This window comes from Capsicum annuum, chromosome 3, assembly GCF_002878395.1.
Source record: "Capsicum annuum cultivar UCD-10X-F1 chromosome 3, UCD10Xv1.1, whole genome shotgun sequence".
NCBI classification, from domain to species: Eukaryota; Viridiplantae; Streptophyta; class Magnoliopsida; order Solanales; family Solanaceae; genus Capsicum; species Capsicum annuum.
In genome coordinates, this window is record NC_061113.1 from 262,635,725 (window position 1) to 262,706,858 (window position 71,134).

At 35.1% G+C, this 71,134-nt stretch overlaps 6 protein-coding genes and 1 long non-coding RNA gene across 12 annotated transcripts; 2 read left to right on the forward strand and 5 right to left on the reverse strand.

Annotated features, from left to right (window-relative positions):
• The first annotated feature begins 4,999 nt into the window (after positions 1–4,999).
• LOC107862088 (respiratory burst oxidase homolog protein C) lies at positions 5,000–11,663 on the forward strand. The gene is made up of 12 exons (XM_016707536.2): positions 5,000–5,876; positions 6,013–6,175; positions 6,281–6,329; positions 6,457–6,570; positions 6,664–7,092; positions 7,288–7,671; positions 7,782–7,877; positions 8,368–8,483; positions 8,633–8,735; positions 9,080–9,153; positions 9,889–10,463; positions 11,062–11,663. Exons 1-12 carry the CDS (start codon positions 5,288–5,290, stop codon positions 11,169–11,171), a joined length of 2,802 nt encoding a protein of 933 aa, XP_016563022.1. The 5' UTR covers positions 5,000–5,287; the 3' UTR covers positions 11,172–11,663.
• A 2,423-nt stretch (positions 11,664–14,086) lies between these two features.
• On the reverse strand, positions 14,087–20,962 carry LOC107865863. Its single transcript, XM_047408787.1, has 13 exons — positions 20,540–20,962; positions 20,138–20,275; positions 19,884–20,007; positions 19,630–19,769; positions 19,275–19,419; positions 18,443–18,621; positions 17,322–17,562; positions 16,884–16,967; positions 16,580–16,725; positions 16,067–16,171; positions 15,629–15,717; positions 15,030–15,036; positions 14,087–14,971 (listed from the first exon to the last, which is right to left on the reverse strand). Exons 1-13 carry the CDS (start codon positions 20,606–20,608, stop codon positions 14,399–14,401), a joined length of 2,040 nt encoding a protein of 679 aa, XP_047264743.1. The 5' UTR covers positions 20,609–20,962; the 3' UTR covers positions 14,087–14,398.
• A 505-nt stretch (positions 20,963–21,467) lies between these two features.
• Positions 21,468–24,261, reverse strand: LOC107862089 (inositol polyphosphate multikinase beta). The gene is made up of 2 exons (XM_016707537.2): positions 24,046–24,261; positions 21,468–22,654 (listed from the first exon to the last, which is right to left on the reverse strand). Exon 2 carries the CDS (start codon positions 22,595–22,597, stop codon positions 21,710–21,712), a length of 888 nt encoding a protein of 295 aa, XP_016563023.1. The 5' UTR covers positions 22,598–22,654; positions 24,046–24,261; the 3' UTR covers positions 21,468–21,709.
• Positions 24,262–25,463: 1,202 nt separating this feature from the next.
• Positions 25,464–29,144, forward strand: LOC107862093. Of its 2 annotated transcripts, none has more exons than XR_001671915.2 (2): positions 25,464–27,383; positions 28,151–29,144. It is a non-coding gene; the product is annotated as an uncharacterized LOC107862093 (long non-coding RNA). The 2 variants fall into 2 exon arrangements; XR_007053946.1 differs by having other exon boundaries at positions 25,464–26,011.
• Positions 29,145–29,803: 659 nt separating this feature from the next.
• On the reverse strand, positions 29,804–43,175 carry LOC107862090 (ribonuclease TUDOR 1). Of its 2 annotated transcripts, none has more exons than XM_016707540.2 (18): positions 42,810–43,175; positions 40,568–40,710; positions 36,708–36,861; positions 36,526–36,600; positions 36,322–36,435; positions 36,131–36,232; positions 35,362–35,568; positions 35,062–35,277; positions 34,881–34,988; positions 34,057–34,227; positions 33,782–33,979; positions 33,341–33,694; positions 33,034–33,264; positions 32,764–32,952; positions 32,611–32,688; positions 32,286–32,480; positions 31,329–31,706; positions 29,804–30,307 (listed from the first exon to the last, which is right to left on the reverse strand). In XM_016707540.2, the coding sequence occupies exons 2-18, from the start codon at positions 40,591–40,593 to the stop codon at positions 30,119–30,121; spliced, it is 2,985 nt and encodes a 994-aa protein (XP_016563026.1). In that variant the 5' UTR covers positions 40,594–40,710; positions 42,810–43,175; the 3' UTR covers positions 29,804–30,118. The 2 variants fall into 2 exon arrangements, with proteins under 2 accessions (XP_016563026.1, XP_047265921.1); XM_047409965.1 differs by having other exon boundaries at positions 40,568–40,767.
• A 2,430-nt stretch (positions 43,176–45,605) lies between these two features.
• On the reverse strand, positions 45,606–53,495 carry LOC107862092 (ribonuclease TUDOR 1). The gene is made up of 17 exons (XM_016707542.2): positions 53,167–53,495; positions 52,508–52,661; positions 52,328–52,402; positions 52,105–52,218; positions 51,914–52,015; positions 50,508–50,714; positions 50,209–50,424; positions 50,026–50,133; positions 49,156–49,326; positions 48,875–49,072; positions 48,433–48,786; positions 48,126–48,356; positions 47,856–48,044; positions 47,699–47,779; positions 47,373–47,567; positions 46,376–46,753; positions 45,606–46,103 (listed from the first exon to the last, which is right to left on the reverse strand). Exons 2-17 carry the CDS (start codon positions 52,643–52,645, stop codon positions 45,921–45,923), a joined length of 2,940 nt encoding a protein of 979 aa, XP_016563028.1. The 5' UTR covers positions 52,646–52,661; positions 53,167–53,495; the 3' UTR covers positions 45,606–45,920.
• An 8,408-nt stretch (positions 53,496–61,903) lies between these two features.
• Positions 61,904–68,518, reverse strand: LOC107862094 (glutamyl-tRNA(Gln) amidotransferase subunit A). Of its 4 annotated transcripts, none has more exons than XM_016707544.2 (13): positions 68,267–68,517; positions 67,624–67,805; positions 66,285–66,401; positions 65,959–66,186; positions 65,774–65,856; positions 65,585–65,685; positions 64,533–64,656; positions 64,280–64,434; positions 63,537–63,673; positions 63,276–63,446; positions 62,948–63,172; positions 62,486–62,719; positions 61,904–62,261 (listed from the first exon to the last, which is right to left on the reverse strand). In XM_016707544.2, the coding sequence occupies exons 2-13, from the start codon at positions 67,780–67,782 to the stop codon at positions 62,148–62,150; spliced, it is 1,848 nt and encodes a 615-aa protein (XP_016563030.1). In that variant the 5' UTR covers positions 67,783–67,805; positions 68,267–68,517; the 3' UTR covers positions 61,904–62,147. The 4 variants fall into 4 exon arrangements, with proteins under 4 accessions (XP_016563030.1, XP_047265923.1, XP_016563029.1 ...); XM_047409967.1 differs by having other exon boundaries at positions 68,255–68,517; XM_016707543.2 differs by having other exon boundaries at positions 67,624–68,518.
• Positions 68,519–71,134: the final 2,616 nt, after the last annotated feature.

Sequence of the window (71,134 nt, forward strand, 5' to 3'; positions counted from 1 at the left end):
AAGCGTCATATATCATCCCTTTAGAGGTTCAACATCCTCGCTAAAGTTTATCTAAATATCATATTAAAGGAGTATGCAGCTTGAATATTAATTAATTACCATCCAAATCCATGACACATATCCTCTTATGTGCAAATACCTCACAATTTTTTATTTATTTTTTGGCTACACCATCATCATTTCTTATTTTAAAAAACACACATTGTAAATTTATGTTATATCTTATACTACAATTTTTTACTTTATATTCTCTTTCTTTGTTTTATAAATTTGCCATCCTGCCGTCCTTTCTGCCATGTTACAAAATTTGTGAATGGAACTGCTTTTGGAAAGTTTATAGTAAATTTCTACAACATTAATTTTCACCTTCCAAAAATTGTAGCTACACTGAACCACCCTCTATGTTCCACCTATTTTTCTTGAATTAATAGCCTTTGGATCACAAAAGATAATGTCTGATAGGTCTGTTATCAACTTACTTTATAAAATCGTGCTGTAATAATTTCTACCTTTTTTTGGAAGATCATAGATAAAAGAATTCAAATGTACGATACTTTACACTGCAATATAATTAATGACGAAGACGCATCTGGTCTGAACACTGCTATTCAAATTTTGCTAACAATTAGTCAACACATATATATGAAACAATAAATAGATTCGATTTTCTTTTTTTTAAAACGAAATATACTCAACCATTTTTTTAAAATTTTGGCAAATGTCTTTTCGTTGAAAAGGAAAATTTGTTTTCTTCTTCTTAAATAATTCAAGTTAAATTGTCTTTGAGTTCGATGAATAGTTTCCCAACTACTTAAGGAATCTGTTTTGCTAGTTTTTTTATTAGTGAAAAACAAGAATTAATTATAAAGAAGTTTCTATGCTTCTAGTAGACAGCTTCAAATCGGTAATTATATAATTATGCTGAGATTCCTTTTTTATTTAATCAAATAAATGAGTAAAAGAGTCATAGATGTGGTCTCTCACGTATACACTAGATCTTTATAACCTTAATTAATTGGAAAATCTCTCAGTATATATTATTAATTTATTATCTGACAATTTGATAAAAATGATACTTAACTTATAATCTGCGATCACAAAGTAAAATTTATTACTATTACGAAAAGATCTTTTCACTCTTGATGAATGAGTAAATTTCATGGATGATCGTTCAAGTTTAAATTCATTACACAAAAGTCATTTTCTCTGCTTTGTTACATAGAAATCATTATATTTTGCTTCGGCTATTACAAAAGTCACTATTGCTGGATTTAATAAAACTCTTACTTGAAATATTTATGATGTGACAACCTTAATTATTTCATCATTTAATTAATTAAATAGAATTAACATACTAAATCAACGTGCCTTATAACATATTGCCAACGCAGAATTCCATGAACTTTACTCCTCGATACATGACTTAAACTATATTTACCTGTGTAAAGTTGTGAAACACACTTTAGATAGTTGAATGTATGTATTTCGCTGTGTTGTCATCACAAAATAGAAAATTGTTAAACACCACATTTGTCAAAAACAGTAATCAAAGAGTTGACAGAAGATATTAATTGGGTAAGGTGACCAATATTACTTGTTTGCCTAGAAAGAAACGTACAGTAGTTTGCTAAATCTTAGCCAACAAAAAGAAAAAAAAAAACAGAGCAATTGCGTCCTGTAACTGATAATCTGAGTGGGATTACACGTAATAAGATCTACTCTGCGTGACTCGTGACCGACTATAGTAGTCATCTCGAATTAATTGGGTTAATTTTATGGATAATCATTCAATTTATGCTTTCGTATCAATGAAAATTACTTAATTATTTTCTTTAATTTTGCCTAAATATCTTATACAATACTCCATACATTTCAAAATAATTGAATTGTTGGGGTACGACAGATCGGTTAAGAAAAAACTTTTAGGACATAAACTATAGGTTACTTTCCACTATTACTCTTTTAATTATTTTTAAATTAATCTCCAAGAAAATGTGGAGTACTTAAGAACCTCATTATGAAAGGGTAAAATTGGAAGAAAATTTCAACATGTCTCTTGAAGAATAAACAATTCATTTATTTTTAACACTAAAAAATAAATCAACAGTTCATTTATTTTGAAATGGAGGAAGTATTGCCTTTATTTTTAAATGACGATTTTGAGTGATTTTGTTGTTGCAATAAATAAAATAGACTTTTGATGTGGTATGTAAGGAAAGATAAGTGATTTTTATGTGATAAAAATATATTTAGTAACTTTAAGTATAATGCACCTAAGAGTGTAGTGTAGTGGTTAATGAAGTAAGTTGTGCACCATAGAGTAGCCAAAATATTCTTCTCATTTGTTCAAGATACTAGGTCTTTCGTAGATTTCATCAAGGTGCACACAAGTTTATAGGAACATCACGATTATGAGAAAAAGATAATAAAATAAAAGCTGAGTTATTATCTAATTAGAAATCAATTCCTAATTCATTTGCCACTTCAATCACAGACGTAATTTTCAGACTAAAATCATGCGCATATGCTGAAACGGGAAAGCGAATTAAGAAGATAACGACCAGCATCTAATATTTGGTTTAGTCAGTTTTTTAAAAATTAAACTGTTTGTAAATTGTGATTAAACACTGTCCACAAATTCAAAATACTTCTAAACTGTCTTTCGACGTTGTAGGCTATCGTTAATTAATTATATTCCCAGATAAACTAGAGTTTAATTATTGTTTATTACTGATCTAACAATATTTAATTAGGTAGAACAAATGCAAATTTATACATTAATGCAGTGGATTTTGTGGAATAATATACACATCAAACAATTCTATGCCGCACCTACGTGTTTCGAAGTCTTAGTTTGTAGCTAAGTTTAACTATATCTTCTTGACAATATTTTTTTTTGAACTCGACAGTATTTTGTATGAATTTCAAATTAATGGAGGATAATTCAAAAGAATATTTTCGATGTAATGATGATCATTTATGGGAAAAGGTTGATAGTGAAATTATTGGTTAATTACCTACCTTAGTATTTAATAAATCTCATAATGGTGTTAGTCAATCTGATTAATACGTAATGTAAGTAAAATCTTGTTTTACTTGTTTATCATCTAAGTTCACTCAGTTCACACATGCATTTCCGTGTGCAAATTATTAAGTATAATAATATACCGAGAATGATCGCAACTTGAAATATTTTTTTAAAAAATTGAATTATATATTATTAGCAGTATTTTTTTTTTGTGACTCACTAAGGGTAGAGCTATCAAAATATACAGTTTGTGAATATATCTCAAGTAAGATGTTGCCCATATTTAATTATTCTTAAAAAAAAGATATAGATTTGTAAACAATTTAGAAGTATAGAAGCGTCAATTTTAGACATGGAACACACTAGAGTTAATTAGGAATTGTCCCAGAAAATCACTTTTTCTTTTTTCTATTTTCTTTTAATTATTTCAAATAAAAGTTACTTTTGAGACAATAATTATTGGTCGTTAACTTTTTCTTTTTAAATTAAAATATAAGAAAATTATATTCTTATTTTTTCCTTTTTATAACTATTCCTAGGTTGACTAATTCATATTTCCCTCTCTTTTATTTTTCTTCATCAGTTATTTGTGATTTTGTCTCTAATCTTTGCCACTTGATGCAAGAGCGATGTCTACGTATGAATATAGTTACTTATATTGAAGCCCTGAAGGACCAATTCAATATACATTCTAAGCTAAAAAAAATAAATAATGAAAAATCAATAATACACTTCCATGCTAAGAATTAAATTTCCTGAAGTTTCAATTTCAAACATATATATGCACTAATTCTAAAGGATTATTATTAGCTAGTTAATTACCATTCAAGTATTGTATTTTCTACCAGAAATTGTACGAGAGTACAAATCCAAAATAGAATCATACGTTAATACATAAGGTGGAAAAATGAGTCCTTTTTTTTTTTTTTTTGAAATAATTAATTATAGGTTTCCTAATTATAATCATATCATATATACCCATCCCCTTCTCTTCGTTATGGTTAATTTTAAAATTTATTTTGGACCTAGAAATGTCCGTAGCTCGCCTTGAAGATTATGTAACATAGCCATGTGATATGGTGCTTGCGAATTAAAGGTTTTCTTTGAGAAAATAAATTTGGAATTAAAATTATGTATTTTGTCTGAAATTTTTAAGCAGATTTAAACATGTTAATTATTAAATTTCTGGATAGCGACGCTAGATTATAAATTTTATCTTTAGAAAAATCAGTTGGTGGGTCGTTGCGGGCGAATCTTGTTTAATTAAGTTGATGATATAATATAAGTATTAAAATAATTATTTGAAGGAAAATAACAAAAAAGGTATATTACGCCATGCATTGTATTTGTACCGTTGAACAATGCAATGCCTCGGCGCGCTAATTCAAAAGTAAGTGGTGCTTAGCTTGAGCACACCCCGTAATAAAATTATATATTTTTAAAATAGCTAGTGTTTTGCTAACTTAACTTCCTTAAAAAGGATGCGTTCATTAAGTTCACTTTTACTTGGTCAAATTTCGTTTTTTGAGAATAAAATTGTATAAACTTTCATCATATGTAAGATGTAGTAATTCTTTTTTCGTCACATTAACATGGGAAAGATTGTAATTTATGATACTTTTAAAATATCTATAATATTAAACTAATTTAATTCTATTTAGTTTCAAAGATTAGTCAAATTAATTCTCGTAAAGCGAAACATATTAATTATATACGGAGAAAGTATTTCTCTAATGATATCTTACTCATACAAAATTTTATCTATTTTAAATAGGGATAAAATTCAAAGAAATAAATATCTTTTTAATTTTATGAAATATTATTTAAAAAATAGAAAACAATATTCTTTGGTCAAACAAAGACCAGTCCCATGCATTTTCCTAGCTCTCTCCTTTTCTATTTTCCTTTTTTTTTTTTTTTTCAAAAGAATGCGGCTTCCTTTCGCCATTATATATAAACCCCGAAGTTGAACCCCTTGTTTGTAGAAGAGAACGTATAACGACTACTTCTTCGTTATACTTAAGAGAACAATTCCTAAATCTTTTATTTGTTTATTGAATTAGTCTATAATCTGAAAATCTAAATTAGTTTACTTACCTCTTAAACCTTTTGTTATCCTTTTCCTTTTTGTATTCATAGATACAACTGGAATATACCTTTCATCGTAATTTTCGTTCATTTTGAAAAACTTCGAATTCCATTCATTTATATTTCATTTTTTCTGGAAGAAAAGTCACAGATAAACTACTAGAGCGAGCTATGCAGAATTCGGAAAATCATCACCCGCACCACCACCATCACCATTCAGATACGGAGATAATAGGAAATGACAGAGCGTCGTACAGCGGTCCTTTAAGCGGACCGCTGAACAAACGAGGCGGAAAAAAGAGCGCGAGATTTAACATACCTGAATCAACAGACATCGGAAACAGTGCCAGTAATGACGATGCTTACGTGGAAATCACTCTCGATGTTCATGAAGATTCGGTGGCCGTACACAGTGTCAAAACTGCCGGTGGTACTGACGTGGAAGATCCGGAGTTGGCTTTATTGGCTAAAGGACTGGAGAAGAAGTCTACCTTGGGATCTTCACTTGTACGAAATGCTTCTTCCAGAATCCGGCAAGTTTCGCAAGAGCTTAAACGATTGGCATCGTTAAATAAGCGCCCAGCTCCTACTGGACGATTCGATAGGAATAAATCAGCTGCTGCTCATGCACTTAAAGGTCTTAAGTTCATCAGCAAAACTGACGGCGGCGCTGGATGGGCCGCCGTCGAAAAGCGGTTCGATGAAATTACTGCTTCCACTTCTGGCTTACTTCCTCGAGCCAAATTTGGAGAATGCATAGGTAAATTGACTTAATTATAGTCGCAATGAAAAGTTATTTCGTGCTGAATACTTCATCTTAGTGTTAATTTCGTGTTGTTTTGATTTCTTCAGCTTGTTAAATTGGAAAAATGAAAATATTTTTTTTATGATGTTAGGTATGAATAAGGAGTCGAAGGATTTTGCTGGAGAGCTATATGATGCGCTTGCTCGGAGGAGAAATATCACAACAGATTCCATTAACAAAGCACAGCTCAAAGAGTTTTGGGACCAAGTTGCTGATCAAAGTTTCGATACACGTCTTCAGACTTTCTTCGACATGTAAGGATTAATTATTAGTTATAGTTCAACATTTATATCCGTAAATTAAGCATCTCAGATTCCATTGTTGAGATCTAAATCGTGTGATGAAATTTAATAATGCAGGGTTGATAAGGATGCAGATGGCAGAATCACAGAAGAAGAAGTCAGAGAGGTATTTTTGAATAATTCTATTTTATTTAGTATGATGTACTTTTTTTATTGTACGTCAGAAACTCGGAATGACATTGACAAAGTCGATCTTGTATTATTTTTGGCTGAAATCTATTTGTGATTTGCAGATTATTGGCCTTAGTGCGTCTGCAAACAGGCTGTCAACTATCCAAAAACAAGCTGACGAATACGCGGCAATGATCATGGAGGAGTTGGATCCTAACAACTTGGGATACATTATGGTAATTTTTAGGCATTGATTAGAGTAATAGTAATCGTAAATTTACAGTCCTAATAACTTGAAAATTTACTGTTGATGCTACGATATTCAACAGATTGAGAACTTGGAAATGCTATTACTGCAAGCACCGAATCAATCTGTGCAGAGAGGAGGCGATAGCCGGAACTTGAGTCAAATGCTAAGTCAGAAACTTAAGCACACACAAGAGCCAAATCCAATAGTGAGATGGTATAAGAGTTTTATGTACTTTTTGATGGATAATTGGCAAAGAGTTTGGGTACTGTTGCTGTGGCTTGGAATCATGGCTGGTCTATTTACTTGGAAGTATATCCAGTACAAAGATAAAGCTGCATATCGTGTCATGGGTCCCTGTGTGTGTTTTGCCAAAGGTGCTGCTGAAACACTCAAGCTCAATATGGCTATCATTTTATTCCCAGTATGCAGAAACACCATCACATGGCTCCGTAACAAGACCCGATTAGGTGTTGCTGTTCCTTTTGACGATAATCTTAATTTTCATAAAGTAAGTTGATCACTCCTTGATTTCGAGAAAATTTAGCATATTTTTTGTTATGTAATCTAAAAAACAGTTGCGTAGAAATCTAACATTCAGACTCAACTGATAAGGTATTGTCCGATTTGGTCCAACTTTTGTGGCCTTTATGATTGATGGCTCATTACATGAAACTAATCCGTTCCTTTTTCTGTCTTTGTTTAGGTGATAGCAGTGGCGATTGCACTAGGAGTTGGAGTACACGGACTGGCTCATTTAACGTGTGATTTTCCTCGGGTTCTGAATGCTAGCGAAGACGAATATGAAACAATAGAGTACTATTTTAGAGAACAGCCCACAAACTATTGGTGGTTTGTCAAGGGTGTTGAAGGGGTAACTGGAATTATAATGGTGGTGCTAATGGCAATAGCTTTTACACTAGCAACCCCATGGTTTAGAAGGGGAAGAGTTAGTTTCCCAAAACCTTTCCACAAGCTTACTGGATTCAACGCCTTTTGGTACTCGCACCATCTATTTGTCATTGTCTATACTCTACTCATTGTCCATGGAGAAAAGCTATACATTACCAAAACTTGGTACAAGAGAACGGTAAGTAAAATGTTCAAAATCTTTAGCATTATTACTATTTTATTTTCATTTTATGTTTCTAAATTGGTAAGTGTTTGCTAATATTTGGATTTATTTTTCATAATGGGCAGACATGGATGTACCTTACTGTACCACTAGTACTCTATGCTGGTGAAAGGTTACTTAGAGCATTCAGGTCAAGCATCAAAGCTGTTAAGATTTTGAAGGTAAGGCAAATTCGACAAAATCTCGTGCTCATACTAAGTACAAGTTGAAACTTGCATTTTAGTCCCTCGACTATTGACAAATTATAATTTTAGTTCTTATAGTAATATTTATCTAAATATATTTAACCTTCCATTAATTGAAACGTAGTAATACTTATGATCCCCCAACTTGTAGATCAACACAACGAGATACGAACAGGCAACAGCTAAATCATTCAACTTCCCATGTGCTGTATTAGTATATTAATATGCTTAATTTATTAATCCATAATTAAGATTAACAGAATAGAATAAATATTGTATATAAAAGGACCAAACAATATTCTTTTTTTGGTTAATTAGAAGTTTCACATGTTTAGCCAATTATTATCAAATCGAAATTAAAATTTCCTAATAATTGATGGACCCCAGAATGAAATTTTCCATAAAATTTATGAATTTAGATGAGTGGAAATAATAGTAGTGATTAATTGGTTGTGGGAATTTGTAGGTGGCTGTATATCCAGGAAATGTGTTGGCCCTTCACATGTCAAAGCCACAAGGATACAAATACAAAAGTGGGCAATACATGTTTGTCAACTGTGCTGCGGTTTCTCCATTTGAGTGGTAGGTGAAACTTTTTAAACCCATTATTATTGTTATTATTTCTCATATCATAAATTTGACTAAAATTCATGAATTATTGGTATCCTTTAATTACTAAGTCTCTGCAGTGTTTGCTGACTTATGGATAAACATTAATATAAAAATTTCAGGCATCCATTTTCCATAACTTCGGCCCCAGGAGATGACTATCTGAGTGTCCATATTAGAACTCTTGGTGATTGGACCAGACAACTTAAAACTGTTTTCTCTGAGGTAATTACTCACTAGTGAGTCCTTTAAATATAGTTATTTATATATCTTTACATTTATGCACATAATAATGACATAAAATCAAAATATCTAGTTTGTTAAATGTATGTGCATGTCCTTCCTTATATGCAACATTTTTTGGCGATATGTGTATAAAAATAGTGGGAGGCGTGTTTGTCCCACTTTGGATGACAGCTTTAAAAGCAGCCCCTTATATATATCCTTTAGTCATTTTTTACCAAAAAGTACATGTTAATTCCACTATGTTAGTATTAAATTATCCACTATGTTAGTATTAAATTATTGATCTTCCGGAACTAATTATGGTAATTTTTGGTCTTTGTTAGGTTTGCCAACCACCACCTAATGGGAAAAGTGGACTCCTCAGAGCTGACTACTTGCAAGGAGAGAATAACCCTGAGTAAGTCCTTTTCCAATTCTATAACCATATCCATTATATTCACTTTTTAGAGCACAATGATACGAAATTGTGGAATTAGATAAAAAATTTCCCACCTTAATATCCGGAGATATATAATAAGATACTACCAACTTTTTTGATAAGTTAATACTAGACAACTCCCGAGGTACTATATTCTTTTTTCCATTATAGTTTGGAACTTATAGTGATTGTGATTGGTAATGGATACTAGGTCACACTCTGGACTTGCATATAACAAACTCGTGATCACTTTGATCCTAAAGAATCTGTAGAATATTTGAATGGACCATTTCCTAAAGTACTGCAGGGTTGTTATTTGGCAAAACTACTGGGATAGGAGGGGTAAACCAAAACTCAATTATTGATTGATATTTCTAAGGAAATGGAATCTTTGCTGACAAGATGTTATCCTAGTAAAATATTTAACATATATCTAATAAATAATGTAAATAATTTTTTACATATGCCATAGAAGGTTGTTTTATTTTTCAAATTACAAATTTCAATTATTGTACACAATTACTTGCAAGTGCCATTTAAATAAAATCCAAAACTATTGGATTTTTGGAAGATCTGACACGAGTGCAACAATATTTTTGAAGAGTCTGAGTACCATTAGTAAAAATTCATGTACATTGTCCGTCTGCAGAAGTTAAACTCTACCACATAAAACGTTAATTATATAACATAGCTAATGGAAATCATATGTTGCAGTTTCCCGAGAGTGTTGATAGATGGACCATATGGAGCACCAGCACAAGACTACAAGAACTATGAGGTAGTTTTATTGGTGGGTCTTGGAATTGGAGCCACACCAATGATCAGTATAGTTAAAGACATTGTCAACAACATGAAGGCCATGGACGAAGAACAAAATTCCTTAGAAAATGGGCACGGCGGGTCGAATGCAGCATCAAATGCTAGCCCCAATATTGCGCAAAAGAGGGGTAAATCAGGTTCAGCAAGTGGAAGAAATAACTTCAATACAAGGAGGGCATACTTCTATTGGGTTACAAGAGAACAAGGTTCATTTGACTGGTTCAAAGGTATAATGAATGAAGCAGCTGAAATGGACCATAAAGGAGTAATTGAAATGCACAATTATTGTACAAGTGTTTATGAAGAAGGTGATGCTCGTTCTGCTCTTATTACTATGCTTCAGTCCCTTCATCATGCCAAAAATGGTGTTGACATTGTTTCTGGCACGAGAGTTAAGTCGCACTTTGCTAAGCCGAATTGGCGAAACGTCTACAAACGCATTGCTCTCAACCACCCCGAAGCTAAAGTTGGTGAGTACTATTAATCTTTCTTTTGATTTTCATTCATTTTCACTTTCGATCCTTCAATTACTGATGAACACTAATTATTTCGGTCCTTGTGATATTTTACTGAGCTTTTACCCCTGAATTAGTTAATGTGTTTTTGGTATAGGAAGTATGTCAGAGTTGGCTTATATTTAGAACTATATTGCCTTAAATATGGAGTAATAATACAATTTCTGTGGTATACATGTGTAAGTTGACGGTTTATTAAGTTAGTAGTAATAATTTGTGTATTTTGTGAAGGATTTACCAGCACAAAGATCAAAAGAGCACATTTTAGTTGTTTTAACCAGAAATATCACAATGATCAAAAGTACAACTTGATATTTCAGGGACTAAGAACATAAATTTCCCTATTTAGATATATCCCCACATATACCAACTTCGACGTGTAACAAGACCTTTAGACTTTGGCGTCTCTAGTGTCCCTGTTACGGTCGAAAAAGCATGTTCAATTGATAAGTTTTTCTTTGTGAAAGCAATTGGCACTAGGGTCATTTTCAAATTCATGTCAACACAAATTGTCGAGGGCTAACTCGTTTTTCCCTTTTTGACAATTTTGCAGGAGTCTTCTACTGTGGGGCACCGGCACTCACCAAAGAGCTACGACAACACGCCTTGGATTTTTCACACAAGACATCCACCAAGTTTGATTTCCATAAAGAAAATTTTTGATCAACAAATGGACCATTAAGAATTCGTCAAAACAGTTATGGACCCAAGTTGTTTTTCTAGAAGCCACCACCTCTCCCTATCGTGTACAGATAATGTTGCCAACCAATTTGATATATATTAATTTTGGTTATAATATTAGTATATTACAAAATATAAGAATGTTTTTAGTACATACATAGATGCCCAAGGAATTAAGAATGTTCTCTTGAAGAGGAAAAGACAAAAGGCAGGTAGAAAGTAGTGGAGTTGAACCTGTTTTGATGGATATCACCCACCACTAAACTTGAATTTTACATTATACTTGGGTCGTGGAATTAGGTGGTTGTCATCATTTTTTGTTTTTTTCTCTTTTTTACATGGTGGAAGAAATAGCCAAGTAGCCACCTACTAAGTAATTATTGACCATGATATGTGGATGTTTAAATAGTTTTCCAGTAATAATTGTATACTAGGCTTTGTATAAAAGAGTTCAATTGCATAGTTTGGATACCATAACTGAGTGCTATTAAGTTACTATTTAGATGGATGTGGATGACAACATGTTATTATCTACCCCCTACCACCCCCCAAACCCCCTTCAAAAAATAAAAAAGAAAAAAAGAAAAAGAGAGGCAGTGATAACATGGGCCTTTCGTTTTATTCCCAGATGACATGTCCTCACCCATGAAATAAAGCCTTAAAGAATTGCTTGGTTTGCTCCTAATCAAAAGCCACCCTACGTCCTTTCTTTTTAGAGATGGAGCAATCTTAAAAAAATCAGAATCCTAATCATGTACACCAAAAAATAACTTTATTCTCTAGAAATCTAAATATCTAAAGAACTATATTCAAAATGGTTGTGACACACCTCAAAAGGGTCCTATTATCCAAAATGGCTGTGAAACACCTTCCTATTAATCCTGAACTAATTAAAAGTGTAATTTTGACACTCTTAGTGCCTACGTGGCACACACGTGTGCCTATGTGGACACTTCAGTGTGTTGTACCACGTATGTGACACGCAGACACTAAGGGTGTCAAAATTACACTTTTAACACGTGTGCCTATGTGGACACTTCAGTGTATTGTGCTACGTATGTGACATGCAGGCACTAAGGGTGTCAAAATTACACTTTTAATTAGTTTAAGGCCTCCTTTAAGTTGGTGTGTGTGTCTATGCCGTTTTGGATATAGTTCAGGGTCAATAGGATGTTATCTCAAATATCTATGGCACAAACACTACATGAAAATATGATCTCTTTCTTCTTTTTCTCTGTGAATACTAACAGGAGACTGCGAAAAGCAAAACAATTCGTAAAAGTAATCCGATTATCCTACACAAAAACAATATTTCATACGTTTTATAATCCGATTATCCTACACAAAAACAATATTTCATATGTTACATTATACTGCTAAAGAGGACTAGTGGGTTTGGGGTGGGGGGATAGAGGATAAACCTGAATGAAGACAATACCCAATAATAGTTTCACAAATTTGAGTCCTCAAAACTTTTTTGAGGATGGCTATTGGGTATTGAGGACAATACTGAGAACTTTTAAACTACTTATAATATAAAGTTCTGGTACTGTCCTCAATGCCCAATAGTAATCCTCAAAAAAGTTTTCTATATTGACAGTAATATTCGGAAATTACTATATAGTCATACAGCAAGAAATATTCCGAAATTGATAATTATTCCAACTACAATATATTGACAGTACTGAACGCAAAATTACACGACAACAATTATTAAAGACAATGACAAAAAATTACTGCAATAACAGTTAAAGAAACATGATGCTTAAATTGTTTTTACACCACTGAGATACAAAATATTACACTACAATTTTTGGTATTGTAGCATTTAGAACTTTTCTATAAACACTAGTCAATTATGTGGTGCAGTGATGGTTAATTGCTTCCCTGAAAAATGTTGAAGCATTGTGGGTAGAATCGGATCAACAAAATTCAAACAGATGAACATGCTTGTTTGTTTTTGTTAAGGTTTAGATGTCTAAATTTGACAACAATATGATTCTCAAGATTATTTAAAGTTGGACACTACATTATAAAAACTGTTCGTTTTCTCCACATTTAAATGGGTTTATCCGATAATCATATACGAAAATGTAATTGGTCATGGCACAGATGGAAGTAAGGGACATTGAGTGCCTCAACTTGACCTCTATATTTCTTGTTAAAGAAGTTTCAAAAGTACTATATACTTGAGACTAAACCCCACCACTAGCACAAATATATACTAGTGAATATAGTGGTATTCCATTCCATCCACTGATTTCAAATCATAGATTTGTTGGTCTTTTGGGGTCCCACATTCTAGAAACTAAATGATGTGATACAGGCAGGCTGATGGTAACTCTTAACACACACAGGTTTGGTGCCTACGCACAATACAGAAAAAGAATAAAAATTTCGAAGGACTTGACATGGAGAATTTCTTCCACTGATGAGCGAAACCCGAGAACTGATAAGATACAGTGCATGAACCAAAAGACGATTCTGATGCACCAGGAAAAGAAATGAAAACTGACCAAAAATGAAGAAAAGGGAAATAGAGTGAAGAATATGATGAAAATACGTAAACGAGCTAAATGCTCTATTTCCACCTAATATTTGCGAAATAATGCCTCACTATTCATGAATCATGAAGTCAAAAAGCACGAATAGAACTCACTAACAAGTCATTCTAGTCCCTCAAAGCGTATATATCTAATCTTCATCCTGGATGTTAGGTGGACATACGTCCACCTTTCTTGAAGTTAGAACTATGGTTTGATATACCCAAATTCTTAAAGTTAGAACTATGGTTTGATACACCTAGCTTCATAATGTAAGATTACATTAGAATTTAACTAATTGAACTTGTCTTTGCTAAGTTGTGTTTCCAGTTCATTGATCCTGGACAACGTGCTTATACTCCCCTAGCAAATTTCAATGTCTTGACTCAGTTGTAGTAGAACAGAGGAGTTCAAAATTCTTCATTTCAAAATCTGAAAGGTATATTGCAAGGTATGGTTGGTAATCATGACCATCCATTATCGTGAATAGTTCAAGAACGATAAGATTGACGCATGATATAAGAAAACATCTTATGCACATGATTAGTTATATCATGAAAGTCGGTATGCTAGAAAACTAGATATACCAAAACAACATCGAATGAGAAGACGGACCTCATGGACCTCTGCATCCTGAAAGTTCTCTGTTTGAAAAGGATTTCCTAGTTATCTTTTCTTCTTCAGCCTCTGAAAGTTGGGCTTCATGGGCTGGCTCAAAACAATTGCCTGACTGGCAGTATTGCTGTCTCCAAAGGGTATCAGGGGCTTCTTTACTGAAGAGCTTGGCACTGTAAGGTGAGCTGACATTGTAGGGGAAGCTGCCTTTCTTTTCAGCTGCTTTGAGTTTGACACTGTAAGGGGAGCTGACACTGTAGGGGAAGCTGCTTTTCTTTTCAGCTGTTTTGGTACCTCCAGTCTTTCAAGGATTCGCGAAGTTTTGACATCAAGTTTTCCAGTACTTTGAGGGGGAGATGACACCTCCTTATGCAACTTCGGCTGGGAGATACAAGTGGGAGAAGACATCTTTGGCATCTCTATTACAACCAGCTGTTCCCATTCTTCTGTAATTTTAGCACCAGTTTTACCATCAGTCAATTTGCTATCCAGCATGTTGTCTTCTATAACCTCCACATTGTTGGCTTGAACTGATAAATCCTCTACTATAGGGTCTTGCAGGGATGCGTTTGTCGCTTTCATCGGTTCTTTAGCCTTAGCAGGTATTGCCCTGAAACAACCGAACTTTTAAGATGAAGGTCCCTGACATGCCAATGAAAAATATTGAGATGAACTAATAAACTAAATGCCTGCATACATAATGCTGATGTACATGCGATCTCTATGAATGTTGATTTTCAGATCAGACAGCTTGGGCTAAAGCTCAGAACCTAAACTTGTTTCAAGAGTTGAGAACTAACATAATTTGTTGTGAATCCTAATAAAATCAAATAGCTCCTGATCTAAGTAAATGACTCATTCCATGACCTAACAAAATCAACTAATAAAACAGCATAGTTCTTTGTGAGAAATTAAAAATGTGCTGTGCTTAACTAGATCAGAAGAGTGGAACTAAAGTTAAGAAATGCTTGAGAAGATGCCAGTTGAACAAAACTAGCTATACTGATGCCCTACTAATTACTGAATATCAACAAGCACCTAGAACATTTATCTCGACCTAAGGGGAACTTAAATGGATAGTGAGGAGTAACCAACATTACACATCAGCAACTTAGTGCAGTTTGCAATAGACCACCAGAAAACATTTCAGGTCCATTATTAGCGGAAGATAAAAAGGAATTAACTTCAAGAAACAACCAATGCTTAGATCATATGGCTGACAGGTGAAATATTTTTTCATAGCAGATGAAGAACGAATTCTTCAGAAGAGAAGAAAGCTACCCAAATTGTAGGCTCTCTTTAACAAGCAAGTTTAGTCTTTGATGGAAGCCCCTGTTGTGCTGAACTGGATCATAGTTTCTTAATTCGATCTGGAATATAATAACAAAGAGCATCAACTTAATCTGGAGAAGTACCAAAATGAATTTCCTCTATGCACCAACGAAGCACAGGTCAGTCCTTTCTATATACCTAGCAAAGTGCAAAACAGATTAGAGATAAAGCTAAATTATCATTACTGATGAGAATGTGAAACAGCAAATCCTTCAGAAAAATAAAATGAGATCCAGTTTATACCACTTGATGTATTTATAAATGGATGCTGGTTTATCTTTGATCTCATTAATGCATCTAATTTGGCATTTCTTCCAGTAAGAAACAAAGATGCATGGAACAAATCAACTAAAAGCATAGGAATAGAGTTTCCCTAGTGAAACAGACCTTAAGCAAAGAGGCCTGCAGAGAATTTTCAATATCCTCACTGACTGGGAAAGCACTATTAATTATGTCAGGGACAGGCAAGACTTCCTCTGAACCAGCAAGCCTCTGCATATAATTATGCAGTGACATCACATAATAAAGATTGGAGAAACATATTGTTGGATAGTTGGACATATCAAGACAAGAATAATCCAGCGATTGTTGGAACAAAGAAATATTCACTGCAGGTTATAATGTATTGGCACATTGAACTATAAGTGAAACAAAAAACAGAAAAACATTAAATGAAAGAAACAACATCAACAGCAACAACAATGACTTATTGCATGTTCTCATTGGTGGCACGTTGCTAGTCTAAACCTAGAAATGATCATCTGTCACATAACATTTGTTAACAAAAACGAGAAGGAAAGAAACTCTAATAGTCGATCAAAAGGGAGGAAAAACAAATGCTGTCGGATTGATCTAAGCAGGAAAATAAAGGCTCAGATGTTGGAGAGACTATGTACTTACTCTGAGAATCATCACTCCTTTCTCTGACGGTAAAAGAATATAATAGCATAGGAAGGAAGTTTGCTTTGCAGTTTCTACATTACAATTCGATGAACAAACCAAACCCTGGTCAAGGGAATGCAGTACACCACACAGCACTTGAAAAACTGCCAAATCACAAAGCCAGATCATGATCTCCTCATGAAGAGTATTCACAATTTAATCTCAGCGACTGTGTACCAGAACATTTTATAAGCTGCACAAGTTTATGCAATATATAATATCGAAATACATTGCACCAAATAGTGGTAGGCGTTCCTCTTACGTTTAGCATTTAGCTCTGATTTATCAGTATCATCCAACTCAGAGAAGGCTGGGGTAACAATGTAGGAAGCACCTAAAATAATCCCTGTCAAGAAACAGAAGCTGATATTAAGTGCAGATCACCAATAACAGAAAAGGTAACAGATGCATGTTTGAATTAGGTGCCAAACTGATGAATCATGTGCATCATGAGAATTTTCAATTGACGTAATGAGTCAAAATATAGGGCATCGATACAAGTTGTCTCCGTTAGGACTTTGAATTCTCACAATTAATATATTTTCAACTGGGACTAGACATTAACAATATTTAGTTTTGATGCCAATATTTAGAATTTCTATTGTTAATTATCTGGAAAATGGCATATCTTGTATCCTTTAATTAATTTATAGCATGCAAATCTAAAAACAGGATGCTTTTTCTTTTCATCCAAACTTACCTTCATCAAGTGATCTCAAGTTAGTTCTTTCAATAACATTGAAGTTAATCGGTAAATGAGCTTTATGAAGGTCCTGGCAACATTGGAAAGAGGGCATATAGAGGATCGTATGTTCTCCTATCTTCACCGAGCTATCAACCACATCCAGTTCTCCAAGCTCAAAACCGGTTACTGGACAAGAAGCCATATCGCTCCGAATCATTTGTGGGTTGTCATATGGAATGCCATGACACCTGCATGACTGTCCACGGAGCGAAAACTGTAAGAAATTTCATGTGAGATGCACCACTAACTACAAGAAACTAAGAGATGTATAACTCCTGGACACCCAGGGAAGAAAAAATGGTTTACTGATGCAATTAATGGTAGAGATATCAATAGCATTCACAGTAACCCTATCTTCTAACAATTGGGAAACGTGTACTTTATTTATTGTGAACAAACAAACTAAATTTGCATTTCAACATCTGCTTGTATTGTCAGATTTGTGACAGCTTCAGAAGCACCAACCAAACATTATGAGCAGCTTCTTAGGATAAAAGATGCCTTCTAAGAGAAGCATTCTCTAAGAAGGATAAATTTCAGCATATGCTTCCTCTCTAAAAGCTAGTTCTCAGCTACAATGCCCATAATACAGATTTGGCAAGGCCAAAAGAATTTCTGCTTACTATTAAAGATTGGTCGCAATAAACTAATATTAGACCATCATGCTAAATTGTACACTTTCATAAAATTTACACTATCATGTAAAATTGTACACTTTCTCAGAGAGCAAAATTGTAAACTTGCTCAGACAAATCATGATAATATCTCATGGTTAAAATCGTAGAATCTAAAATGTCACATGTTTGCTAACCAATTCATCAGGCCATCACAGAACAGATAAGCAGTTTAAATACATCATAAAACAAATCCAAAACTTGAAGTTAACTACCAATCAGTTGAAAAATGTAATGTAGCCATAGGAAGAACCCAAAACAGTGAGAAAACAATGATTTACAGATAGTTCTTATCATCCAGCTCATCAAGACTTTCACCTTTAAAATAAGAAGGCATTTTTATGACTTCTCTAGAAATAAATCACTTCTTGTGCATAATATCCTAATGAACTTCAGTTATACCTTACAAGGAACAAATTCATCGATTATCTGATTGAAAGATGAGCACAAGTTGCAGGATATCTGGTTTGTTGAGCCTAAAAGATTGCTCTCAAAGACAAAACAAGCCTGCAACTGTTCTTCCAAGTCCTCCTTCAGTTCCTGAAACCATTTCTTTACCAAGCCAGACAAAGCATGTCCATCTGCAGATCTTTTCGTTATAAATAACAACAAGAGAAAACTTTTTTCTCCCAGGTAATTACACAAAGATGTCAGGGTTCAAGAAGTGTACTCATCCACTGAACTAAATGAAGGAAAGGTAACCTTTATGATTCAAATTCTATTAAAACAAGTCGAGGATGTTTGACCTTCATAATTCATCAAGGTAAAATTAACCTCTTTGAATACTCAAGCAACTAAATGTTTTAGCTGCTATTAACATTACGTTAACAAGGATCCAAAGACATAAGAAATGACACAACGAACCACACATGAAAAAGGAAAACTATTGATACTTTCATTTTAGAACTGCATGGGCATTAAAATCATTATCACTGCTAATTAATTTGAATCAGTGACAATTTCATGTCTTATAATTGTAAATGTTAAAAACTACAACCGGTAGAACAGAAGTGGCATTCTAAAATCTTATCTGGAAAGCTTACTTCCTACTGAATGAAAGAATTGAAACAAAAAGATCTCTATGGTAACATAGGGAACTAAGAATCTGCTTTAGAAACCAATGAATATGGCATTGCTCAATTAGACAATTTCTAATACTCCCTCAATAAGATCAAGATGACGTAAGACGTAACATGAAAATCGCGGTGAACAAAAATTAAGTAGTTTTCTTAACCTGGAATATAGTTTTGAAATGAGCAGTTCTCAAGATCCCCAATCTGCTTCAAGAATTTGTTAATACTTCCAGGAGTATCAACAAGATGGCTTGAATTTTGCTCCAGGAAAACAAACTCCACCGAAACACAGTTATCTGCTGCATCCTGTCAGAAAAACCACCAGATTTTCAACCTGAAGCTTCCAAATTCAAGAGGTTCAGACATTTCTTCATAGGCAAAACATTTCTTTTTCTTCATTATCCTTATAAATTTAGTAGTACAACTGAAAAACTAAGATATCTAATAATCACTACGAAGGCTGGAAAACAAAAATAGAATGAATAATGATAGGAATAAAGAGAATAGATGCCTCACCGCGAGAGCCTTTTTGCTAGCAGAGTCCAGGGTTTCAAATATGGAGGAACTAATCAAAATCACCTTTCTCGTAATATCTTTACCATGACCTCCCCATGCGTACAAAACTCTGTCATTTAGGATACTGCAAAGTTTCAAATCTGCAAGCACCAAACGTTGCCCACGCTAATTGTAACAACAGCAATCAAATTTAATCACAGCAACTTGGATACATTTACATAATAGAAAACCTATAAAAAGCATGTAAGAGTTACCGCTACAACATAGAGCAATAGAACAATTGAAATCAGGTAAAAAGGCATCGGAAGGCAAATTGTTCACAGCATGATGGAAATCACGGAGACTGAAGTTGCCTCGTGGACTATAAGCTACCTTCAGCTGTGTACAACACCATTTATCAGTTCACATCAATATTTCCATAAGTTTATCAGGTAAACATAGTTGTAATTCGCATTTCAGCCTAAAAATGAATACACTACTAGAAATAGAGAAGAGACACTATATTTACTTCATCCGTGCGAGATATTCGATTTTTGAACACGTAGCAAAGTCCAATGCGATCGACCAGAGGTTTCGATCTCGAACTGCCTGTACTACTACAAGTCGGTGACGATATCGCGTAGAAATTTGCGAGCTGCAACATCGACTGGTATAGTGAAGAGAACATCGATCAGAAATTACAACGATAAGTAATCAAGTATGCGATTTTGAATATCAAAGCGTTTTTTGATTCATTTGCAGTATAGAATTGTTCATGCTAAATGTAGATATCGGGTAGAAATTTGCGAGCTGTAACATCGAATGGCAGAGAAGAAAACGTCGATCACGATTTCGAGTGAAATGTGAAGATTATGGAAAAATTGAAAAACGCAAGAAATTGTATATGCGTAAATGTATGTGGAAATTTTACCTGCTTCAAATCGCGAAGCAATGGAGGTGATAAGCTACGCAGATCGAAGACGAAGCAAATCAACACCATTTTCTGAATCTCTCACTCTTTGATTATCACCTTACGTGCACTTTTCTTCTGGCGCTCGCCTATTTATAAACTGGTTTTGGCGCCTAATTTTTCATCAGCCGTCTTGCATTGTGTTTTTGAAATTCCCGTCATCAAAATAATGGCTTTTTTAAAAAAATTCTAAATGGTTTAATTTAATTAATTAGTAGTATGATTTTTCGAAGGTAAAAAAGTGCATAAATAAAATGGCAGCCAGGCCACAAGTGTTTATTGTGTGCAACCTAGCTTTAGTGTCAGTGCCAGAATTTCAACAAAGGGGTTTAATATTTAAAGAAAATCTGACCGAAAGAGGTTCAACACCTATAATAGATATATTTTGACCACGTATAAATGATATATTTTTTTATCGAAAGGAGTTCAGAACTCCCTACCAAAAGGCCGACTCCGCCCCTACCTAGCTTTACATTACATTTCTGTCAAAGCATGTTTTTACCGCTTAAACACTACATTTCTGTCAAAGCATGTTTTTACCGCTTAAACACATGACCTCCTGATCATGACAACAACTTTACTCGCCTTTGGATATAATAGTTGTAATGTATTATACATTAAAATCCACTAAAAATTTAAATTTCAGATTTAAGTAAATGATCTCCCCAATAAAAAGATTTTTTGAAGCAGAGGGAATTAGATATTATTTGTCTTTGATTCAGGGCCTCATATCATTGCGAAAACATCAAAGTAACCCATACGTGTCGAGACCTCTAAGGAAGATTTAAAGTTGGAAGGGGAAGAGGAATAACAATCTTGAAATAAAATGCGAAATTATTTATACCATTAATTCAGGAAACTTCTTGTATTCAAATGACGGGATTAGCTATACCATACAAAAAGTAGAATAAGCCACTCTCATAGAATATCCTTGCAGCAAGTACACAGTTACGCTTTGAAAAAATATGCTATGAAAAGGAAGTTCAGAATATGTTATTTTCTGAAAAAAATAAATTGTCTGATTGTCATCCTGGGCGCAGTAGAGATTAACAATTGAGATAATAGCAATCCCAGAATAAAAATTCCTACAAAAAAAAAAAGTTGCAATTAGCAACTTAATCTTAAGCTAAATCAGTTGACACCGTTAACAGAGGGAACAACTTCTGTTATGTGCTCAATGAGAGCAGTAAGAATTTCAGATATGAACTTGATCAAAGAGCAAAGACCCCCCAAGAAGTTATGATCAATGACGCCTTTTCCTTCTATAACATGAGCAAAATCAATCAACTTGATCTGTCCACCAGGATTCTTTCCTTCCAATGCAAGTTCCTTTTCGAAACTCATCAGAATCGAGCAAGAATAAAAATGGTACATGGTTTGATCCTCGAACCATGCTTTCAGCTCAAGTAACTGCGATAAAATGCCAGTAGAGCCGCCATAAACAGTTGCTGCGAAAGCACAATCTGGTTGCAAGTTCATGTCACGCGATGTGTTAGACGAAACAAACTTTTTCAGGATTGTCTTGAGTTTCTCTGCAGAAAGGTTCTGCATGGAAGTCCTTTCAGGTTTCCAGTAACCTGACTCTTTGTTTCCGTAGATTTGTATCCCAGATAACCTGAATCCTAAGGGAAGGCTCGACGTCTCTCTATCCTTTTTCAAGCACTTCTGGATGTACTCCTCGGATGCTTCCGGTGCCCAGGTTCTTGAACCCATTTTAATATCCACAATTGATGGATTGACTCGACCTATGGAAAGATCCTGTAAAACTAAGTGGGGTTTCAAGCCAGATCCATCGGATGCCTCTATGAGCTGAGTGCCATAAAAGGTAGGGAAGAATTTAGATATGTGTTCTGGTATCCTAGTGTCAGAGGAGAATGATGTGTAGAATTTGAGCTCATTGGACCCTCGTTCATCGCCTTGGAGAGGCTTGTAGAAACGTCCTGATTCATCTACAAGGGGACCAAGCTTCCCATTGCCTGCTTTGTGTCCTGCAACTTGGTGGGGAGGGATCTTAAGCATCCTCACAGAAAGCGAAGCACAATGTAGCAATGAAAGTTTCAGATGCAAATGTCTTTCCTGCGTATTGTAGAATGAGTAACAGTTAAAATATAACTTTAGGGGAAACAAACGAATGCGTGCCTGACTAATCAGAAAAGCAAAAATCTTGACTCTACTGATTTTATTATTTTCAACAGGTAAGGAATTCATGTAGATTAAAACCAATATCTGGGATAGGTGTCATAGAATATGAGATAAAATCAAATATCATCATGAACAGCTGACTCCTCCATTAGTCGCAGGTCCCAATTCCCCAAGCGTAAACTAAACTATGTCATTTCATCTCCTAAAATATAACGAAGGTCAGCAGAAATATTCAGATAGGATTGCTTTCAGAGAAAGTAATAGCATGGGCAGAAATATTAAATGTGCAGGCCAGTTATGATGATTAAGAAGCATTTGCCATGCTAAACACAACCATGACACGCGTTGTAAATAATTTATTCTTTCAATTCTCCTTTCCACTACCTTCACAAGGTAGGGGTAAGGTCGCGTATCCACCACCCTCCCCAGACTCCACTTGCGGGATTACACTGGTTATGTTGTTGCTTCCCCCAATTCCTACATAAAAAGGATATAAAGAAGCTGCTTGATGAAGCAACCACACAAATCAATGCCCGAAGTGACTATAATAACCACATTATCGATGCAGGATCAACTGACTATAAGCTTGCAAAGCTTAGGCAACCCAAGCTATACTCTTTCCATTTCCACAGAAAATTCTTGAATTAAGTTAAAAAATCTCCGCTTGTACCCAAATATCTCTGTAGAATTGGACACATAATTATTTAAAGACAAACAACCACTAGATATCATACAACTCTTTCTTTCTTTTTCCACCCCAGAAAAAAAAGTTTCCTTTTACATTTTAATAGCCATAAGTTTCCTAATCTCATTGCACATCCTAAAATTAACTAAGTTTCCTTATTTGCTTAACAACTTCATATTTAGGAGCAACAGTGAAATTGTCTCCATTTGACCTATCACGAGTTCGAGCAGACACTCATGCTTACGTTACGTTAGGGTAGACTATCTATATCACGACCACCACCACCAGGATGCGGCCCTTGTAGAAAGTGTTGGCACATCGAAGAAAATCTTAATCATTACTACATGGGAGAGAAGGGAGAACCAGCAAAAAAAGTAGTCATTAAATTAAGCAGAAATACAAAAACACTCCCATCCATTTCATTATTAAAATAAAACAAAAACCCCAATTTATTAACAGAAAAAGTTGCCTTAAAAGTTTAACAACACAAATCACCATTATTTTCTGCAACTAAAAAAGCAGGAATTATTTTCTGCATGGAAGGTTAAATAAGGATTAAAAAAATATTAAATACTACCAAATACAAAATCATTGAAATTCGAGAGAGGAAAACAAATCAGAATGAAAAACTCAAACTTACAGATTTAGAAAATTCGAGCAGCAATTGCGTTTCGTATTTGGTGAGATTTTTCTAATGTAATAAGCATAATAATGAATGGCATTCCAATTAAGGCAATATATAGTAAATTGAGATAAATTCTATGGAATGCAAATTGCGCTTTTCGAAAAGACGTGTCTTTATCGGAGAAGGACCTTATTTTGGGTCCTAGTAGAGAATCGGCATCACGTGAAATTAGAATCTGATCCTACAAGGCTTTTTTCCCTTTTTCAATTTTTTTTTTTGAAGTATTTAATTATTTATATTTCCATAAAGTCAACTAAAAGATCTTTCTCTTTTTATTTTTTTCACAACCAAAAGGTCTTTACTAACTCCCAAACTGTTTTTATGATTGAGGCATATTCCTTGTATAAAACTTTTTAAAAGTACATAACTAAATTATTATGTACAAAAACATATTTTCAGTAAATTTTCATAAATTGTGGCCTGATAAGTATAGAATGACGTTGACCTTATATATATCTTTTGGAGATAGAAAATCAGTTTTAAAAAGATCCTCAACTAAACTACATAATTGAACTACATGACCTTTTTTTAATTTGGTTGTGTGTTTCAAAGATTATAATGTTTGCAGCCTAGATTTGATTAATATATATTACAAGTAGATAGTTGTATGTTGAACCTTAAAAGATGACCTTTTCAAATGTTTTGTTAAGAGAAACTAAAATTATTTTTGACTTCAACAAGGTAGCCACGTTGGTTCAGAGAAATTAAGTGATAGCATTATTATTAGTCAATTTGGGAAATTGATGACATTTTGGGACAAAGTCAGAGCATCGATGGCTTCAACTAACTTTGTTTTGTCATTTTATTGGCTTGTCAAAACATTGAAGCAGCATTCGTCTGTTCTTGTAGTTAATGGCTTCGATTGAACAGAACTTTCACAAATTATGATTTTATTTTTATTCTTTTTCTGATATTTTTATTTGAAATGTGTGAATACCAGTATGTAAGAAAAAAATATTTCTGTTTAGACGATGATATTATACTTTGAGGATGGAGTGGTGGTGAAGCTGGACTCTCAGGTCGTTCATAAGAGGGAGAGTTTCAAGTATCTGGGGTCTATGATTCAGGGCAATAGTGAGATTGACGAGGATGTCACGCATCGTATCTTGGGGCAAGGTGGTTGAAATGGAGGTTCGCTTCGGAAGTCTTATGTGATAAGAAGATGCCTCGAAGTTTAAAGGTAAGTTCTACAGAGTGGCAATCCTGCCGGCTATGTTGTATGGAGCGGAATGTTGTCCAATTAAGAACTCCCACATCCAAAAGCTGAAGGTGGTGGAGATGCGAATGTTGCGATGGATGTGTGGACATATCAAGAAAGATAAGGTGAGGAATGAGATTATTCGAGAGAAGGTGGGAGTTGCGTCGGTGGAGGATAAGATGCGAGAAGTGAGGTTACGTTTATTCGGGCACGTGATTTTATGGATGATTTTAGGCAGGGTAGAGGTAAACCGAAAAAATATTGAAGGGAGGTGATTAGGCATGATATGAAACAGTTACTGTTACAGTTGATACCGGCCCAGATTCACAAGTCAAGGCCCAACTGATTTGTAATTAGTTGTACAGTTAATTTCTTTTTTTCTCATGTGTATTGGCCCGATCCAATGAGACCCACTTATATATAAGGTTAGATATTTTTATTGTAGATGGACAATCGACATTTGAGATAGAGAGAGAAATATAGCTGATCAGTTTTTCTTCTTGTTCTCTAGAACATTCTGGGGTTTTCGTATTCAAATCCCTTTGTATTTTTGCAAAGACTTCATATTTTGACATGGTATCAGAGCAAACATGGTAGATCCAGTGCTTCTCTAAGTTTCTATCGGCACATTTTTGGTATTTACAGTTCGTCAAAGTCCATGGCATTTCGATAGTTTTCATCGAAAATCAGTGGTTTCACTGGAATCAGTGCTTCAATACTCTGGTAAAGTGGTTTCATCCATCTTCTCACTTGCTGAAAGGTCATTCGTATAGGTTTTAATTTCAATGATGCGGTGACATTTTTTTGGCATATTACGGTGTTATCCCCTCAATTCTCTACTCTTATATTGTATTAGTGACTTGCTGTAGCTGATTTTGATTGATTCAATGGCTATCGATCTAGCTCATCCATCTACTTCGACTACTTTTAACCCTAGTATCGATATTTCTCATTCCTTGTACTTACATCCCTCGGATACTTCGGGGACTGTCCTTGTATTTGTTCCTTTCGCTGGTATCGGCTATGGAGAATGAAGGGAAGGGATGATGATTTCGTTGTCTGCTAAAAATAAATTGCACCTCATAAATGGAACTTTTGAGAAACCCGCAGCTAACTCTCCACTTCTTCCTTATTGGGAATGTTGTAACAATATGTTGAAGGCTTGGATAATGAATTCTCTCTCTAAAGAAATAGCTAAGACTGTTCTTTATTCTAAGACTAATAAAGAAGCTTGGGATAATCTAGAGCAGAGATATGGTGTAGTCAATGCATCTCAGTACTACAGTCTTCAGCGTGCTATAAATTCCATCTCCCAAAGCTCTCTTGACGTAGCTAGCTATTTTACCAAACTCAAAGGACTTTGGGATGAGTTAGGTACATATTCTTTTTGTAAACCATATGTCTGTGGAGCCTTAGTACATATTCTTTTTGAAAACCATGTGTCTGTGGAGCCTTACATGAATTGATCGAAGGACAACAACTCATCCAATTTCTTTCTGGACTGAATGATACATATTCCACCGTACGTAGAAATATTTTGATGATGAATCCTGTCCCATCCGTTGGACAAGCTTACGCTATGTTAATAAGAGATGAGAAGCAGAGAGAAATCAAGTCTGATATGACAAGTTTCTCTCCTGATGCCACTTCATTTCATGTTACCTCACAATTTAGACAAAATCACTCATACCCTGGTGTTGAAGTTGGTTTTGCCTCCCACTATGCCCAACCTCCACAAAATTCTACCAGACCTTCAACAAATAATTCGAGAAATTTTTCTCAAAGGATCAACTATGAATCCACTTACAAGAAATCCTTGGTTTCTTGCAAGTATTGCAAGAAACCTGGACATACAGTGGAATAATGCTACAAACTTCATGGTTTCCCATCAGATTTTAAATTTTCTAAATGTAAAAGAATTGCTGCCTGTGTACAGCTAGATCAATCTTCAGATTCTTCCACTGTTGCTCCATCCACTCCTGCCAGTTCCTCTTATGGTTTTCCCCCGAATAATATGCTCACTTGTTGAGCTTATTTCAACAAGTTCAGATATTTCCTCAACTTCAACCTTCCTCTTCTCAGTCATCCTTCACAGGTTTGGTTCATACTTTTATTTTAAACAGTGATGGTTTACTTTCTTGTAATGCTTCAATATTAGATTCAATTGCTTATTTCAGTGCTACTGATTGTATTTTACAAGGCCATTCTCTGAAGAGGCCACTGGAAGTTGGTAAACTGTCCAATGAACTCTATATTCTTCAGTTGAATGGTTCTTCTACGTCCAGTTTTCCTCATGATCAGTTTACTGAATCTGTTGGTTATTTCGTTAATTTTTCTTTTTCTACATCTACTAGTTCTACCTCTACATTTCCTTGTGATGTTGTCGATGTCTTTGTAAAATCTATGCATGTTTCACCTATTAATAAAACAGATTCAATTGTTGCTTGTTCTAGTGCGACTTTAAATTTGCCTGCATCTCTTATTACTGATAACAACATTCCCACTGATCTTTTATGGCACCAGCGGCTTGGACACATGCCCTTTGCCAAGATGAGATCCATTCCATCCCTCAAATCCATTTTACCTTCCAAACAATCTTTTCATTGTACTATTTATCCCATGGCTAGACAACAAAGGCTCCTTTTTCCTGAAAGCACCATTCGCTCTATAAAGCCTTTCCAACTAATTCACCTTGATCTTTGGGGTCCTTACCATACCCAAACTTATAATGGGTAGAAGTATTTTTTACTATTGTTGATGATTTAACCAGATGCACTTGGACTCATCTTATTTCCACTAAATGTTTTTACTATACTCAAATCATTTTTTTACTATGTCCTTAACCACTTTCATATTTCTCAGGGATTTCTTATTAACCAACACAAGTACACTAAAGAATTGATTGAGGAGTTTCATTATTCTGATTGCTCTCCTATAGTTACTCCTTTGGAGCTTTACCCAAAACTCCTCCCTGATTCTGGAACTTTACTTCCCGATCCTACCAACTTTCAAAGGCTTGTTGGTAAGTTGAATTTTTTGCAACACACCAGATCGGACATTTCATTTACAGTTTAACATTTAAGTCAGTTTCTCAATGCTCCAAGGTCTACTCATATGCAAGCTGCTTTACATGTTTTGAGATATTTGTCACATGATCCTGCTAAGGGTATTCTCCTTTCTAGTTCTGCTGATTTCACTCTTAAGGCATATTCTGATTCTGATTGGGCAGCTTGTTCTATTTACCGTAAGTCTGTATCTGGGTTCCTGATTACCTTGGGTGATAGTCCTGTTTGCTGGAAGTCCAAGAAGCAGCCTACTGTTTGCCTATCTTCAGCTGAAGCTAAATATCGAGCTATTCGAAAGACAGTTGCTGAATTGACTTGGTTAGTTCGTCTTTTATCTACCAGTTCCTCTTTTTTGTGATAACCAAGCCGCGTTAAGCATTGCTCGTAATCCTGTTCTTCACGATCATACGAAGCACATTGAGCTCGACTGCCATTTTGTTCGTGAAAAGCTTGTTGTTGGTCTTATTTCCTTACACTACATTCCTACTAACTCACAACTGGCTGATATTCTCACTAAATCCTTGATCGGTGAATCTCATCATCGTTTGCTGTCCAAGCTGGGCGTTCACTTACCCTCCGGCTCGCGGGGTGTTACAGTTGATACAGGCCCAGATTCACAAGTCAAGGCCCAACTGATTTGTAATTAGTTGTACAGTTAATTTCTTTTTTTCTCATGTGTATTGGCCCAATCCAATAAGGTCCACCTATATATAAGGCTAGATATTTTTATTGTAGATGGACAATCGACATTTGAGATAGAGAGAGAAATATAGCTGATCAGTTTTTCTTCTTGTTCTCTAGAACATTCTGGGGTTTTCGTACTCAAATCCCTTTGTATTTTTGCAAAGACTTCATATTTTGACAGTTACAACTTACGGAGGACATGACCCTTGATTGGAAAGTGTGGAGGATGCGGATTAGGATAGAGAGTTAGGGGGTGAAAGTTTGCCGGTAACAATAAGGGAGTGTTCTTTTGTGTCTGAAACTTGTTACTCAACAATGGACTTCCGAGTTTAAGTAAGTCTTATATTTTAAACTCAAATTTTAAAATGACTTCATATAATTCTTGAAATTTAGAAAGGAGCTATTGCATATTTTGCTTAGATAGGAGGTGTTTGACTGAGTGGGATAAGGAAATCAAATAAACCAATAGAGAAATTGTTCTCATGTTTGGATAGGAGACATGCAGATCTTAAATCACATTAATGGCTTGTTTTCACAAAAGCATAATTTTGAGCGTAGAGCTGCTTTAGAAAATTTGTTTGAACTGCATCGCCTGTATGGATCAAGATGGTTGGCAGAAGGAATAGTTCCGGGGACACAGGGTATGCGGCAATTCTTTTATTTGGACTACCGTGGTGTCCTGGCTGGGCTTGCACGCACCTCAACTAATTACACGGGATACCTGCCCACCTCCACCAGCAAATTTGCCCAAATAGAAAGCAAAAGATAAAGGAATCCGGCAGAAGAAATATAGCCCAACAGTTTTGAGTTTTGACATAAAGCTTATCACCCCTAATGGAACGAATGACAACGGAGACCAGCTTATTCAGAGTCGTATAACTTAAAAAACTCAAAAGGAAAAAGAAAGAGCAGAAAGAGAACAAAATTTCTCTCCTAAAGTTACATGTCACTTAAAAGCTACTCAAACTTTAACCTCTCTATTTCCTTTTAACAATTGTCTTGTTTGTATAATTGTTGGGACTTCAGCCTGTAAAAGGCATCTGCACTGGCAATTGCCACCAGTTTAACTCTGTTGCAGCATTCATCGTTTCCCAGCAGCTTTCCTAGCAGGGATAGCAGAATCCTCGTCATCTGATTCGACATCTCCATACTCCCACATTGCACGCCTCTTGTCTCGTGCTTCTTTCTGGTACTTCTCCAATTCATCCAGCGCCTGCTGTTTGTCCTTGGGCTCCCATCTCTTCCTTTTGTCCATCCTAGCTAGGCCTTCCTGAAAATTTTACAGGCCCCTAATTAGAACATTGCCAGCACTGATGAAACGCACGAAGGGATCCACCACAGCTTGGGAGGAAATATATGACAGTAAAACAGAAACACAAAAAGACTACTAAAAGTAAATGAATGCAAACGATTTTACGTGGAAACCTCCTTGCTCAAGGGAGGAAAACCACGACTTGTACTCACAGTCTTTCTCAAACTCCACTATAATCAGAATGACTCATGATTACAGACCCAATTTGGACTTAAACTCAAAGTCTCAATGGATTGCAATAACTCTATCACAATCCTTCACCAAACAACTCTATCAAAGCTCTCTCTAAGTTGACTAACTCTAGCCAACACAACTTAGGCAACTCTACTTAATAACACTCTAAGCCAAGAGAAAAACTGTATAACACCGGAGTAAATCAGTTTCAAAACATCACTCAAGAACAAAATAAACTTCAGATCTTGAGCTGTTAAGGGTTTTTACTGCCTCACTCGAACTTATCAGATTTGCAAAACTATTGAGCAATAGTGCATCCTTTTGTATTTATAGGAGTATAGGAATCTTGTTCGAAATTTGATTGGACCAGGTGTCCATTCCAGTACACTGTGCACCTGCACAGTATTTGTGCTACAGAACAAAACTGTGCAGAGTGCAACAGCTGTACTTTGGAAAAACAAGTAGCGGACATGGGCCTCTGAGCATCATGTAGTCAACATGAAAACATGAAACAGCAAGCGCAAAAAATACATAATCCTGAAGTGGAGGGCAGAGGAGAATGGAAACACTGGGTCTTTCAAAACCCAACCTACCAGATAAAAGATAATCTAGCTTAACTTCGAGTTTTTAATCAATAAGGATGACACAAATGAGTTGAGCAGCCAAATGCAAACCACTGCTTCACTGATGAAACAAGTTTGTCAGGCTAGAGGGTAGTGAACAGAAGACCTCGTGGCTATTGAAAAGCTCTCAGAAGTAATAGAAAAGAGAAATAATTAATATAAAAGCAGCTATGATTTCGAACCTGAAGCAAAGTAGCATTTACACTGACATCACTTTCAGGATCAACCAAAGTTACCAAAAAGATTGTCCCGGTTCCTTGACCTTTAACTTTGCCACCTGAAGTGTCTTTTTCCTCGATAACAGCTCTGAATTCCTTTGGCCCACTCAGAAGAAGCTCACTTAGCCGGTATGCTGCCTCCTGACCATAATCATCTTCTAGCCCAGGAACTTTAACATGAGCAAGACTACAGAGTTGAGCAAGACCAGGACTGGAGGACACAGATGCATCAAGAGGCCGCAACTGACTGTACGGAACAACTTCTTGGTTTCCATAATCGACATAGAAAACTTCAAACTTGTCTTTGGAAGATTCCACAGCACCGCGAGGGGCATTGACAATCTTTAACATATATTAAAGTGAAAAATCAGAAAAAGAATACTACTATGACAAGCAAAAATATAACATCATCTATATCCTTCAGAAGAAACGAAAATTCTATAACCTACAGTATTGACAAAAAAAAAGATATGCATGCATTGGATTGACTAAAGAAAAAAGGCTCAAGGGACAACTAGATGATGAACGAAGTTCAATTCATGAGACAACCGCAGCAGACCCTTCAAGACAAAGTAATGTAATGTTTAAAGAACTATTGGCATGAACAGGGATGTGATGACCAAAAGAAAAAGTAGTACAGTTTAAGCAAATAGTTCATTTGATTAATGGAAAACAGAGTGTAAATTTCTTTGATACGTGAAGAGTAGCAAGTGTAATTTTTTGAGTGAAAAGTAGCAAATTGAAATTTTGAAGATAAATGGTTTGACTACATAGAACTAGTAATTTCCTTTCACATTATAGAATACACAAAGTTAAGAGTACGCAGTAATTCAAGTCATACCTTTACTTGTTTAATTCAAAGCCTTGTGGAACTACACAAATAAAATAAAGTACAAGCAATAGGATTATTGGATCACATACCATAGCTCGGTTCCATGAATTATCAGCACTGAATTGAGCAAGAACAATATCACCCTTCTTTGGATTAAAGGCACCAATGACAGGAGCCTCCTGAAGATTTAGAGAAGCAAGTTGCTTCTGAATGGCGGCCACTTTCTGGTCGGAAACCAACTGAACGTAAAATTTACCACCACCCAATATTTCGGTGACGGTGACCTGATAACATAAACGTGTACAAGTATAGAAGTCAAACAAATATATCACGAAATAGTATTCACAATGAATCCAGATGGTAAATTATGACAAACAATAATTAACTGAGAAGCACTAGATCTAATTACATTACCTTCACCTCTTCCTTTTGGTGTCTTTCAGCTGCTCCACCACTGGGAACTTCCTCTCCCTCAACATAATTTTCCCACATCTATATCAAGGTACGCGTCAATAAATAGTAAAGAACAAATCCATGACTAATAAGTATAAAAGATCTTGCTCTTGCCTTCAATTTCTGCCTTTTGGCAGCCTGTTCAGCTTGCATGAGGAGGTGAACTTCTGCGATTCTATCAGTTCCAAAAGAAGTTTGAAGCCTTGCTAAACCAGCTTCCAGTAGGGTCACTGCCACATTGGATCTTGATTCCCATATTGTTCCAATGAATGTCCCTGTTCTATCAACTGTTTCTACCTCGATCTATGTAAAAGGCAATAGGAAAGAAATAAAAGAGAAATTTATATGCAGCACATTACAAATGTAAGAAAGAAAAAATACTACCTCGACATCCCTCTGCATTATCTTCCGCCTCATCAAGGCAATGGCTTCCTCAGAGTAGGGTTCACCACGACCTGGACATCTCACTCCAGAAATAGAGAAAGCAATGCTGCAAGTCTCCTTGGGAATGAACAATTTGAATCTATGACCACTGAGGACATATTCTACTACAGCACACATCCTTCTGTTACGCTGTAAAAAGGGCAAAAAGTCTCTAGCTTTCTTTGACGATGCCTGAAAGTTAAACAGAAAAAATTAGTTATTCCTTAGCGTCACATAAAAATAGACAATCTGTGATGAGGACACTAACCGTTAGCAGGTCTGTTACATGCATCACTGGAGGTTCTTTAGGAGAATGAATGCCCCTTTTCCCAGAAGTACCACGTGATTCTGCTGTGAGAAGAGCATCATAATAGTTTGAACGTTCTTCAAAATCACGATGTCTAACAACAGTTGCAAAACCGCGGGCAACCAAAAGCTCAGCAACATTCACTCCAGGCAACTGGTTGCCTGCAGCAGATGGAGTGGGTGTTGCATCATCCCCATCCTTGGATGCTAGGAATACAGTTCCAAAATCCATCACCCTTGAATCTGCACCACTGGTGGGAGCAGCAGGTCCATCTGCCATGCTGACCTTCCGAGAGTACTCCATTGAAACATTCACCTGAAAGGGTATAAGGTTTGTTAATCATCTCCTGATGATCTGTAACTCTAAAATCAGGAGAGGACATATCAGAAATGATAGCAATACCTGTTTTCCAATGAGGCGATTTCTCAAAAATTCCTTGGCTTCACGAGCATAGGGAGCAGGCTTTTCATCTTTACGAGGATTCCCCATTTTAGGAGCCCTAATACTTGAAAGATTGACCCTTCGTTCAGCTGATGGATCTCCAAATGGTAGAGAATCATCAGCTATAACAAGACAATCTCCGCTGACAACCTCAACCACCTAGAAAAAGCCAAGCACAATATTTAAAGAGAAACAGATGAAAAATAAACTTAAACAAACCTTTGACTCATAGGTACCTTTCCGGTGAAATTTTGGTCATGAATAGCCTTGGAATTAGTTGCGGGAGCTACATAGTTTGTCCAGATTCTTAAGCGAGTCTTTTTCGCCTCAAGCTCGGCACTTTTCAGCTTCTTCTTGGCTTCAACTTCAAGCATGTTTGCACTCCAATCAACGTATTTAGCATAACCCTATGCCAAAGGAAAGTGAAGGGCATAACCTTAGATAGATTGACCTTAATCTTTCTAAAATTAAAAAAGGATAGGAGGAACCAGTCGATCACCATCAAGTAAGTAACAAATTGAAAATTAAAGATGAGCGAAGTGAAGAAAGTTATGGCAAGAGAAAGTTAATACATTTAGGTCAAAGAGGATCCCTTGCTAATCCACATAAAGAAACCAAAAGATGATACAAAATGAGAGAGAAATGATGCACATACTGAATTTTATGGGAAAGGACTATGAGGAGCACTGTATATACAGGTAATAAGGACTATGATAGGAAACAGGTACATAAATGCACACAGATGCATAAAATTGAATATTGCATTTGTACCATTCGTGACCAGCAAAATGAGTGGACTAACTGTGTTACTGAACAAGATATAAGCCACTCATGTTGAGCATATGGAAGAGTAAAATTCCAAATTACAGAAAATCAAAAGGTATTACAAGCTATCAACAAGAAAGGCCCATCAATGGTTATGACAGTTTAGAAATTCGAGGAGAAACCTATCATAAAAAAACAGTGTACCTGTGTACCAATTACAGTGACCTTTCTACAAGTTCAGTTTCTTATTAGACACATGTTCTAAAGCATCAGCAGTATTGTGAATATCACGTACATTTTCAATAAGCTCCAACCCCAGGTCCTTTGCCGATTCTCCATCAGGATAGTACACTGAGCCAATTAGATTGCTATACTTGTCAACACCCTCCAGAACAATCCGAACCTGTATTTAAACTACATTAGAAAAAGGATAAACAGGAAAAAAAATCATTAAGAAATAACAAATAGAAGCTTACATCTCTATTTAAGACACGAGTTTCGGTAAAATGCTTTGCTTCTCTGCCATAAGGATCTGGAGCAACTTCTGTTACAGATGCTGCTGAGGATGCCAACCTCTGCGCTGATGTTTGAGTTGCACGAGGTTCAATAGTTGATTCTCCATTTGGTTCATCAGAGGTAACACTAGTATTGATAATAGATTCTGGTGTTGCTCTTCTTCCCATAGTTGGTGCCTGTTTATTGAAACAAAAGGGTAAACGAACTGGAAAAGTAACAAGAGCTGGTTGTAAAGAAAATTTAACTTGTATTGCATTGACCTGTGTTCCAGCAACAAACACTTGGATGAACTGGAAGTCTGGAAGCAAGTACACTCGCAGTGTACTTCCATCACGAACCTGCTCAACAAATGCTTCTATAAGCTTACCTTTACTTTGCTCCAATAGGCCCATTGCATCAAAGTTACCACCATCACCGATCGCAGATGGAGGTAGATTCCTAATAGAGGCCTCCGAAGCACCAAGTGTCTGAAAACAGCAGTATGCCAGGAATTATTATGCATGCAAAAATAGCAAAATAAAAAAAAAGCACCAAGCTTGAAATTTCGCAATATATGGAACATTGAACTAAATGGACAAAGATACTATGCAAAAGATTCACCAGCCAACACAAACAGCAGTGAAAGCCGACAGGTGCTACCCATAGAAGATCACTACAGCTTAGATTAGATCTAGACATCTGGTTGATGGTAATACTACTTGAAAGAATAAAAATTAAAAGAAAATGAAACAGGATATTAACCTGGACACCACCCAGTGTCGCAAAACATATCCTGAAGTACTAACATCAAAATACATTTTAGATTAAATATTGTAGGCCAATGTGTATTGCAGACAGAAGCAGACACAAAATGGGAAAGCAGACATGCTCAAAAACATATCAAGAATTTTAGGGTCCAAAAAAAGAGGAGAAGTAAACGGTTTCTCAGTTTTCCAGTCTGCAGAAAAATATCGTCTTCCCTGGCTAAATGTTAAGGTTCACAATAATTGTCCAGTAATAAAAACACTCCAGAGAAAATGAGAAACACACCCTACTCCAACGACCTAAACCTTGTTGTTTAGCTTGTTCTTCAGCATCTTGCAGCGGTTTTAAATAGGGATTAGCATCTTTCTGTTGGCCCTGCTCCCTGACCTGGTTCCATCAAAATTATTCATTTCATGAAACTAGATACAGTGGGAAACAAGTCAGCTGAGTAACAAATAAATTAACACCACTCCAACCTTGGCCCAGCCTGCAGAAACAACTAGCATAGAAACATTCTTGTCACCAAGAAAAACAGTGCCATATTCTCTCCCTATGGAAGGTACAGTGTATTCCACCTTGAAAGTGACCTCCTAAAGAAAAAAAAAGGATGTATTACAATCTTATACCACTAAAAAGAGAATATATATACGCAAAAGTTAGAATGATCAATGCGAGGACACCTTTCCAATGCAAAGCTTCCTCAAGAAGTCTCTGCTTTGCCATGCAAATGGCTCATCTACTCCACCACGACGTGCCTACAAGTGTAAACCTAGAATAAGCAATGAAAAAAGAGACACAAATATACGAACAATTTGAAGATACTGCTCGTAAAAAAGGTAATGTTTATTAATGCATGCCATACCAATCGTGGAGCCATTAGAGATGCTAAGGTAATAGATTTTTCAGGCGGAATTTCAGCCTTGGAGCTACCCATTATTACCAAACTGTCACCAGAGGGAACAGCTTTCACTCTTCCCTTCAACCATCCTGTTGACGCCATTTCAACTGCTAAATGCCTGATATTAACAATCCAAGTTAGTAACAAAGTTCGATTGAGGCAAGAATTATACTGCTGACACCAAACAAAGAGATCTCATCATGCAGATAGACGTTGCAGAAACAAAATATCACATTTTTAAGGACCCTCTTTTGGCATAGAAAAATCAAAACCTTTAAATGAATTTGTTAAAGAGCTCTGCAGAAGTAAAGTTGTTGTCATCGCTACATAAAATAACGGCCAACTTAATTCTGTTCCATAGATTTCAATTCATGTTTAGTAGCATCTAACCATAACTATTACTTTCAATGGCTTGTGAAAATGAATTCCCAAATCAATTTATAACACAGGTAGATATACCAAATAAGCATCAGAAATAGTAGCAGGTGTCAACCTTGTATTTGAGACTTAGTGCTACTATTGGTGGTTCATCTAATATAGGTTCATCAACTACAACTTCATTGTGAGTAGTAGAATCATTCATTTGTTGGTCTTATTGATTACTAGGTTGTACAACAACTTCATGAGCAACAACTCTTGAAAAATAAGTGCAGGAGAAAGGAACTGGCACCCTAAATTCTTTAATTTTCAAATTATGCATTCTTAACTCCCATTAACTTCATCATGTTCAATGAACCCAATATTTCAAGTTTCAACTATTCTCCTATTGTGATTTGGACACTAGATTTATACCCCTTTGATATTCCTGGATAACCAATAAAGAAACCACTAATTGTTCTTGAATTCGATTTTTCTTGTGGACGGTAAATTCTTACTTCTACTGGGCAACCTCAAACACACAAGTGCCTTAAACGGGGTTTCCTTCCTATCCAAAGTTCTTACTAGGTAACCTAGCCTAGTCCTAAAAAAAAAAAAGGGCAGCCCGGCATATTAAGGTTCCGTTGTGTGCAAGGTTCGGGAAAGGGCCCGACCACAAGGATCTACTGTACGCAGCCTCACCTTAGATTTCTGCAAGGTGTTGTTTTCAAGGCTTGGACCCGTGACCTCCTGGTCACATGGCGGCAACTTTACCCGTTACTCTAAGGCTCCCCTTCGCCTAACATAGTCCTCATATTTAATGCACGATTACACCTTTCTACCAATTCATTTTGTTGTGGTGTGTCTAGCATTATGTATTGAGCACATATGCTACAATGTCCAAGAAACTTAGCAAATGGACCAAGGTGTTGTCTAGTTTCAATTTATGTTCAATAATAGCACCGCCTCAATTTGACCGAATTTTTTTCACCTTTTTATCTAGTTTCTTTCAATCTCATTAATAAATACCTCAAAGATATTTATTGCGTGAGCTTATGTGCGACAAATGGACATTCACCACGTGAAAAGTCATCAAAAAGGTGATAAATATTTTTCTTTATTTAAAGGAGGGAAAATGGTCAAATTTGCCCTTGAACTATGCGAAATGAAATAGATTTGCCCTCCGTGAATAGTTAGAGTCAAAGATGCCCTCATCGTTACTAAAATGGGCTAAATTTGCCCTTATTTTCAAATGGCAAAAGTTTAGCACCCGATGATGTCATGTGTCCATGCAATTAAGGATTAAATTTTTGCACACAGTTTAAGAAAATTAATCATTAATCGCAAGACATGTGGCATCATTCGGGTACTACGCTTTTGTCATTTGAAAACAAAGGAAAAATTTAGCCCATTTTAATAACGGTGAGACACTAACTATTAACGGAACACAATTTTTGTTTCATTTCACATAGTTCAACTGCAAACTTAATTATTTGTCCTGAAAGAATTTACTTCAAAATGACCACATATGTCAATGTGTATAATTTCTAGAAGTTGTGTGCTTCTTTTGTGTTCCTTTAATGCAATCAACACCAAATATTAAAGGTCCACAAAATCAAAATTAGAAGGATTTATTTTTTCTTTGAATATGTGACCTAAATGTTCATGCAACGAGTAAGAAGTGTATCCACAACAAGAAACCACGTCTAGCTTCAAAATTACGATGCAAAGTTAAAAGGGTTTCAACAAGTAGATTACCATGACTTGGTTTCTACAAAACAACCACTAAGATGATTATTTCTAAGAAACAAAAAAGGCAGCCTAGTGCACTAAGCTCCCACTGTGCGCATGATCCGGGGAAGGGTCCGACACAAGGATCTACTGTACGCAACCTCACCTTACATTTCTGCAAGGGGTTGTTTCCCAGGCTTGAACCCGTGACCTCTTGGTCACATGACAGAAAATTTACCCATTACTCCAAGGCTCCCCTTCGAGATGATAATATTCTCGAACAAACTACAACATCCATTGCATAAATTATTTAAGTGTCCAACTTTACCCAACCTAGACACAAAAATAGATTTCTAAAACAAAAGATACAAAATAAGTTCCACACAACTTTAAGTCCAACCAGTACCTAAAACTAAAAGAAAAGTCTCGAGCTTCAACTGGAATGTTCACTCTATTCCCATGTATACGAATCTTTAATTTTGATATATGGTTTTGTTGTAAGGGGTCCTTGCTTCATAATAGAAACAAGAACATTACAATCAGAGTCAATCCACCAATTATAGTAAGGTACTTCAATTAGATTTGATTTGAGACACGTAAAAGCTAAGTTGCTCAGGATCTTCAAAAATGTTGCCGCACCCGTGTCGAATCCTTCGAAAATGCACTATTTTTGAAAGATCCGACACGCACCCAATGACGTTTTTGAAAAGTTCGAGCAACATAGCATAAAAGCACTAGGTTAAACTTCCTTCTCGAACCATGCTGTACATTTCTTCTCCAACCATGCCTTACATTTTGGGACAGCTTTTTGAAAATGTCCATGTTTTCCGAATAAACGACACTTATCATTCTTATGTTCCTTCGGAATTGGAGAGATAACTCGTTGACATTATGTTGCCTTTGTTTCCCCTCATCGTGTTTTGTCCTTTCTCTCTTGGTCCTTGATGGCTTACAAGGTTAATGGAGCGATTTCCTTGATTCTTTAGCCTTGTGTCCTCCAACACCAACGTTTCATGCATTTCATGCAAGTTCCATTTGTCTTCATAATAAAGTAGTGCATTTAGAAAGGTCCAGACAATAATGATTTAATGATGAATTGCACAAGGAAATTGTCATCTACCTCCATTTCCAAGGTCTTAAGTCTTACTGCTATATTTGTCATTTCAAGGACATGCTCGTCTATGGTAATTGGTACGTGAACCATTAAAACTCCGTAGTCCTCAAGGTACCATTAGTGCCCTAACAAGAGATTATTAGAAATTTAGGAGCATTCTTCGACAAGTTTCAAAATCTCTTTAGCACTTCCAATTTTGGAAAGAGTTAGTCTTAATGTAACTCGCAATACTCATTCCATAAACATTAGCTTAATTTATTAGACCGCTCCCAATGATAGTTACAGTAATAGTACATTATAATAAGAATTCTACAAATAGAATACACTGATTCGTTAATGATTTGAGTTAATAAATTAGTATACCATTAGATCAAAAAAAAAATTGTATATGTACAATTTTTAGACATGCTCTATAAAATTTAGAACATTGTTTGACAATCTACAATGCACCAATTAGTAATATTTACTATCGTTGGATATAATACAAACTAATGGCACAATTAGATTACGGACTTATAGTTCAAAAATTACATAAACAAACTACTTCCTCTAGATGACGAAGGATGGAAAGAGAATCCGCTTTCATCAAAATATTTGATTCAAAGGTTCGAAATGCCATAACCTCTTTTTGAATGTCTCGACTTCCATTCTCAAACCACCGGTCACGGGTGCGGAGCTCAATCCTCGCGGTAATAATTGTGCCAATTCTGCCCAAAAACCTCTTCAGGTGATCAAGGGGCCTCCTTTTTTCCAGTAGATCCGGATCTAGTAGCCAATGAATCACTGATCAAAGAGCAAATTCTGCAGAGATTCCTCACCAACCTAGTGGTTGGTAAATCACTAATCAAAGAGCGTCAGCTGAATAGGTTGACAATCGACAGAAAATGTTGAGCAAAGCTCAGTTGTTGGACTGAAGAGTGATGGAAGTGCCAAAGAATTGCTTTGGATGAAGGAATTTACTCGAGATCTTATGTTTTTGGCTGTCTTATAGCTCTTAGAATCAAATCGACCTGAAATGGGCTCACTTCTTTCTTATCATCTTATTGCAACGCTCACTCCCTTTTTTTCAATAAATAAACCCCGCAAGCCCCTCTGCTAATGAAGGAAGACTTTAAATGTCAAAACCTTGAAAGCAAGGAAGGGCATCTTTCCATCCATAGAATATCTTCCTTACAATCAACCTTTGGGTGACCTAGAATTGCACAAGTGTGACACATGTCATGCTGACAAGGCGTGCACGCTAACATGTGTCATGCCCACTTGTCTAAAAGTATCAGCCACATTATTGTATATTGTGCATCGATACCATCTAATCATGGAATTAGTCACATAATTTTTCACTTTCCATCAAAGTCCATAAGATTAACTAATACACTTTCAGTAACCCACTTATTTATTAAACTCAATTTAAACACATAGTACATATGTCCTTTTTTTATAACTTTTGAGAATATAATTAATAATTACATAATAAAAAGTGTGCTCTCTCTAACAGCTTAAGATTTTAGATGAGATGGTCAAACATGATATCAGACCGGGCAGAGGTCTTGGGATCAAATCTCACCTCCACCCAGTATTAAAGAAAAAAGTTCCACGTGTTTGGCCCATGAAAAAAAAAATCAGGCCTACACATGTGGGAACGTGTGGAGAATATAATTAAATAATAAAAAGTGTGTTCTCCCTAACAGCTTAAGCTTTTAGATGAGATGGTTGCACACTTCAACAATAACCATGGTATCCAGGCAAGCTTGTGCACGCCTCGACTAATTCCACGGGATATCTGTCACCTCCCACCACCCACATGTACCAGGCAACTCTATCCACAAAGGCGAGGATAGATGGGAAGAAATGGGGATTTTTTCAGGTCTCATGGAAAGAGAGTCAAATTTAGGCCACAATATAACCCAGAGAAAAGTATCCATCTGGAATGGCATCAATTTTCTCAACCTTCCAGATGAATGCAGCCAACTCATGCTTTAGATTCGCAAAGATATTGTGATCTTTTGCGTATTTAGCTACGACCTCGTCAACCTCATCATTAACATTGAAATTAAAGCTTCTTATGAAGGGGTCTAACAAGGATCACCCAGTGTTTTTTTAACACATGGGACATATATCTTACAGAGTGAAAAAGCAAATCTTCAAACCAGCGCCTCAAAAAGGCATCACATGAAAAGTAACGAAACATCCAAAGGATAGCATCGGCGATACATTCAATTTTAAAAGTAAGTTGAATTGATACAAAAACACATGAGACATATCACTTACAGAATGAAAAAAGCAAATCTTCAAACCAGTAAATTGAATTCATCACATAAGGTTAAAAAAGAAAGAAAAACATCACGTGAAAAATAACAAAATATCCGAAGCGATACATTCAATTGTAAAAGCAAGTTAATTTGATGCATAAACACATGATACATATATATCGCAGAGTGAAAAAGAAAATCCTCAAACCAGCTACTCGAATTCATTACACAAGTTTTTTTTTTTTAAGAAAAAAGCGATCACGTGAAAAGTAACGAAACATCAAAAGAATTGCATCGGCGATACATTCAATTGTAAAAGTAAGTTGAATTGATACAAAAACACCTGAGACATATATCTTCTTTTTTTTCTATAACCGTCGTGTACGATCCGTGATACGGATATCCACCAAAACGAGGATAGAAGGGAAGAAATCATGCATCTTACAGAATGCAAAAAATCAAATTAATATTCAAACTAGTGAATTGAATTCATCATGCAAGTAAAAAAAAAAACACATCACATGAAAAGTAACGAAACATCCAAAGGGTTGCACCGGCGATACATTCAATTGTAAAATCAAGTTAAATTGATACATTAAAACAACAATAGCATACCTGAATGACTAGCGCTGAATGGATCGATCGTTAGATGGATGGAAAGAGAGAAAGCAAAGTAACGTAACGGATCTAACAAAGCAAATCAGCTACCAAATGAAATTGGATTGCTTTAGAAAGACGGTGAACGGAATCCGGGGAACGGCGAGAATGCAGACGCTGTGCCGGAGACGGACGGCGGAGCAGATCGGGGGAGAATTTTATTTGTGATAATAAAAAAGAAAAAAAAAAAAAAACTTATTGTAGAGTGGGTAAATGTGAACGGTTATACAAGAGGAGAAGTGAAAAATAAGATTCACCTCTTTTTGGGTAAAATTACTTAAAATGCCATATCTTTATGTGGATTTTGTAAATCTAGTAAAAGAAGGTACACTGATTTCGTCAAAAGTGATTATTAAATCGAAAAAACTGACTGTTTAACCGAAAAAATAAAAAGGAAAGGAAAAAGAAAAAGACTGTACTTGGACCTGATTAGGACAGGCGGATTTTCCTAGTTTAGACTTGTGACAACGATGGTGTGTCACGTGGAAATACATACCAATAATTTAGTGCCACGTCACTTAGAAATGTTAACTTTGCCAAGTCAGTAGTAAACCGTGGGGGCTCTATTTTTGTCTTATTTTAATCTGTGTGCCTGTTTTGACTAATAGGAAATTTAAGAAAGAAAATAATTAAATCTTGCAATTTTAAATTAAGATATATACAAGTATTAAAATAAATTTTAATTTGTAGTCTTAAATATATTGTATCATGAAAAATTAAAATTAAAGAGACATTCTTTTTAATCGGACTAAAAGAGGTATTTAAATTGGCTTATTTTTAAATGTTTTTAACTTTTAAATATTTTTTTTATTTTTGGAAGTATTTGACAAAGACAAAAAAAATACTTAAAAACACTTTACTTTAAGGTTAAATTTAAAAGAAAAAAAAAAGTCAAAAATCAAAAATAGGTTGTTACCTACTTTTGACTTTTAACTTTTAATCCACTCAAAAAAAAAATCCAAACACCACCTAAGACAATAATTTGGAACGTCGAAACATCAACCAGATCAGAAATTGAACCTGAAGTGATTTTAGAATTAGTTCAAAAGCTTGAGCGGAAACCTTTCCTATCTAGAGTCAATTATTCTTCCGCGTCTGCTTCAGCTAAATCGAAAGCTTAATTTGAAAGGCAAGAGTAGATTCGAAGTGAGTATTACCAATGGCGGATCTAGAAGGGGACCAGATTGTTCAACCGATTCCCCTTGACAAAAGATTACTTTGTATATAAAAGGTAATTCTTTTCGAAAAATTACTTCTTTTGATATTAAAGATTAAATTATACTAAGTAGATAATCAAAAAAGGAGAGTTGTTCATGGGAGCACTAGCTCCATTCAAATCTGGGGAGAGAAGACTAATAATTTGAGCCACATCCCGACTTTCTAGGTATGAGTTCTCGATTTCCTAATAAAAGTAGTTCCTCTACTGTCTGCTTCTATAACTGTGGTCGCATACAGTGGGGCAACTAGCAAAATGTGTGGCGCCCCGTAATGCAGGTGGTTCCTTCCTTCCTTAGCTAGCGTGTCAGCTACTTGATTCTGCTCTCTATAATTGTGTTTCACCTTAACTGTTTTCAATTCCTGCATTAGATGTCTGCACTCTGATGAAAGGTTAGTGAATAGTACATGGTCATGCTCAATTGCATGCACTAATTCCATTGAATTAGAATAGATTTGGAGGGGTCTGGGGCTGTGAGTCTAGCAATGATAAGACACCTGAGAAGGGCTTTGAGCTCAGCATGAAAGGGGGTAATGTGGGAGGCGCAGTCTATGAACCCAATGGTCCAATCCCCTTAGCAGTTTCGAATCACTCCCCCTAGCCCTCCAGGTCCCGGGCTTGACTTAACGGCACCATTTGTGTTGAGCATGTTTGAGTTCCTATCTGGGGGTACTCATTTAACAACTATGGTGCTTTTTGGCTTACATTTGCTATTGCTATTATGATTAAGGTAATTCTTTTAGTTTAGATATGTAGATTTGAATCCCTCAAGACAAGACTAGAGGGACAGCCGAGAAAAACAGTTGTCCAAATAATTTGGTACACTTGTGTTGGAGCTGGTAAAATAAATACGTGTAGTACATGAATTGTTGTTTTCCCTTTGAAAACCTTGTCAATTTCAAAAAATATAATCTTGCACAAACTTTGTGCTCATATTTTTAACCACAAATAGTACCAAGATCTCCCAATTTTAAGACTCTCGTTGGATAATATTTCCACCTAACACTATACCTTTTCCATCTTCCGATCATTCCACAACCCACTTTTTCCTGATGGAGTGTGAAAAGCTGGAGAAAAGTGATAGGCGACAGGAACGGGGAAGACAAATGGTAAAGAAGTGGAAGGTGTGGCCAGTAAAGGAAGGGCTCATGGAAGTGTTTAGACTATGGAGGAAGAAGGACTAGAGGTAATATATTTTGCCGTTTGGTGTGAGGTCTATGTTATAATGTTCCCGAAATAAATTCTGAAATTATTTTATCCCATGTTTGGTTGATGGAATAAGTTAGTGAAGGGATTACTTATGCCACCATTTGTACCATTTGTGCCTTAGTGATTGGATAAGTTATCTGATACATGTGGGATAACTAATTTCGGGTTAATTAATCCCAAGATTAATTATCCCGGGGTAACTGGTTCCCAACCAACCGACCCAGCCTAACCAACGCTTTACCTCTTAGACATCCAATAAATCGATTGAGAAATTGTTTTTCCTTTACTTTAGTCTTTAAAACATTAAGATAACGGAACGATCAGAGAAATATTGCCTCACAGTTTTGACATAAAACTTATAACATCCCTGATGGAACGAACTACAAAGGAGGCTGGCAGGTTTATTCAGTCACATAAATTTAAAAAAAGAAAAAAAGAAAAAAGGGGGGAAAAAGAAAGAGAACAAAATTTCTCTCACCTCCTGAAGTCTCTCTCCTAAAGTTACATGTAAACACCCACATAAACTAACTCAAAAATTTCACCTCTCTATTTCCTTAGACAGCAATTGGTCTGATTTGTAGATTTTAGGCTGAAAAGCCCCACCCAAATTGGCAATTGCCACCACTTTAACCCTGTTGCAGCATTTACCGTTTCCCAGCACCTTTCCTAGCAGGGATATCCTCCTCATCTGACTCGACATCTCCATACTCCCACATTGCGCGTCTCTTATCCCGTGCTTCAGTCTGATACTTCTCCAATTCATCCAGCGCCTGTTGTTTGTCCTTGGGCTCCCATCTCTTCCTTTTCTCCATCCTAGCAAGTCCTTCCTGAAAATTTTACAGGTCCCTTTGTTAGAACTCTCAACACAAGTACAACGGAAGCACTAGGGTCTTTGAAACCCAAAACTACCAGGTAAAAGATAGTCTAGCTAAATGGAATTTGAACAGACAAATGCAAGGAGGCACTGCTTCATATGACACTGGAAGAGTAGTGAACAAGAGACCTAGTAGCTACTCAAAAACTCAAAGAATCCAAAAGTAATAGAAATGAGTAAAATAATGTCGAATCATAATTAAAATAAAAGGCTATGATTTTGGACCTGAAGCAAGGCGGCATTTATGCTGATATCACTTTCAGGATCAACCAAAGTCACCAAAAAGATTGTCCCTGTTCCTTGACCTTTAACTTTTCCACCTGAAGTGTCTTTTTCCTCGATAACAGCTCTAAATTCCTTAGGCCCGCTTAGAAGAAGTTCACTTAGCCGGTAAGCTGCCTCCTGACCGTAATCATCCTCTAGCCCAGGAACTTTAATATGAGCAAGACTGCAGAGCTGAGCAAGACCGGGACTGGAGGACACAGATGCATCAAGAGGCCGCAACTGATTGTAAGAAACAATTTCTTGGTTTCCATAATCGACATAGAAAACTTCAAACTTGTCTTTGGAGGATTCCACAGCACCGCGAGGGGCATTGACAATCTAAACATATTTTTAAGGGGGGGGGAATCAGAAAAAAGAATATGATATGACAAGGAAAATAGAACATAATAAAATCACCTATATCCTTCAGGAGACATGACTTAAATGACCTACAGTAATGCCGCAACAAAGATAAACACTTGATTGGCTAAAGAAAAGGGCTTAGGGGACAACTAGATAGTGAACGTTCAATTCATGAGATAAAAGCAGCAGCAAGACAAAGTAATGTATTTTTTAAAGAGCTAAGGACATCGCACGAACAGGGATTTAACTAGTACAGTTTTATGTGATGAGAAAAAAAAAAGTAGCACAGTTTAAGCAAATGGTTTATTTGATTTATGGAAAAGCCAACATTCTAACTTTCTTTGATACATAAAGAGTACTAGGGTAGGGTGTTTAAACTTTTAAGTGAAAAGTAGCAATTTGAAGTTTGGAAGATTCAACGGTCTGACTTCACACAATTATCCAAACTGGTAATTTCCATTCAAATTATAGAAAACTCAAAGTTAGAGTACTCAGTAATTCATCATACCTTCTGGCTTCTACTGTTCAATTCAAAGCCTTGTGGAACTACATACATAAAATAAAGTACGAGTAATAATATTAACGGATCACATACCATTGCTCGGTTCCATGAGTTATCAGCACTGAATTGAGCAAGAACAATATCACCCTTCTTTGGATTAAAAGCACCAATTACAGGAGCCTCCTGAAGATTTAGAGAAGCAAGTTGCTTCTGAATGGCGGCTACTTTCTGGTCGGAAACCAACTGAACATAAAATTTACCACCACCCAAAATTTCGGTGACAGTGACCTGAGAACATAAACGTGTAAAAGTATAGAAGTCAAACAAACATAACAATAAACAGTATTCACAATGAAATCCAGATAGTAAATTATCACAAAAAATAATTAACTGAGAAGCACTAGATCTAATTACAATACCTTAGCCTCTTCTTTTTGGCGTCTTTCAGCTGCTGCTCCACCACTGGAAACTTCCTCTCCCTCGACATAATTCTCCCATATCTATATTAAGGCACTTGTTAATAAATAGTAAAGAACAAAACCATGACTAATAAGTATTAACAGATCTTGCTCTTGCCTTCAATTTCTGCCTTTTGGCAGCCTGTTCAGCTTGCATGAGGAGGTGAACTTCTGCGATTCTATCAGTTCCAAAAGAAGTTTGAAGCCTTGCTAAACCAGCTTCCAGTAGGGGCACTGCTACATTGGATCTTGATTCCCATAATGTTCCAATGAAAGTCCCTGTTCTATCAACTGTTTCTACCTCGATCTATGTAGACAGCAGTAGAAATGAAATAAGAGAGAAATTCATATGGAGCAAACTACAAATGTAAGAAAGAAATAATATTACCTCGACATCCCTCTGCATTATCTTCCGCCTCATCAAGGCAATGGCTTCCTCAGAGTAGGGTTCATCACGACCTGGGCATCTCACACCAGAAATAGAGAAAGCAATGCTGCAAGTCTCCTTGGGAATGAACAGTTTGAATCTATGACCACTAAGGACATATTCTACTACAGCAGACATCCTCCTGTTACGCTGCAAGAAAGGCAAAAAGTCCCTAGCTTTCTTTGACGCTGCCTGCAAGTAAAACAGAAAATTTTAGTTGTTCCTTGGCGCCACATTAAAAGAGTCAACCAGTGAGAAGGATACTAACCGTTAGCAGGTCGGTTACATGCATCACCGGAGGCTCTTTAGGAGAATGAATACCCTTTTTCCCAGAAGTAGCACGTGATTCTGCTGACAGAAGGGCATCATAATAATTTGACCGCTCTTCGAAATCACGATGTCTAACAACAGTTGCAAAACCGCGGGCAACCAAAAGTTCAGCAACATTCATTCCAGGCAACTGGTTGCCTGCAGCGGATGGAGGTGGTGCAGCACCATCCCCATCCTTAGACGCCAGGAATACAGTTCCAAAATCCATCACCCTTGAATCTGCGCCGCTGGCAGGAGCAGCAGGTCCATCTGCCATGCTGACCTTCCGAGAGTACTCCATTGAAACATGCACCTGAAAGGATATAAGGTTAGTAAATCATCTCATTTTGATTCGGTAACTCTAATTTCAGGAGAAGAGATATCATAACAGATAGCAATACCTGTTTTCCGATAAGGCGATTTCTCAAAAATTCCTTTGCTTCACGAGCATAGGGAGCAGGCTTTTCATCTCTACGAGGATTCCCCATTTTAGGAGCTCTAATACTTGAAAGATTGACTCTCCGTTCTGCTGATGGATCTCCAAATGGCAGAGAATCATCAGCTATAACAAGACAATCTCCGCTGACAATCTCAACCACCTAGAAAAGGCCAAGCACAAAACGTTAGAAGAGAGAGAGAGAGAAAGAGAGTAAAAATTCTTAAACTTTTGACTCATAGATACCTTTCCGGTGAAATTTTGGTCATGAATAGCCTTGGAATTTGTTGCCGGAGCTACATAGTTCGTCCAGATCCTTAAACGAGTCTTTTTGGCCTCAAGCTCAGCACTTTTTAGCTTCTTCTTGGCTTCAACTTCAAGCATGTTTGCACTCCAATCGACGTATTTAGCATAACCCTATGCCAAAGAAGAGGGGGGAAGGCATAAACTTTAGATTAGATTGATCTTAAATGTTCTGAAACAAAAAAAAAATTACACATTTCCTCTTAAAGAATTAGGAGTAACTGGCCGATCTCTGTCAAGTACGTTAACTAATTGAAAATTAGAGACGAGGGAAATAAACAACCTTTATGCTACAACTTCATTTCATAAAAGAAAAGCTGAATATAGAAAGTTACGGCAAGTTAATAAATTTAGGTGAAAAAGGATCCCTAGCTAGTCCACATAAATAAACCAAGCGAGGGAACAAAATGAGAGAGAGATAATGCACACACTGAATGTAATGGTAATAAAAGCTATGATAGGGAGCACAAACTGAATGAAAACGTAATAAAGACTATGATAGGAAACAGGTTTATACTGCACACAGATGCATAATATTGAAGACAGCATTTGTTCCATTAATGACCATTAAAATGAGAGGATTAATTGCATCACTAAACAAGATATAAGCAATTTGTTGAGCATATCAAAGCATAAAAGCAGAGCCTTCCAAATCAAAGAAAATATATCAGTAAATAAATAATCTTTACAAGAGAGAACCAACAAGAAAGGCTCATCTAAGCTTATGACAGTATACCAGTTACAGTGAAAAAAGGTTGGTTTCATATTAGACACATGTCCTAAAGTATCAGCAGTAGTATGTCTATCACGTACATTTTCAATTAGCTCCAACCCAAGGTCCTTTGCCGATTCTCCATCAGGGTAGTACACTGAGCCAATTAGATTGCTATACTTGTCAACACCCTCCAGGACAATTCGAACCTGTACGTTAACTACATTAGAAAAAAAAATAAAAAGGAAACACAAACCATTAAGAGCTAACAAATAGAATCTCACATCTCTATTTAAGACACGAGTTTCGGTAAAATGCTTTGCTTCTCTTCCATAAGGATCCGGAGCAACTTCTGTAACAGATGCTGCTGAGGATGCCAACCTCTGAGCTGATGTCGGGGTTGCACGAGGTTCAGTTGTTGATTCTCCATTTGGTTCATCAGAGGTAATACTAGTATTGATAATACTTTCTGATGTTGCTCTTCTTCCCATAGTTGGTGCCTGAATATTGAAACAAAAGGGTAAACAAACTGTAAAGTAACAAGAGCTGGTCATAAAGAAAATTTAACTTGTATTGTATAAACCTGTATTCCAGCAACGAACACTTGGATGAACTGGAAGTCTGGAAGCAAGTAAACTCGCAGTGTACTTCCATCACGAACCTGCTCAACAAATGCTTCTATAAGCTTACCTTTACTTTGCTCTAATAGGCCCATTGCATCAAAGTTACTAGCATCACCGATTGCAGATGGAGGTAGATTCCTAATTGATGCCTCGGAAGCACCAGGTGCCTGAAAACAGCAGTATGCCAGGAATTACTACGCATGCAAAAATAGGAAGAAATAAAAACCCAAGCTTAATCACAATAAATGGAACACTGAACTAAACGGACAAAGGATACCATGCGAAAGATCCACCAGCCAACACAAACAACAGTAACAGGAGCTACCCATAAAAGAGCAGTACAGTTTAGATTAGATATAGTTGCTGGCCTTTCCAGTTGAAAGAATAACAAGCAAAGGAATTAGGGTAAAGGCATAAGTACTCCCTAGACGAAATCGTAGCAACACACCTTAACTACCCGGGGGTCCTAGTAACCCCCTAAACTATTTTAAAATATAAAAAATACACCCTTAGCACACCCTAGGACTTATACAACCACTCACATGGGAGGTGTTTTACACTCACCTCCACATCATTGCTATGTCAGCGCCACATAAATAAACTGTCAGATCCAGTATATATGTATTCCATGTCATTTGATTCCTTCTCCATCTCTACCATCACTACACCCACCACTAAATCCACTATTTCCATCATTAAAATTCAGAGCAATCATCATGGATAACACACCACCAAATTCATCCCATCACCACCACCGGATTCAATGCCTACTACCAAATTCATTCTTCCGCCACCATATATATAATCATCCGCCTTCAGACACGCCATGAAATATCACTCCAATCCTCAAAAACTCCAGTTATACAATCTGGATTTAAAATGTTTAGGTCTCTTGCATACAACTTAAGTTCGTAACTTAATCCCTAACATTCAGATTTTTTTCCTCATTAGTGAATTTTGTCTGAAGTGTTCGAGTAAAAAATGACAAGGAAAAGAAAAATTCTCCCAGCGCCATACAAATGGATGAAAAACGTCAGGAAAAATTCGCCAGCAGCTTATGTATGTTGTGAGAAAATTAATTGTATTTCTAAAAAAATGATAAACTTTGACTCTATTTCACAAAAAAAAAAAAAAGTAAAAGGATATGAACTTAAGCTTTAGTGTCAATTATTTATGTGCACTAACTAATTGTAAGAATGGACACATGTACATATTATTCAGATTTTAATACTTCTTTTTCGTCTCTCACGTGCCTCCAAGAGAGTAGCACACTCTATGTGCCACCTCAGCGCACACCTCAGCACGGAAGGGTGTATTTATCATAATTAAAACAGTTTAATTGCTGTGAAGACAATGAGAAACGCACCCTACTCCAACGACCTAGACCTTGTTGTTTGGCTTGTTCTTCAGCATCTTGCAGTGGTTTTAAATAGGGGTTAGCATCTTTCTGCTGACCCTGCTCCCTGACCTGGTTCCATCAAAATTAATCATTTCATGAAGCTAGATATAGTGGGAAACAAGTCCAATGAGAAACAGAGAAATTAACAGCAATCCAACCTTCGCCCAGCCTGCAGAAACAACTAGCATGGAAACATTCTTGTCACCAAGAAAAACAGTGCCATATTCTCGCCCTATGGAAGGTACGGTATATTCCACCTTGAAAGTGACCTCCTGAAGAATAAAAAAGACACATTTCAATCTTATACTACTAATAAGAGAAGAAAATATAATACAAACACACACACACACACAAAAGTTAGAATGATCGATGCAGGGACACCTTTCCAATGCAAAGCTTCCTCAAGAAGTCTCTGCTTTGCCATGCAAATGGCTCATCCACTCCACCACGACGTGCCTACACGTGGAAAACTAGAATGAGCGATGAAAACAGAGACACAATATACAAGCAATTTGAATATAAAGATCGTAAAAAAGGTAATTTTATTAATGCATGTCATACCAATCGTGGAGCCATAAGAGATCCTAAGGTAATAGACTTTTCAGGCGGAATTTCAGCCTTGGAATTTCCCATGATCACCAAACTGTCACCAGAGGGAACAGCTTTCACTCTTCCCTTCAACCATCCTGTTGATGCCATTTCAACTGCTAAATGCCTGAAATTAACAATCCACGTTACGAACAAAATTCAATCGAGGCATGAATCATACAGCTCACATCAAACAAAAAAGCTCTCATCGACCATATAGACATGCAGAAACAAAATAATCCACATCCACAATTTTCAACGGACCTCTTTCGGTACAGAAAAATCAAATCCTTTAATACGAGTAACCAAATCAAAACAAAAAACGAATTCGGTTACAGATCTCTGGAAAATTAAACATTGCTAAACAAAATAATAACCAAAATCTCAGGAATGGTAATTAAACAGCGAATGCCAAAACAGTCTTCTCCGTAACAACAACGGCTACTTGTTTGTACTTATCAATGTGAATATAATCATTGTTACCATAAACATATACGTAGCAATAACCGAATCTTCAAAACATTTTACATGAATTAATTAAGTACGTACAACAACAAATAATTGAATTACACCAGCATAACATTCAATTATAAAAACGCTAATTAAATAAGCTCGATCCAATAAGCAATTACCTAACTGATCAGCGGTGAATCGATCGAGAGAAAGAAAATTAGCGTGCCCGATCTGAAAGCAAAACAGCTAACAAATCATACAAAAATTGAATTTCTTCAAAACGGACAGTGAACGGAATCCGACGAACGGCGAGAATGCAGCGGAGTTGTCCGGAGGCGGACGGCGATTCAGATCGGGAAAATTTCTTATTATAGATAAAAAAATAAAAGTCCTAATAGTAGAGTTGAATTTATATGTGTGAATAAGAGAGGGCATATACGAGGGGTAGTGAATAAAAGATTCACCTCCTTTTTCGGGTAAAATTACTTAAAATGCCATAGTAGTTAAAAGGAATACTGCTTCGGTTTTTTTTGATTTGGTTAAAAGAAGAAGGTTAGTTGAAAAAAGTGACTGTACTTGGACCTCGATAAAAACAGGCGGATTTTTACTAGTTATGACGACTATGGACTGCCACGTAATAATATTCTACCAATTAGGTATTGCCATGTCATTTTAGAGGCGTGACTTTTGCCATGTCAGCAGCAAACCAGGGGCTTCATTTTGGGGTGGGGCTTTTTTCTTAAGTTACGGTGGATTAGTTATTTGAGATTAATTGTGTTTAAATTAATTATTTGATATTATTTTTTATTGATTATTTAATGTATTGAATTAAAAAAAAATGTGTATTTTATAAGTTTTAAAATGAATTTGTTCGTTTGTAAAATTATCAGTCAAAGATAAAGTTGTTCGTTTGTAAAATTATCCGTCAAAGATAAAGAAGTTTGTTTATAAAATTACCCGCCACTTTATTTTAGTAAACAAAAAGGTTTGATGAAGTATGGATATTTTTGTCATTTTATTATTTTATATACTATTATGACATTATCTAACATGGATAACATATCTGAATATTAATTACGAATTCTGATATAATCTAGATTAATAATTGGACAAAAGATAATATTGTATACGACAAAATTCGAACTCGATCGGTGATTGAATTAAAAGGTGTATGTGATGAAAGCGATGAGTTGAAGATGATCAGTAAAAGCTGGATTGAATACGCGGTATCAAATACGAGATATAAACCTAATCAATGTTATTTATGTTTTCTGAATGATCAAATTGGCACGCAATATTCTAAAATTATCTTTATTCGTTTATCAATAATGATTAGAAGCAATAATGAATTTCACACGGTATAATTTGTGAATCACGTCCTCTAATGTGTAATTATAAATAACGTTGAATTAAGTTATAGTGGATTAGTTATTTGAGATTATTTGTGTTTAAATTAATTATTTGATGTTATTTTTTATTGACTACTTGATTTATCGTATTAAAATAATATGTATTGTATAGGTTTCAAGATCAAGTTGTTTGTTTGTAAAATTATATGTTACTTTATTTTAATTACAAAAAAATTGACAGATTGTGGATATTTTTGTTATTTTATTTTGTTCTCAATTTTGATACTATTATTACATTATCTGACATGGACAATGAATCTGAATATTAATTACGAATTCTGATATTACTTAGATTTGTAACTGGACAAAGATAAATTTGTATACGATAAAATTCGAACTCGATAGATGACTGAATTGAAAGATGTATGCGATAAAAGTGATAAATCGAACACGAATCAATAAAAGTTGCGTTGAATACGTGGTATTAGACACAAGATATAAATTTAATTAATGTTATTGATATTTTTTGAATGATCAAATTGATACAAAAGATTTTAAAATCATCTTTATTCATTTATCAACAATGATTGGAAGCAATGATGAATTTCATGTGGCATAATTTGTGAATCTTGTCCTTTAATATGTAATTATAAATATTGTACGATATTTGAATTTTCTTTTCTCAAGCATTATAAGCTCTCAAAAATTTTAAGCTCTTACAAATTCGTAGTTCTAAATCATTTTTTTAATGGCCTAGTTCGCATTGAAATTTAGGAAAATTTCACTTTCTTATTCGAATTTATGTTGTTTAATTACTTATTTATTGCGTATTTTTCGTAAGTTATTTCTTCATAATTCTATTATTTACCTGTCACTTTAATTTAATTAAAAAAAAAAAGATTTGAAGGATTGTGGATATTTTTGTTATTTTATTTTGTTCTCAATTTTGATACTATTATTACATTATCTGACATGGACAATGTATCTGAATATTAATTACGAATTCTGATATTACTTAGATTTGTAACTGGACAAAGATAAATTTGTATACGATAAAATTCGAACTCGATAGATGACTGAATTGAAAAATGTATGCGATAAAAGCGAAAATCGAACATGAATCAATAAAAGTTGCATTGAATACGTGGTAGTAGACACAAGATACAAATTTAATTAATGTTATTTATATTTTTTGAATGATCAAATTGATACAGAAGATTTTAAAATCATTTTTATCCATTTATCAACAATGATTAGAAGCAATGATGAATTTCATGTATCATAATTTGTGAATCTTGTCCTTTAATATGTAATTATAAATATTGTACGATATTTGAATTTTCTTTTCTCAAGCATTATAAGCTCTCAAAAATTTTAAGCTCTTACAAATTCGTAGTTCTAAATCATTTTTTTAATGGCCTAGTTCGCATTGAAATTTAGGAAAATTTCACTTTCTTATTCAAATTTATGTTGTTTAATTACTTATTCATTGCTTATTTTTCGTAAGTGATTTCTTCATAATTCTATTATTTGACTAGTTTATCATATTTTTAAAATTTATATGTATAAATTTTATTGTATTATTTTAAAAATAAAGGGGTAAATACAAATTTTTTATATGAATATTTTTGTTAAAAGATTTTGCAGTTATAACGGTGATAGAGTGCCACGTAAGATTATTCAACCAATTAAGTATTGTCGTGTCATTTTAGAGGTGTGGCTTTTGTTATGTCAATAGCAAAACATGGGCTTGATTTTTTTGTGGCGCTTCCTTCTTGATTTTTTTTCTTTAGTTTGAAAAAAAAAAAATGAATTAGTTATTTGAGAATAATTGTATTTAAATTAATCAATTAATATTATTTTTTATTGCTTATTTGAATTATCATGTTAAAAAATTGTATTTTATAAATTTTACAATGAAGTAATTCGTTTGTAAAATTATCCGTCAAAGATGAAGTTGTTTGTTTGTAAAATTACCCGTCAGTTTATTTTAGTAGAAAAAAGGTTTGACGGAATATGAATATTTTTATCATTTTATTATTTTATGTTTTTCTTAATTTCAGTACTATTATTACATTATCTGATATAGATAATATATCTGAATATTAATTACGAATTATGACATAACTTAAATTAGTAATTGGACAAAAGATAAAACTATATACGACAAAATTCGAACTCCATAGGTGGTTAAATTAAAAGGTGTATGCGACAAAAACGACAAGTCAAGCATGAAACAATAGAAGCTGCATTGAATAAGCGGTATCAAATACGAGATACAATCTAATCAATGTTATTTATGTTTTTCAAATGATCAAATTGGTACACAAGATGCTGAAATCATCTTTTCACTTATCAATAATGATTAGAAGCAATAATGAATTTCATGCGGCGTAATTTGTGAATCTCGTCTTTTAATATGCAATTATAAATAACACATTATCTTGTTATTGTACGCTGTTTAAATTTTATTTTTCTCGCAAATACTATAAGCTCTTAAAGTTTTTAAGGTCTTACAAATTTCATAGTTCTAAATCATCTTTTTGATGGCCAAGTTCGCAGTGAAATTTAGGACAATTTCACTTTCTTATTTGAATTTATGTTATTTAATTACTTATGTATTATTTATTTTTCGTAAGTTATTTCTTTATAATTCTATTATTTGATTAATTTAACTCATATATTCTTAAATGATACGTATAAATTTAAGTTTACCATTTTCAAAATAAATGGGTCAATACTAAATTTTTCTATGAATATTTTTGTTAAAAGATTTGAGACACTCTTATTTTGCCACTTCTGCTATTTTAATCTGAAGGAATTAATTTTGATAGTGTTGCTACACCATTTGGTAGAAATAATTTATTTTAATATAATATTAATTATTAATTGTGGTATAACTTAAAATTGATAAACAGACAAGAGATAAAATCTTTACTTAACGGATGTGAATCAAAAAGTTCATGTGGTGAAATCGACAAGATGTGCATGAGTTAATAAAAGTTGCATTATAGACGTGTTATCAAAAAAAGAGAGACAAATTTATTTAGTGTTATTGCATAATTAAATTATTATACAACATCTCGGGATCATCGTTATTGGTTACACAATAATAATCTTTACGAGGACACGATTTATGAATCTTGCTCCTTATATGTAGTGATAAATAGCCCCTTACATTTTCGTTGCATGTCATTTGAATTTTATTCTCTCACAAGTGTCATATTAAGCTCTCAAAGTTTTACGCTTTCACAACTTCTAGTGTTCTAAAAAAAAAAAATCAATACACAATTAGCATGGGAACTTTAGAGCATTTTCATTTTCCTATCTGTATTCTTGTTGTTCAATTACTTATTTACTGTTTCTTTTTCAGTAAATTAGTTTATTTATTCTTACAATTGAATTAATTTAATCTAAATATGTTGGAATCACGTGTACAAATTCAAATATAATATTTTAAGAATAACTAAGACAATATTAAATGCTTATTTCAAAGCGTATTTATCTATAATTGTCAGTGGCGTAGTTAGTTGCATAAGAGTTTAGGGCAATTTCACTTTTTTATTTGAGTTCCAAATGTTCAATTACCTACTTACTATTTATTTCTCGTAAGTTAGTTCATCAATTATTTTATTGTCTGATTATCTGAACTCACGTATTTTTAAACTACATATACAAATTTAATTATTCCATTTTAAGAATAAATAGAATAGTACTAAATTTTTATCTCAAGTTTATTGTATTTCTCAATAACGTAGTTAGCTGCATCAAAGTTTATGACAATTTCATTTTTATATATGAGTTCTTATTGTTCAATCATCTTTTTTACTCTAAATATTTCTCGTAAGTTAGCTCATCATAATTTCATTGTCCTATCAATTTAATCCACTTATTTTTAAATTATATGAACAAAATCAATTGTACAATTTTAAAAGTACATAGAAGGACACTAAATTGTTATTTCAAAATTATTTATACTTGTTACTGGTGTTCATAACTTGGTTAAAAAACTGTTCCAACTCGAAAATTGAATCAAGCTATTTACAACTTAAGCATTTATTCAACAAAATAACTACAAAATTACCAATATACTCCCTCCGCTTTGAATTAGATGACCCCTTTAACCTTGACACACCCATTAAGAAATTTAATAATTAGAAGTGTATTTTACTCCTTTATCCTTTTTGACATTGTAAAATTCAATAGTCAATTAAGCATGAAAACTTTGTGCAATTATTCTAATTGATGCATGAATAAGGGTGTGATTGGTGTGATGGAAAATATTTTCCCGGAAAATGTTATCCTGGAAAATACGTTGATTTTCTACTTATTTTCTCATGTTTGGTTGGTGAGTGGAAAATATTTTTCAAAAAGTATTTTATGATGTTTGGTTGGTGACTATAGACTATTTTTTAGAAAAATATTTTCTAGTATTTGATTTGTGAGTGAATTTTTTTTTTTTTTTTAGAAAATACTACTAACTGTTAACTAGTATATCAATGCCTCTCGCAACTCAACAATTTGTAAAACATAACAAATAATATCAATATCAAATACTAAAATATTACTATCATTAAATTTAAGCAACTATTAATTAGCAAATATAGGAGACATTTTTTAATATTTTGTCAGGACAATCTCAAGATACTACAATCAATAGAAATATAACGGAACGATAAGCTTATTCAACCTCGTGAAACAAGTTACATCGATGACAAAATGAAATATGCAATTAGCAAAAGTAACATAGGTAAGTCTTTCTCTATGCATATGAAAATAACAATACATTCAACGAACATTGAAAATGGAAAAAATTCGGGCTTCACTATTTTTTATTTCAAGCAGTAAAAAATTGAAGTAAAGCACAGTGAAAAATATTTCTAAGTAATGTAAATTTTTGAGAAATGTGAATTTTTTGAGTCATGTGAATATGAGTGTTGTTGGGGCGGGGAAGAGGGATGGAGATGGGGTCATAAGTCACATTTGTCATTTTCTGAAAAATGACTTCCCTTGGCCCATGATGGAAGTCATTTTCCCTCAAATTGAGGAAAATGAGTGAAAAATATTTTCCAAACATTTTATTGCAACCAAACAAGAAAAAATAGGAAAATATTTTTCAAAAAATATTTTCCATCATACCAAACACGCCCTAAGTCTACTCTTGAAAAGAGAAGAAAAAGCAAAGTTTCATATTTAAAGTTAGTATTGAAAATATACAATTGTTATTTTCAATAATTTTGAAAAATATGATTATATTTAATACTATCAAGGATCAAATGAAAAAAATATATGTAAAATAGTTTTAAGTTTACAATTTGAACAAGTACATTGAAACAAATATTTTTTTTTAAAAAATCAACTAAAAAGAAACGAAGGAGGGAGTATGTCTTTTGTATTTGTTATCAACATTCCTCACATGATTAAAGTACACAAATTGGAAGTTTCTTTTCATAATCTAATAAACCTATAGCCACCCACAATTAAGGGTTAATAACTGATTATAAGTTGAAAAGTTATTTTCTAGTTATATTAAAAAAAAAAAGAAAAAAGAAAAAAGAAAAACATCATTATATTTCTTAAAAAGAAAATATTCAAACAAAACCAAATCAACAATAATCAATCCAATGAGCATTAAAATATATTTGATTTGATTTAATTTAAAATTTTTTATAGTCAACTAAATTAATTTAATTTTAGTTTTATCTAAAAATCAACCCAAATCCTATTATGAACATCCAACTTGTCAGCATACCAAATTAACCCCTTACGGTGTGAAAATGGAGAAACACGATTCTCCAACTACTGTCCACTTGTGTTGAAATGTTGACATGTCTATGGTACAATAATTATGCGAAGTGCTTGAATTGTCAAGTTTATAAATTTTAATATTCACACAAATTTTATGTTAATAATTGGTCCCAACTTCTTTTTATTTTGGGTCCACAAATAGATTAAAATCTCCCTTTTTAAACTTGATATATGATTGAATTTATCCATTCACCCTCAAGGCTCCACCTCTATCTTCCCCTCATTCTACGGTCGTGGTCTTCGTAGGGGCGAAATTAAATGTGTCGCTATCGAATTTATTTGAAATTAAAATTTGTGATCAGCGTATAAATTAATGTGTCATTAAAGTAGGAGTCGTTTGGTTGGGAAAAATTTATCCTAAGATAATTATTCTCGGGATTAGTTATCCCCCCATGTAGATGGGATAAGTTTGCAAATGGTGGGATAAATAATTCCGGGATAAACTAATACCTTACACCAAATATGGAATAAAATAATCTCACATTTTATCCCAAGGACTATTATTACTTATACCTTACACCAAACGACCGAGTGGTATCTCACTGATGATTTGAATCCTGCAGAAAAAGTTTTCTTCGACTTCCATTTAAGTTGCACAGAAAAAGCCCAAAGCCAATGACTGGTATAGTGAAGGTTCATAGGATCTTTCTGTCCAGCTACAAATATCATAAAAATTATAATCCGCATCTTCACAAACATATCGATTTCATTGAGCCATTAACTAAAATTATTATAAATACTAAATATGAATACATAATATAAAATATAGTGGGCATGTTTTTTTATTATTTTTTTTAAAAATAAACGTATACTTATGAATTAGCCTCTATCGATTTAGTTAAGCTCATTAACGACCACCCAATGCTGGATAGTCTTTTCAAAAGTTAGTTGGACATTTTCTTAAATTCTCATAATTATGATTTATGCTACACCAATAAATTCATCATAATTATGTTCTCATAAAGCTTTTGTAGGGGCATATCAAACAAAGTAATATATGTAAATGTCACCTACAGAAAAAGGATGCTTCTACGCCATTTGAGATTATTGATGGCCATATCTTTATGAAAGTTTAGTATGCTCAACTAAGCATCACATCATTCAATATTTGAGGTGTTTGTGGTCTTCAAGAACAATTGCTGCTACGGATATTTTTAAAAATGATAAATAATTGAGACAATAATATTTTGAAATTACGACAAATAATTTAGTAGTATTATGTTAGTACAAAAAATACCTTTTCTTTTTTAAGCTTTTGGTAACTTAAATATCCATACATATCTTATGAATTTTACCTTGATAATGACATAGAACTTCATCATTCTCATAGAAGAAAGTTGGGCTAACACTGCAAGAAAGACTATCACCAGAGTGACGATATATGCTGCTGTTCAATCTATAACTAAATGTTGTATAATAACAATACGCCCACTTTCATCATCCTGAGACATTTACGTTACTATACATTTAACAAACTTATAACAACTTCAACTGAAAAAAAAAAAGTAGTAACAGTTGCGAACACAGGTTGCTCCAGCACATGTTCAAAACTGAATCCTATCGTAATTAGGTAATCGCGAATAGCAATCATTCAAGGCAGCAACAGCAACATTTCGTTTAAAGGAAGAAAATAAATAATGCTAACAACCCTTATATAGGACATGGATGGAAAAAGTTACCTGTGTTGACACAAGAATAAACCACAACTCAGACAGCATATCATCAAGGAAAACTAAAAGCTAAAAAATGATTCAAATTGTAAGCAGAAGTGATACTGACCTTGGATAAATAATCCACAAAATACAAAGTAAAAATCATTTACATATCAAATGTAAAAAGACGTAGACAGAATTTTCTCTTCCTCGTGGCACAAACAGAAAACTGCGGTTCATACTTTAGATATTTTTAACATTTACAACCGTTGGTCTGAAATCTGAATCACACCAAGTTAAAGCACATGGAGGTTCATATCCACTCAAGAGCATCAACAACCTTCAACCCCATTAAAGGGATTTTGATGAGTCTGAAATCGAATCATTTGGCCCAAGGTCATCAATTGGTGGCCGCTGCTTATGATGATCGGTGACTGATTGATAAGCCATTGCTAAAGCTAACGCCTGGACATAAACGAAAGAAACAAAATCAATAAGTGCATGAAGGAATAAGCAGCAAAATTAGAAGTTCAAAGCCATCCAATTCTTGTTTAAGTCTAGAAGTCCCACGACTCAACAAAACAAAGCAAAGATGATACAATTTATCCAAGACCAGAATAATATAGCACATACGTCCTTTACACATTGCTACTACACTAATAAGAAGATCATAAATAAACAACACTTACGACATGATCATGATCTGGAGGAGCATATATGCCTGTAGTTATTGTTGTTCTCCTGCGTGTATCATTTGATGGTGCATCAGATATCTTTTTGAATCCTGTTGGAACCACTACTACTGGAATACCCACAAGATTGCCAAGACAAACTTTCTCCCAGTCAGTTGCATTTCCAATAAATGCATCAACTTTGAAACTTTCTCTCACTTGTTGAATCAATATACCTCTAGCTCTTTGTGCCTGGTTAAATATCATACAAGTATTGATCTTAGTGTTGACTGTTGACAAATTTTGAACAACTATTTCAAAGTGGATTAACACCACCTTTTCGTAACTAAGCCAGCAGGATTTTGAGATGTCAGAAAGAATTTAATTAATCAAGTTGTTTTCCTATACCAATGGTAATTAAACAAAAATACAATATTAAACATCTAAACCAAGAGAAACTCTGTAGATCAAGACAATTACCTGAAAATAGTCAACGGCAGATATGGCACGTGCTCGGCGAAGTTCAATAGGCCATTGATCTTGGGCTTCATATTCATCATCCAGATTCGAGCGCTGCCATTTGTCGAAGTGAGCCAGCATCTCTACATCCATTGTGAAATTGAGGATACCTTGGACAGAATCAACAGTGTAACTCAGGTTAAACGGGACCATATTCACTCCTTTTGATTGAAGTACCTGAACAACCTGTCATCGCCATCACAATACAATCCAGTTAAGACATTCATCAAATAGGATAAAGAACCTAATTAACTAAGCCACATTCCAATATTGGAAAATATTTACTTACTTCCATCTCAGCATCCTCAAGATATCCAACAGTGAGCTTTGTGATATCAACTGAAGAAGGATCTCTAAAGGGAATGTCTCTGGATGAAACATCATCTGGGTCCTTCCCCCAAATGGCATCCAGAACAATCACACAATCCACAGAATTTCTACAAAAAGGGCCTAATTTATCCTGACAAAAAGTTAGATTTCACTATTTCAGTGTATTGAACTCAAAACTAGTATTAGGAAAGGAATTGCACTCTGGAAGAAATATGAGTACCAAGCTTTCAGCTATGCTCATAACACCTGTTCGACCAACAGCTCCAAAAGTGGGCCGCAGTGCCGTCACGCCACAGCGAGAAGCTGGATAGGTAATAGAGCCGGAAGTTTCTGAACCGATTGCAAATGGAACCAAACCTGCAATACCAGTCTCTCTCAAAACAACGTGTTCCGACCACTAAGCAGTAATAAATCAGCAAAGGACTATCATTTTCCCATTTCAGAATTGCAACAGGGACATGACCCTAGATAGGAAGGTCTGGAGGGCGCGAATTTCGGCAGAGGATTAGGGCCAGTTTGGGTCGCTAGTGTAGGGAATTACTTGGTGGGGGTTTTATTCCTGTTATGATTCCGTCTTCCGTGTTCCATGTTTTATTACGAATCTGTGTGCTTTCCTTTGCTTTCCTCTGTTTTATATTACTTATGGGTGCCGTATTTATGTTATGTAATCTGCTTCTGTGCTTTACTATGTGTTTGTGTGGTATCTCGTGTCTTGAGCCGGGGGTCTATCGGAAACAGCTTTTCTACTTCATCAGAGGTAGAGGTATGGACTGCGTACATCTTACCCCCCCAGACCCCACTAGGTGGGAATACACTGGGTTTCTTGTTGTTGTTGTTGTTGAGAATTGCAACAGGGGGCTACAAACTGGCATCAGATATCGAGCTGAATTTTCATATGCAAATGTAAAAGACAGGATTCCTCTATCTGATCTATTCAGGAATAGTTCATTAGCTCAAACATACCTGCTGAGGTGCAAGACGCAGGCCCTGCTGATGATCCCGTAGAGTATTCCTCGATATTCCATGGGTTTCTTGTTCTACCACCAAACCAGACGTCATCATATGCTAAAGAACCAGTAACTAACTTTGCAACAAGAACTGCCCCAGCAGATTTCAGCCTGCATCAACCATATCTAGATATTATAAATACGCGCACAATATCAATATAGACTGACGTCTTCATCTGGCCTTATTGATTTCATGATTTTTTTAATACCTCTTATAAACCCAAGCTTCAATATCGAGAACTTGGTCTCTAAAAGATGTTGAACCCCATGTTGTGGTATAGTTAGGTACTGATATGATATCCTTTAGACCATAAGGAATTCCATGAAGAGGACCTATATAGAAAAGAAGATGTAATACGTGTAATCCCTTTGAGCGAAAACAGAGAAGCTAAACAGCAAAATATTGTGCAAAACGGGTAAAAATAAAACCACTCTTCTGTTATTCTCCAATAAAAAAGAAATCAATTCAGAGCATCAGATGAGAATGTGAAGGACACATTGGAAGATTACTCTGGCCAGAAAAGCTAACTGTAGGAAATGAACAACCTTAAGTGGCTGAAGGGTAAGGTAAACCATAACAGCATCAACAAAAGATTAATCTGAAGAAACTGGAGAACATTGAGGCCTGAAAATTAGGATTTTCCTGATTATATGCAACGTTTCGGTGGTCTATTTTGATATGGCTGATAAACATAAAATCACTTTCGTCCTTGGTACTTACTAAAAAAAAGGGCAGCCCGGTGCACTAAAGCTCCTGCTCTGCTCAGTTTCCGGGGAAGGGCCCCTGCTTTGTGCAGGGTGTATTGTATGCAGCCTTACCTTGCATTTCTGCCAGAGGCTGTTTCCAAGGCTTGAACCCGTGACCTTCTGGTCACATGGCAACAACTTTATCTGTTACTCCAAGGTTCCCCTTCTCCTTGGTACTTGCTATGCTCGGATTTATGTTTCTTTAAAGCATTTGGATGAATACCATTTTCTTTCAGCTGTTACGGTCTATGACATCTATGGCGATTTAAAATGAAGTTCCTATTTCATCTCTTCTGCACAGAATCCCCTCAGCTCATATATATATATATATATATATATATAAATTCATAAAGGAAATCCCAAAATTTTGAATAGCACGAAATGGCTATGGGGAATTCATTATTATTGAGGAATAGTTCATGTTCATTGATTGATTGATGGAACTCCAAAATTATGAAGGTAAGTAGGAACTGCATAAAGAGGTTAGCGTGAGAGGAATTTGTCAGACTGTTACCCAAATATTTGCCATCAGCAAGCAGTTGATCAGCCTCTTTTGCTTGTTGGTATGCTAATTCTTCAGTATCTGTAACGACAGATTCAAGGACAGGACCATACCTGCGACACCCCTAGTAAATGTATCATTATGAGGACTGATGAGCAATCAATAACAAGAAATAATAGGAAGAAAACGTAGTTCTAACACCTCTTGATTCTCTTCAAGAAAATTTCAGTCAGCTCCACGGATGTGATTAGATTTGCCTTGAGAAGCTGCCCAAGTTCAAGAATCTGATATGACAGAATAGATGTATAAGTAGAAGGAAAGTGCCATAATTTTGAGCGCATAAGTTCTGAAATACCGATTTAAAGGGAATAACATGGAGCACTTACACTCATGAATGCGATGTCCTCATCACTATTCGGTCTTTGAATATTAGCAGGTGATGGATAATTGAGCTTTTTGTTTGGTTCATGTTCTAGTTGTTGGACCTTCCATGCAGAATTGAAGACTAAACAAGAAGGGTTATGTAGACCTCCGTCAGTAGTGGCAACTAACTTTTGGTTTGATCTGATTATAGGTATGTTAAAGTCGTTTGCTCCCTTTTCAATTTCATGCATCTGAAAGGAATGAACAGTATAGCCAAATATAGTCTTGCTTTATATTCCAGTTCAGAGCAAGAAGGATAACCAGAATAACTGAACTGTAACAACAGTACCTTCTTCTTACTCAAGAAGGAAGAGTCCAACATTTTGAATCCACATTCACAAACTGGAAGAGGTTTGGCCTCTTCCGAGCATACCCCGTTGCTTTTAGGATCCAACTTCCCTCTTTCCTGATTAACGGTCAGATAATTAGACAGATAGAAACACAGTCGGTAAACTCTGAACTGCTCTACAAATGATAGTTCAGAAAATGGATATAGCTTGATGACAAGCAGAAGGATACAAGCTGCGTCGACCACTACCAAGTGATAGTATCTTTGGGCGTTTAAGCTTTTCAATAACAAGCTGGAGATGAGATTCTTCATTTTCCATTTACCTTAAGTTCATAATCTCAACTATGATGGTGACTAGTAATGGATCGGTACGATTTTCTAATCTATGTTATGCACAAGCTGAAGGGGAGCCTTGGAGTAACTGGTAAAGTTGCTGCCATGTGACCAGGAGGTCACGGGTTCAAGCCTTGGAAACAGCCTCTGGCAGAAATGCAAGGTAAGGTTGCGTACAATACACCCTTGTGGTGGGGCCCTCCCCGAACACCGCGCATAGCGGTAGCTTTAGTGTACCGGGTTGCCCTTTTTTTGTTATGCACGAGCTATTATTTTGCATTAACTGCACATCAGCAGCAGGCCAGCGATGGAAATCAAACAAGATAAATAAAAGCTTTGCTGCATTCTTCTCTAGTAACATCAAACAACACAGTGATAAACACAGAAGCAATTTACTTGTAGTAGTGGCTTAGGATTATAAGGGGCGAATTTATAGGCTAAATATGGGGCACCAGAACTCGTGCTCTCTCCATAAAACTAGGTATTTTGCGTATATATTTCCTAAAATTGGTACTCTAATATTATGTGCTCGCACCCATGCTATAAGAAAGCTAAATGTTGCACTTGATCAATGATAAAGAAATGAACTTTGGGCCTAACTCAACCTCATTATGTGCTCGCACCCATGCTATAAGAAAACTAAATGTTGTACTTGATCAATGATAAAGAAATGGACCTAAGCCACTTGATCAATATGATTGCCCAAGACCATATAAGGCTGGACATCTGGAGAGTGAACAATATAAGATGGGGGGCCCAACATCAGAAACAATAAACTGGATGGGCCTGACGCTGATACCATGATAAAGAAATGAACCTTGGGCCTAACTCAACCTCAAAAGATAGCTCAGGATTGCCCAAGATCATACCAAAGACCCTTTAAGCCACCGATGTGGGACTCCAACAATCAAACGCTAGAGTTATCAATTCATTTCCACTTGATCAAATGCTAGCGTTGTCAATTCCCACAATATATACAATTATTTTAGGATGAGAGAAAGCATACCATATCTGTTAAATTGCGGCAGGTAAAATCCCCATATGCTGCTGGTGAATATGAAGAAACAGAATTGCTATTTAGCAACAAAGTAAATACAATCACCAACATCATCAACCAACGAACTGAACATGCCGGAATTGGGAAATACGCCGTGCTGTAAGCCATGGGGGGCTAGATTTCCGGCAACCCTTTGTAGTACGTAAAAAAAAAAAAAAAAAAAATCTGGATCAATGCCTTCCGATTGAAGCCAAAAATTATAGACCTTCATATAAAGTGATATTCCCAAATTTATTGATTTAATAATAACAAACATTGACTATCTGAGTCGTTGTCCCGTTGACTTGATTACGACAAAAATACTTCCACTGATTTAGTAACATTTTGGGCTTGCATTTCATTTGGTACCAATCTAACTGACTTTAGGTTCATTTGTTAGCTAGTTCAACTTGTTAGGAGCAATTGCATTACCATTTAACAGTAAACAAAAAAACAATTGGGCACTAAACTTCCACAATGCATATGGCATTATAGGAAGAGTCGGAACACAAAGATATAAATATATGCGGACTTTCCATTAAATAGTGATCTTTGTATATATTCCCAATTGCAAAATATAGGATAGATAGGAATAAGTTACACTTCACGCAACTTTCTCTGCACTTCTTCTTATTCTTCCCCTCGAAAACAACCTTGCAGCTTGTGGAAAATTTTTCCTATCAATGAACTCCATTTGATTCGACACAGTCTACTTCATCAATAATATACTTCCTCTCACTTCAATTTCTTTGTCTTGCTCTATTTCAATTTGATTCGGCACCGTATTTTAAGAAAAAAATCAATTTTTTTGAAACTTGTGGAGTTAAGAGATTATTACTTTGATAATAGATTGAAATTGAGTTTATGGATAATAGAATCGAAATTAAGATATATGTAGTAACTTTGGTTATAGTTTAGAGGATAATAGTGCTTTTATGTTAAATTTATGATTAAAAAATAATGTTTAGATATTTATATCATTTCATTAATGATTGGGAAGATGTTAAAACTAAATGATAAGGTATCATTTTTTTAAGAACAGAATAAAAAAAAATTGTGCCACATGAGAATCTTTTGAAACATAATACTCCTCTGTCTCATTTTATATATAGTCACTTTTTTTTTTGGATTCGTCTAAAAAAATTAATGTTATATTTTTTTATTCGGTAACTATTTAATGATCTCATTCTTATTTTATTCTTAGTGGATCTTATTTATTAAGAAAAGACAACAAAAAAGTAAACATTAAAATAACTTTAAAAAAAATAATTTTATAAACTTTATAAAGTTATTACTTATTTCTTAAATTCTGTGTTTGATCAAATAGCGACACATAAAATGAAATAGAAAAAATCATAAAATTTAAAAAATATTTTTTATTAAATTTATATTAAATTAAATTAGACAAATAAATTAAAATAAAAACTAATGTTACATGCCACCGATAACAATTTTGGCGAAGCCTCAACAGATTCAAATAATTGTTTTAGGGAAATAGAATAATATGACGATGCTATCATAGCAAAAAGATATATGCTAGTACGAAATAGTTATAAAATTAATAATATTATTTCTACTATTATAGAAGTGTAAGTAAAATCAGTTGGTTTGGACATGTCAACTTACTGTCCATAAAATTGATAGTGGCAATTTAGTCTTTCATTGTTATAAAGGGCTGACTTTCCATGCTTTCTTTCTACCGATAGGGAATCTTTGATAAATTATTTTTTCATGTCTTCTTTTTAATTAAATAGATCACAAGTTATTCTTTTAGGAAGATGATCCATTTTTGAGACAGATGTACTGTCTATCCGATCTATATATAGACAGATCGATTATAAATCCAACAGATCGATATATACGGACAGATCGATTATAAATCCAACAGATCGATATATACGGACAGATCGATTATCAATCTGACAGATGAGAAAATAAAAATAAGTCATTTTGCTAATTGAAAACTTGAAAAGGCTTAATAACCAAATTTTTTCAATAGGTTATTTTGCTAATTGGAACTTGAAAAGGCTTAATAGCTAAATTTCAACTACGGATCTCTTATTTCTGCAGCCATATCATTATTTTATCTAATGTGTGTGTGGGCGATGCAATTTTATTAAATTTAAATTCGTACAAAATTCGAATTATATTAAATTCAAAATATATTAGTCCCAAATAAATATTGCGGATTAATATAATTGAATTAATTATTTAAGTCCAAATAAGTATGGATTTAAATAAGGCCCAATATTTATTGGGTTAGTCCATTAATTTGAGCTACAAATGCTGAGCCCACTTTATTAAGCCCAAGATATTTTCATATTCTAGAGGCTCAAATAAGCGTCACATGTCAATTTGATGCATCAGAACCATGAAATAAAAGCCCATAAAAGGCGTTACATCACTTAAATCTGATTGGTCAAACGAAATTCATATTCATCATGACTCTTCCTTTACTACAACTATAAATAGGGGTCTCATAATTCAGAAAAGAGACCCCCAGAACCCCATAATTCTAACAAGTAGCAAGAGAAAGCTCGTGGATCAAACGCCGCTATTTCTCTAAAAAGCTCAAGCATTCAAATCAAGTTCATCAAGATTCAAGATCAAGACCGCAATATTCAAGAATAAGCTCAAAAGCCCTTGAATTCAAGCACAAGCCAAGATCAAGTCCCTCGAGTCTACAAACCAAGTTCAAATTCAAAATTAAGCTTTAAGCCCTTGAATTTATATTTGAAAAGGCGAATCAGAGGATTCATAAAGATTGTAACACTCGCATTGAAATCACTAAATTGATTGTTGCAATATATTTTTCTTGCCTCGAATTATTTATTTTTTGCACTGGAGAATTTTATTGTCCAACAAATTCTGGCACGCCCAGTGGGACAATCTCTACCTCTCATCTCAACTTTCCATACTTCAAAGTTTAAGAACAACAAAATGACCTCCAAGAAGGTCAACTCTCAATCAATTGCTTCCAAGGTTGCTGACTCAAAGTTCTAGCATCCTTGGTGTTACTTTCGGAACCTTAGGAGCTGTCACAAGGAGCAAGGCAGGCTTGCTAGGACAACAAACACATCCAGTGTCGTCTGTGCCAACTCAAATTTTTGGATCTTTAACCCCGAAAGGAATGAAGTCCAATGCAAGTGCTTCAGAAGGAGGAAGCAGTGTGGCCGAATCGCTGAAAAAGACTCTAGCTCTACTTGAGCATTCCGGTTCCAAATACTCTGGAGCCAAGAGCGATGTTCATTCAACAAATGCGTCATCTCCACTTACACCACATAAGCTAAGTACTTCACAGATCAACTTATGTGATAATCCGTGTTTCTCTCCAACATCTCCGGTGATCATGCAAGCAATGGTAACTGATGCCTCGTCTGTGGAGGAGCAGCTTGCGAATCTGACAAAGGCAATTGAAGGCCTCACCAACTATGTTTAGAATCAAGAGGCTAAGGATTGGTAAGATGATGGATAGGGTGGA

Bases quoted from the DNA above. Each gene is read 5' to 3' on its own strand.
- LOC107862088 (XM_016707536.2), top strand. From the start codon at position 5,288: ATGCAGAATTCGGAAAATCATCACCCGCACCACCACCATCACCATTCA. The intron at 8,484-8,632 runs GTAGGTGAAACT...TAAAAATTTCAG, and splicing joins GCGGTTTCTCCATTTGAGTG to GCATCCATTTTCCATAACTT. The intron at 9,154-9,888 runs GTAAGTCCTTTT...CATATGTTGCAG, and splicing joins CAAGGAGAGAATAACCCTGA to TTTCCCGAGAGTGTTGATAG.
- LOC107865863 (XM_047408787.1), bottom strand. From the start codon at position 20,608: ATGGTGTTGATTTGCTTCGTCTTCGATCTGCGTAGCTTATCACCTCCA. The intron at 19,420-19,629 runs GTGAGGCATCTA...TTTTTCTGACAG, and splicing joins CTAGCAAAAAGGCTCTCGCG to GATGCAGCAGATAACTGTGT. The intron at 17,563-18,442 runs GTATAACTGAAG...CTCCGTGGACAG, and splicing joins ATGAATTTGTTCCTTGTAAG to TCATGCAGGTGTCATGGCAT.
- LOC107862089 (XM_016707537.2), bottom strand. From the start codon at position 22,597: ATGCTTAAGATCCCTCCCCACCAAGTTGCAGGACACAAAGCAGGCAAT.
- LOC107862090 (XM_016707540.2), bottom strand. From the start codon at position 40,593: ATGGAAGTCGAGACATTCAAAAAGAG. The intron at 35,569-36,130 runs GTGTGTTTCTCA...TGCTGTTTTCAG, and splicing joins GTTTAGGTCGTTGGAGTAGG to ACACTTGGTGCTTCGGAGGC. The intron at 32,689-32,763 runs GCAAGAGCAAGA...ACCTTGATATAG, and splicing joins CCAAAAGGCAGAAATTGAAG to ATGTGGGAAAATTATGTTGA.
- LOC107862092 (XM_016707542.2), bottom strand. From the start codon at position 52,645: ATGGCATCAACAGGATGGTTGAAGGGAAGAGTGAAAGCTGTTCCCTCT. The intron at 52,016-52,104 runs GTTGGATTGCTG...TGATGGAACCAG, and splicing joins TTTCTGCAGGCTGGGCGAAG to GTCAGGGAGCAGGGTCAGCA. The intron at 47,568-47,698 runs GTATTGTAATTA...TTATGTTCTCAG, and splicing joins GCCAAAAAGAAGAGGCTAAG to GTCACTGTCACCGAAATTTT.
- LOC107862094 (XM_016707543.2), bottom strand. From the start codon at position 67,782: ATGGCTTACAGCACGGCGTATTTCCCAATTCCGGCATGTTCAGTTCGT. The intron at 66,187-66,284 runs GTACTGTTGTTA...CATTCCTTTCAG, and splicing joins CCTTCTTGAGTAAGAAGAAG to ATGCATGAAATTGAAAAGGG. The intron at 62,262-62,485 runs GTAAGTGTTGTT...GTTTATGTCCAG, and splicing joins CTCCAGATCATGATCATGTC to GCGTTAGCTTTAGCAATGGC.